Raw genomic sequence first — 72,089 nt, 5'->3', positions numbered from 1 at the left:
GGTGCTTCAACACAGTACTGAGTAAAGGGTCTGAATACTTATGCAAATGTGATATTTCAGTTGTATATTTTTTACATTTGCAAAAATAATCTAAAAACCTGTTTTTGCTTTGTCCTTATGGAGAATTGATGGTAGATTGCTGAGGATTATTATTATTTTTTTTAATCTATTTTAGAATAAGGCTGTAACGTAACAAAATGTGGAAAAAGTCAAGGGGTCTGAATACTTTCCGAATGCACTGTATCCCCATGAAACTGATTTACACCAAATCGTCGGTATGCAGATGCAGCATGGACGTTTCACCTGTAAAATTTTAAGAATTATCATTCACGATTGACAGTGCGAAATGTGAAGGGGGGTTATCAACAAGTTGAGCAGAGATTGTGGGCAAAGTACAGAATCCCCTACATGCGCAGAAGCCACAGGACCCCAGCCGCTGGAAAGCGGGGTCCAGAAAAGTTGGACCCGCAGCCTCAGCCTTATGTTATATCTTGGTTGTTCACACAAAGGGAAAATAATACAATTACTGATTTGGCATTTCACTCTTGAAGCTGACAGTTAAGTCCCATGTCACTTTCAAGTCTGTATGAAATTATTGTGTTGTATACACATAAATTGTACATGTCTTACACAGTTTTATTTATAGTCATTCACATGACTTGCCATTCTCCTAAGATGCCATTATTCAGGCTGGGATTCAATCAAAAGCGGATTGTCAACAAATTGCATTTTCCCCGACGTTTGTAAAGAGATAGCATTCAGGATAAACGCTGCGGATGTTGTCTCAAGAGTAAATATAAAGGAGCAGCAATTTAAAAGTAAATGTGCAATACGCTTGTCGAACAACATACCTTTGACTGAATTCCAGCTTTGTCTTACTTATTTTAGCTCAGAGTCTTTCCCCTTACATCTTGAGCCAATCTGACAACAAAAGAACACCTCATTGAAGTGAGATTTCACACATTACAGACAAAACATGACAGGGTTTCACAGATGAGATTGTTGCATACCCATAGAAAGATAAACTGTTGTCTTAAACAGTGTGATTGTGTTATTGCATTTCTCCTTCTCCTCCTGAGCTACTGTATAAGCCATGTGCTCCGTATCTTGTGCATACATGACCCATCTAATTTCAGTCCCTTCAGATTTGCAAACAGAAATGTTCAGAGATGGCTTGGGGTTGTGTTAATATTTGTTTGGTTGATCCAACTGGTCAGTCGGTCTCAGTCTTGGGGGCTTCTGTTTCCGCCTTCTTTGCTTTCCTCCTGTTGCCAACCTCTTTCAGCCCCTCCCGGATCTGCTCTACTGCTTCTTCATCTCCTGCAGACTGGGCCAGAGCCAGGGCCTCCTTGTACAGCTTCACTGACTCCTCAAACAGACCTGGACCAGGAGGAACACACAAAGATTGTGTTCATTTAACATGAAATTAACGAAAACAGACTGAATTCAGAATTGGGTTTCTCCAATAAGAAACTCAGTTTTATTTTCTGTTACAAATAGTTAAACGTTTTCTGTTGCATGCCGTAATGAACACGACAGACATATTCTCTGATATTAACATTGATAAGACTTCGCAGTACCTCCTTGAACAAAATGTTATCCATTAATATTAATGCCTGTACTTATGCAGCTGCACCAAATTATAAAACTGACCTGTGCCAGAAGGATAACGTGCATAGAGAAATATAATATGCCATTTAGACACTTTTATCCAAAGTGACTTAGTCATACATGCCACATTTTTTACGTACGGGTGGTCCTGGGAATCGAACCCACTATCTTGACGTTGCAAAAGCCATGCTCTACCAACTGAGCTACATTAATTTAGTAATTCTCAATAAAAAGTTAATGTTTTGACATTGAAAACTGATTTGTGTTGAGGAAAGAGGAAACCAACGCACTCCTAGAATTTCAGTCCTCATTTTTAGTCCTCCTTACCATTGTGCAGTAGGACGCCTGCCATGTTTCCCAACAACACGTGCTGGTCAGGGTGCCCGGCTTCTCTGCTCAGCTCCACGGCCTGCTTTACCAGGGGCAGGGCCTCATCGTGGCGGCCCTGCAGGTCCAGGATGGTGGCCAGGTCACTCAGCAGCACCAGCGACTGTAGAAGACCAAGAAGAATATTACTTTCTTGTCAATTGTCTTTAACACCACAGTAGAGGTGACGGTAAGTCTTTAGGTCTCAACCCACTACGTTCCAATAGGTTGTATAAACATTGTTTCTTCATTTCAGTGACGTTGCAATAAACAAAGAAAACATTTGAACTCAGATATATATTTTAAAATAATCCATTAAACTCTGTGGAGAGAACAAAAACAGGCGTTCTCTATCTAAAATGCCTAAACATTTAACAACTGGTACCTGTGGGTGGGTCTCTCCCTGCTCTTCCTGGCAGATCAGAAGGGCTCGCTTGTAGTCCAGTGCCGCCCGGCTCAGGCGGTGTGTGGCGGCCATGTAGCGAGCGTGGGAGTCCAAGGTCAGGCCCAGCAGCAGCCGGGTCTCCATCCGCAACTCCTCTGAAAAGAGGGAGAAACACGAGGAGGGATTGCAGTCAGCAAACAAGCTCAATATCAAAAGGAAGGGTCACGAAAGTTGAATGCACATACAAAAGCAAGGTTTCACAACTTTTCAGAAGATCACATCACATGAAGCAGACCAAATTCTTTGGTCCTTTAAAAATCTGCTGAATGTAAAGTATTGTGTGCTATAGCTTGGAAAATAAACACGTGACTGTGGATGACAACATTAGGGCTGTTTTCCTAAAGATGTTAAATGGGCATCGTGTTTCGTTTCCTTGCAACGATACTAACGAGTATCGCGATACTGGCCCTACAACCTACACCTGCCTGAGGCAGGTGGCTATTTGTAAAATCTCAAATATATTTTGATTTGTTTAACACTTTTTTGGTTACTATGTGATTCCATGTGTGTGATTTCATAGTTTGTCTTCACTATTATTCTACCATGTAGAAAAAAGTTAAAATAAAGAAATCCTGGAAAGAGTAGATGTGTCCAAACTTTTGAATGGTATTGTATATATGTATGCATGTACACAGTTGAAGTCGGAACTTTACATACACCTTAGCCAAATACATGTAAACTCAGTTTCACAATTTCTGACATTTAATCCTAGTAAAAATTCCCTGTCGTAGGTAAGCTAGGTAAATTCCCTGTCGTATGTAGCACCATTTTATTTTAAGAATGTGAAATGCCAGAATAATATTAGAAAGAATGATTTATTTCAGCTTTTATTTCTTTCATCACATTCCCAGTGGGTCAGAAGTTCACATACACCTAATTAGTAATTGGTAGCATTGCCTTTAAATTGTTTAACTTGGGTCAAAATTTTCAGGTAGCCTTCCACAAGTTTCCCACAATAAGTGGCGTGAGATGTTGCTTCAATGTATCCACTTAATTGTCCTTCCTCATGATGCCCTTTATTTTGTGAAGTGCACCAGTCCCTCCTGCAGCAAAGCACCCCCATGATGCTGCCACCCCCGTGCTTCACGGTTGGGATGGTGTTCTTGGGCTTGCAAGCCTCCCCTTTTTTCCTCCAAATATAACAATGGTCATTATGGCAAAACAGTTCTATTTTTGTTTCATCAGACCAGAGGACATTTCTCCAAAAAGTATGATTTGTACCAGTGTCCTCCAGCATCTTCACCAGGTCCTTTTGTTCTGTGATTGAGTTGCACTTTTCGCACCAAAGTACATTCAGCTCTTGGAGACAGAACGCCGCTCCTTCCTGAGCGGATGACGGCTGCGTGGTCCCATGGTGTTTATACCGGATTACTATTGTTTGTACAGATGAACGTGGTACCTTTAGGCATTTGGAAATTGCTCCCAAGGATGAACCAGACTTGTGGAGGTTTAAAAATGTTTTTCCTTGGCTGATTTCTTTTGATTTTCCCATGATGTTAAGCAAAGAGGCACGGAGTTTGAAGGTAGGCCTTGAAATACATCCACAGGTACACCTCCAATTGACTCAAATGATGTCAATTAGCCTATCAAAAGCTTCTAAAGCCATTAAATAATTTTCTGGAATTTTCCAAGCTGTTTAAAAGGCACAGTCAACTCAGTGTATGTAAACTTCTGACCCACTGGAATTTGGCGGCAGGGTTGCCTAGTGGTTAGAGCGTTGGACTAGTAACCAAAAGGTTGCGAGATCGAACCCCCGAGCTGACAAGGTACAAATCTGTCCTTCTGCCCCTGAACAAGGCAGTTAACTCACTGCTCCTAGGCCGTCATTTAAAATAATAATTTGTTCTTAACTGACTTGCCTAGCTAAATAAAAAAGGTAAAATGCATTTTTTAAAATTGTGATACAGTGAATTATTAGTGAAATAATCTGTCTGTGAACAATTGTTGGAAAAATTACTTGTGTCATGCACAAAGTAGATGTCCTAACCGACTTGCCAAAACTATAGTTTGGTAACAAGAAATTTGTGGAGTGGTTGAAAAACGAGTTTTAATGACTCCAACCTAAGTGTATGTAAACTTCCAACTTCAACTGTATGCATAGTTATTCAGACCCCTTAACTCTTTTCACATTTTGTTACAGCCTCATTGTAAAATGTATTAAATAAATAATGTCCTCAATCTCCACACAATGTCCGGAATAACATAGCAAAAACAGGTTTAGACATTTGTGTATTCAGACCCTTTGCGATGAGCCTCGAAATTGAGCTCAGGTGCATCCTGTTTCATTAATTATCCTTGAGCTATGTCTCAACTTGGGAGTCCACCTGTAGTAAATTCAATTGATTGGACATGATTTGGAAAGGCACACACCTATACAAGGTCCCACAGTTGACAGTGCATGTCAGAGCAAAAACCAAGCCCCGAGACAGGATTGTGTCAAAGCACAGATCTGGGGATGGGTACCAAAACATTTCTGCAGCATTGAAGGTCCCCAAGAACACAGTGGCCTTCAATCTTAAATGGAAGATGTTTGGTACCACCAAGACTCTTCCTATATGTTACGGATACAAATATTCTGTGTGTGTATTTCTTTTCTCTCCTTCTCCCCTCCTCACAGGTGGCAATCATCATTCCCCAATCAGTCGCTAATCAGAAGACACACCTCCCACCACACGGCCCTTTTCCTGCCCCCCCTTTACCGTGTGTTTTCAAATAAACCCTGAGTGTTTGACAGTAATTAAGTTGTCTGTTTTTTTTGTTCGCACCGTTACTGTCACTATTACACTTTGCATGAGTTATGTTACGGGTCTTGTTACCATCCCCTCTAGACTGCCGGGCCAAAGGGATTCGTAACACTAGAGCTGGCCGCCCACCAAAACTAAGCAATTGGGGGAGAAGGGCATTGGTCAGGGAGGTGACCAAGAATCTGGTCACTCTGACAGAGCTCCAGAGTTTCTCTGTGGAGATGGGAGAACCTTCCAGAAGGACAACCATCTCCGCAGCTCGCCACCAATCAGGCCTTTATGGTAGAGTGGCCAGACAGAAATCACTCCTCAGTAAAATAGGCACATGACAGCCCACGTGGAGTTTGCCAAAAGGCAACAAAAGGATACTCAGACCATAAAAAACAAGATTCTCTGGTCTGATGAAATGAAGATTGAACTTTTTGGCCTGAATGCAAAGTGTCACGTCTGGAGGAAGCCTGGCACCCTCCCTATAATGAAGCATGGTGGTGGCAGCATCATGCTGTGGGGATGTTTTTCAATGGCAGGGACTGGGAGACAAGTCAGTGTCGAGGGAAAGATGAACGGAGCAGACTACAGAGAGATCCTTGATGAAAACCTGTTCCAAAGCACTAAGGACCTCAGATTAGGGCTAAGGTTCACCTTCCAACAGGACAACGACCCTAAGCACTTAGCCAAGACAAGGCAGAAGTGGCTTCAGGACAAGTCTCTGAATGTCCTTGAGTGGCCCAGCCAGAGCCCGGACTTGAACCCGATCGAACATCTCTGGAGACCTGAAAATAGCTGTGCAACAACGCTCCCCATCCAACCTGACAGAGCTTGAGAGGATCTGCAGAGAAGAATGGGAGAAACTTCCTAAATACAGATGTGCCAAGCTTATAGCGTCATACCAAGAAGAATTGAGGCTGTAATCACTGCCAAAGGTGGTACAACAAAGTACTGAGTAAAGGGTCTGAGTACTTATGTAAATGTGAGTATACAGTATGGACAGTACGTGAATAGTAAAAGGTGTGTATAGCAGTAGTATATATAGGATGTGCCATGACTAGAATACAGCATATACACAAAGTGGGTAAAACAGCATGTAAACATTATTAAAGTGACCAGTGTTCAATGATTATGTAGATAAGACAGCAGTCTTGAAGGTGCAGGTTATTTTACTGGCACCACTCCGCCAGGGCTCTCACCACCTCCCCGTAGGCAGTGTCGTCGTTGTTGGTAATCAGGCCTATCACTGTTGTGTTGTCAGCAAACTTGATGATTGAGTTGGAGATGTGGGTGAACAGGGAGTACAGGAGGTGGCTGAGCACGCTACCCTGTGGGGCCCCCCTGTTGAGGATCAGTGTGGCGGACCATTAGGAAGTTGTGCCACACACACACCCACAAAACATAGAATCTTATGCTATTACAGCAAAAAATAAAAATTTGATGGTTAGGTCATTAGATACCTGACTGTTCCTCAGCGGGAAGTTCCTTGAATTTCTCTAACTTGGCTTCAAGGGATTCAGTGCAAAACTGGAAACCAGTCTCTGCCAGGTCATTCCTGAGAAGAAAGAAAAACATACAATTAATATAAGGTTACACATCATACATGGTGAACTGTGATATGTAGAATTTGGGGGTGGATCGTGAAATCTAGTCACATTATAATAATATACTACTACAGGACTATAACCAGGGATGGGCATAAAATGACAAAATACAACCACAAAATACCCAAATGACCAATTTATCAAAATAAAATATTTTTAATACAAACAATACTTTTTCAAAAGTATTGTATTTAAAATACATGTATTTAGTATTTTGAAATACATTTGCAAGTTGCCGGCCGAACAGCAGCAACATTCTCAGTAACGGTTACATAAACGTCTTTCTTGCTACGACTGCGATATGTTGTTGTTTATCTACCTTAGTTGAATACACTGTCACTCTGGATAAGAGTGTCTGCTAAATGACCCAAAAAATAAATGAACTGCAAAGCACACGGTAAACGCTGCCTATGTTGGCTCAAATGGAAATGACCTTCATTTGTAGTGCGCAATGGATAGTCCTTAAATTTAGTTCATTTAGCAGATTCTCTTACCACACCATCATGCCATCAGACTTTCGATACCAATGTAGGGTGAAAGGGGCCACAAAATTGAGAACCACTATAAAAATAAAAAAAAGAGAAAATAAAACTATTTTGAAAAAACAAATTATAGCTTTCGAAAGTATCTTGTTACAAAATACATTTGAGTATAGTTAAATCCAGTGTAATACAACATACAAAATACTCAGAAGTAATTCAAATAATTATTTCAAATACATGTAATAGAAATACTGCCCATCTGACTATAGCCAACCACAGAAAATGATTTCTCAACTTAAAAGCTTGGCTTTGGCTTGAAACCCTATTTAATGGTGTATACGGCACTCTTCAACTAAGCTGGCTAGCTACTATCCAAAACGTATTTACATCTATTAAATGGAATTTGAAGCAAATGTGCCTCCTAATGTTCAATTTGGGCACGACTCAAGGCGTTTTCCCTATCCAGCTGTTTCATTCTCTGTGTAGCCTGCTGCTAGAATAGACGGAAAGGTATAACTCGAGTTGCCACAAAATGAAATATAACGTTGCGGATAAAGTTCAGAATTACACAATTTCATATGTACAATATCTAAATACCTGTATCAATGTATGAAGAAATGTTGCTTTTCTAAAAGGATGTATTTGGGTGTTTTTGGAGCATTTGTTCAGTTTTTTTCAGAGCCCCCGTACTGCACAACGAGGATGAGGAAGTGAATCGCTCGTTGGCATAAGTTGGTCAAAAACAAGTGAAATCAACAACAAAAACAGTGTCCGGACACTTCTAAAACCTTCCATTTACATGCAAAAATATATACACTACCGTTCAAAAGTTTGGGGTCACTGAGAAATGTCCTTGTTCTTGAAAGAAAAGCAACATTTTTTGTCCATTAAAATAACATCAAATGTATCAGAAATACAGTGTAGACATTCAATGTTGTAAATGACTATTGCAGCTGGAAACAGATTTTTTTATGGAATATCTATATTAGCGTACAGGGGCCCATTATCAACAACCATCACTCCTGTGTTCTAATGGTGCGTTGTGTTAGCTAATCCAAGTTTATCATTTTAAAAGGCTAATTGATCATTAGAAAACCCTTTTGCAATTATGTTAGCACAGCTGAAAACTGTTGTTCTGATTAAAGAAGCAATAAAACTGGCCTTCTTTAGACTAGTTGAGTATCGGGAGCATCAGCATTTGTGGGTTCGATTACAGGCTCAGAAACAAAGAATTTCTTCTGAAACTCATCAGTCCATTCTTGTTCTGAGAAATGAAGGCTATTCCATGCGAGAAATTGCCAAGAAACTGAAGATCTCGTACAACGCTGTGTACTACTCCCTTCACAGAACAGCGGAAACTGGCTCTAACCAGAGTAGAAAGAGGAGTGGGAGGCCCCGGTGCACAACTGAGCAAGAGGACAAGTACATTAGAGTGTCTAGTTTGAGAAACAGGCGCATCACAAGTCCTCAACTGGCAGCTTCATTAAATAGTACCCGCAAAACACCAGTCTCAACGTCAACAGTGAAGAGGCGACTCCAGGATGCTGGCCTTCTAGGCAGAGTTGCAAAGAAAAAGTCATATCTCAGCCTGGCCAATAAAAATAAAAGATTAAGATGGACAAAAGAACAGACACTGAACAGAGGAAGATTTGGACAGACAAATCTAAGTTTGAGGTGTTCAGGTCACAAAGAAGAACATTCGTGAGATGCAGAAAAAATTAAAAGATGCTGGAGAAGTGCTTGACGCCATCTGACAAGCATGGTAGGGGCAATGTGATGGTCTGGGGGTGCTTTGGTGGTGGTAAAGTAGGAGATTTGCACAGGGTAAAGTAAAAGGGATCTTGAAGAAGAAAGGCTATCACTCCATTTTGCCACGCCATGCCGTACCCTATGGACGGCGCCTAATTGGAGCCAATTTCCTCCTACAACAGGACAATGACCCAAAGCACAGCTCCAAACTATGCAAGAAGTATTTAGGGAAGAAGCAGTCAGCTGGTGTGTATAATGGTGTGGCCAGCACAGTCACCGCATCTCAACCCTATTGAGCGGTTGTGGGAGCAGCTTGACCTTATGGTATGAAGTGCCCATCAAGCCAATACAATTTGTGGAAGGTGCTTCAGGAAGCATGGGGTGAAATCTCTTCAGATTAGATCAACAAATGGACAACTAGAATGCCAAAGATCTGCAAGGCTGTAACTGCTGCAAATGGAGGATTCTTTGACAAAAGCAAAGTTTGAAGGAAGCAATTATTATTTCAATAAAAAAAAACATTATTTATAAACTTGTCAACATCATGACTATATTTCCTATTAATTTCGCAACTAATTTCATGCATGTTTTCATGGAAAACAAGGACATTTCTAAGTGACCCCAAACTTTTGAACGGTAGTGTACGTTTGGTTGTAAAATAACGAAATTGATTCAATTGCTCCACTTTTGAAGTCCACTTACTTATTCTGGCCGGCATATATGGTAGCAAGCTTCAAGGACATCTCAATGACCCCATTGTCGTCCTTTGAAAAGAAGGAAAAGGAATAAAAACTGAAGTAGCAATAGCATTGAGTGTCTAGACAACAACGCAACATACACCACAACAATTCAACACCAATGATTTTGAAACAGAATGAGCCAAAGCCTATTTATTCCAGACAGTCTTCCTTTGTTCAGATTGACAAAAGATGTAAAATGACAGATTATCCTCTTCATTTCAAAATCAGAAAGATGCCACAGTGACTCTACTGTCCAGTTGTCACAACATTCCTCTTCTATTAACCTATTACTTAAACACATGACCAACCCTCACCTCTGGTGTTCCTCCGGACAACATGAAACTCATGGCCGCTTTGAACAGTTTCTCTGCCTGGGGGAGAAGAGCACAGGGGTGACCACTGGAAGTAGGCAAAACACCAAATATATTTTTTAAATGGTACAATCTAGCATATTTACCTCTGCTCAATGGTCATTTCAATTAATTATATACTATTGATTCTTTAAGAATATACTTAATGCATTATGAGCTTAGTAAAACTGAATGGCTTCACATCACTGGCTTTTTGTTCCACCTGTTCCGGTTCCTGGAAGGATGTGGGGACTGTGATGTGAGGCAATGGCAGAGGCTCGCCCGTTCCAGACTATTGTCGAAGTGTGTTGGTCTTTTCTGCCGCTTTTACAGTCGCCAAAACATTACCCAGGTGGGTGCTACGCTTTGATAGTGGATGACCGAGCCTACTTCTGGAAAAGGAGACAAGGTGCCTGATGAAGAGCTCCGGGCCTGTCTACCATTATCTGACTGACGTTGTCTCCCTACCCGTCTGTATCATTGATGCTCCCTCCACTCAAGCCACCAACTGACTTAATGCCTTTCCAAACTGCCTAGACATCTGAAGCTGTGGAAGACCAACTATGAACTGCCAAACCCCTACATATGTTTGTTTTTAAAGCGTCTTTGAGATTGTTTGTAATGAAAAGAGCTACAGTTGAAGTCGGAAGTTTACATACACCTTAGCCAAATACATTTAAAAACTATTTTATTAGGATTAAATGTCAAGAATTGTGAAAAACAATGTCCTGTCTTAGGTCAGTTATGATCACAACTTTTTTAAGAAGGTGAAATGTCAGAATAATAGCAGAGTGATTTCAGCTTTTATTTCTTTCATCACATTCCCAGTGGGTTAGAAGTTTACATACATTCAATTAGTATTTGGTAGCATTGCCTTTAAATTCTGAGTTCAGAGTTCACAGTTCTGTCCTACTATCCAGGTCTGTACCCAAACAATTTGAACTTATACTTTTAAAAATCCACCTCTCTAAAAACAAGTCTCTCACCGTTGCCGCCTGCTACAGACCACCCTCTGCCCCCAGCTGTCCTCTGGACACCATATGTGAACTGATTGCCCCCATCTATCTTCAGAGCTTGTGTTGCTAGGCGACCTAAACTAGAACATGTTTAACACCCCGGCCATCCTACAATCTAAGCTTAATGCCCTCAATCTCGCACAAATTATCAATGAACCTACCAGGTACCACCCCAAAGTCGTAAACACGGGCACCCTCATAGATATCATCCTAACCAACTTGCCCTCTAAATACACCTCTGCTATTTTCAACCAAGATCTCAGCGATCACTGTCTCATTGCCTGCATTCGTAATGGGTCAGCGGTCAAACGCTCCCTGAAACACTTCAGCGAGCAGGCCTTTCTAATCGACCTGGCCGGGGTATCCTGATCTCATCCAGTCAGTAGAGGATGCCTGGCTTTAAAAAAAAAAAAGACCCTCCTCACCATCTTAAATAAGCATGCCCCATTCAAGAAATGTAGAATCTCTAGACCTGACTGCCCTTAACCAACACAAAAACATCCTATGGTGTTCTGCATTAGCATCGAACAGCCCCCGTGATATGCAACTTTTCAGGGAAGCTAGAAACCAATATACACAGGCAGTTAGAAAAGCCAAGGCTAGCTTTTTCAAGCAGAAATTTGCTTCCTGCATCACAAACTCAAAAAATGTATGGGACACTGAAGTCCATGGAAAATAAGAACACCTCCTCCCAGCTGCCCACTGCACTGAGGATAGGAAACACTGTCACCACCGATAAATCCACTATAATTGAGAATTTCAATAAGCATTTTTCTACGGCTGGCAATGCTTTCCACCTGGCTACCCCTACCCCGGTCAACAGCACTGCACCCCCCACAGCAACTCGCCCAAGCCTTCCCCATTTCTCCTTCTCCCAAATCCAGTCAGCTGATGTTCTGAAAGAGCTGCAAAATCTGGAACCCTACAAATCAGCCAGGCTAGACAATATGGACCCTTTCTTTCTAAAATTATCTGCAGAAATTGTTGCAACCCCTATTACTAGCCTGTTCAACCTCTATTTCGTGCCGTCTGAGATTCCCAAAGATTGGAAAGCATCCCCCTCTTCAAAGGGGGACACACTCTTGGCCAAAACTGCTACATACCTATATCTATCCTACCCTGCCTTTCTAAGGCCTTCGAAAGCCAAGTCAACAAACAGATTACTGACCATACCTTCTCCGCTATGCAATCTGGTTTCAGAGCTGATTTCTCCAAAAAGTACAATCTTTGTCCCCATGTGCAGCTGCAAACCTTAGTCTGGCTTTTTTACGGTGGTTTTGGAACAGTGGCTTCTTCCTTGCTGAGCGGCTTTTCAGGTTATGTTGATATTGGACTTGTTTCTGTGGATATAGATACGTTTGTACCAGTGTCCTCCAGCATCTTCACAAGGTCCTTTGCTGTTGTTCTGGGATTGATTTGCACTTTTCACACCAAAGTACAGAACACCGCTCCTTCCTGAGCGGTATGACGGCTGCGTGGTCCCATGGTGTTTATACCTGCGTACTATTGTTTGTACAGATGAACATGGTACCTTCAGGCATTTGGAAATTGCTCCCAAGGATGAACCAGACTTGTGGAGGTCTACAATTTTTTTCTGAAGTCTTGGCTGATTACTTTTGATTTTCTCATGATGTCAAGCAAAGAGGAACTGAGTTTGAAGGTAGGCCGAGAAATACATCCACAGGTACACCTCCAATTGACTCAAATGATGTCAATTAGCCTATTAAAGCCATGACATTTTCTGGAATGTTCCAAGCTGTTTAAAGGCACAGTCAACTTAGTGCATGTGAACTTCTGACCCACTGGAATTGTGATACAGTGAATTACAAATTAAATAATCTGTCTGTAAACAATTGTTGGAAAAATGACTTGTGTCCTGCACAAAGTAGATGTCCTAACCGACTTGCCAAAACAATAGTTTGTTAACAAGAAATTTGAGGAGTGGTTGAAAAACTAGTTTTAATGACTCCAAACTAAGTGTACGTAAACGTCCGACCTCAACTGTATATAAAATAAATGTATTATTATTTATTTTTACGGTAGACTCCGCAATATGACATCACCTTGACCTCTAGCTAACAGACATCGACAACACAAATAAAAAATGCCAAGACTTCCTCTATTGGCTCTTAATTTCTGCCCTCCTTTGAAGCATACATAAACAGGGAAGCGCAAATAGTGGCAGTCAACTTTGTTGTTGATTTCGATCAGCAGGAAGTTACCACGCAGTGACTGACATTGTCATATTGCCTTTAAAAGTAAATACCCAAAGTGGGAGAGCAAATAGTTCACTGAAACGAGAAAGATGGCAACCTCTGCTATTACTTACATTATCCAGCTCACCTTGGACATAGGCAAGGTTTGCCATCTGTAGAGACATGGGAAAATAAAATTATCTACTGCAGAGTTTTCATACAAACCTTTTTGCTATGACAAATTAAAAACACTTACAAAAATGCCTCCGTAAGCAAAATAAACCTTATTCCATCTTGACAACATGAGCACAGAAGAGACTTTAAAAACATTTGTTTTTATCATCAAGGCTTTTACCAGGCTGTAGGTGTAGATGATTGCTTGTGTATTGCGAGATTGGTGGGCCAGCGCAATTGCCTGGTGAAGGAATCCATTGGCTCCATGAAGCTGCCCACGCATTATACTGAGCTGGGACAGAAGACACATCAATGTTACTCGGACATAATGTAAAGAAAGACATTATACACATGTCATTGACAGATAAACAGTTCACTCTGAATTGATGCAATAAAAATTGTCATTGACTTGACACTTTTGGTTCATGAGATTGCATATCATCTTTTGGCAAAGAGTAGCATGCTTCATACACTACCGGTCAAAAGTTTTAGAACACCTACTCATTCAAGGGGTTTTCTTTAGTTTTACTATTTTCTACATTGTAGAATAGTGAAGACATCAAAACTATGAAATAACACATATGGAATCATGTAGTAAACAAAAGTGCTATACAAAATCAAACTATATGTTATATTTGAGATTCTTCAAAAAGCCACCCTTTGCCTTGACAGCTTTGCACATTCTTGGCATTCTCTCAACCAGCTTCACCTGGAATGCTTTTCCAACAGTTTTGAAGGAGTTCCCACATACGCTGAGCCATTTATGGCTGCATTTCCTTCACTCTGTGGTCCGACTCATCCCAAACCATCTCAATTTGGTCGGGGTTGGGTGACTATGGAGGCCAGGTCATCTGATGCAGCACTACATCACTCGCCTTCTTGGTTAAATAGCCCTTACACAGCCTGGAGGTGTGTTGGGTCATTGTCCTGTTGAAAAACAAATGATAGTCCCACTAAGCCCAAAGCGTATCGTTGCAGAATGCTGTGGTAGCCATGCTGGTTAAGTGTGCCTTGAATTCTAAATAAGTCACAGACAGTGTCACCAGCAAAGCACACCTACACGATAACACCTCTTCTTCCATGCTTTACGGTGGGAAATACACATGCGGAGGTCATCCATTCACCCAGTCTCACAAAGACACGGGCGGTTGGAACCAAAAATCTAAAATTGACAAATTTCCACCAGTCTAATGTCCATTGCTCGTGTTTCTTGGCCCAAGCAAGTCTCTTCTTATTATTGGTGTCCTTGAGTAGTGGTTTCTTCGCAGTAATTAAACCATGAAGGCCTGATCCACAGTCTCCTCTGAACAGATGTTGACATGTGTCTGTTATTTGAACTCTGAAGCATTTATTTGGGCTGCAATTTCTGAGGCTGGTAACTCTAATGAACTTATCCTCTGCAGCGGAGGTAACTCTGGGTCTTCCATTCCTGTGGCGGTCCTCATGGGAGCCAGTTTCATCATAGCGCTTGATGGTTTTTGCGACTGCACTTGAAGAAACTTTCAAAGTTCCTGAAATTGACTGACCTTCATGTCTTAAAGTAATGATGATATGTCAATTCTCTTTGCTTATTTGAGCTGTTCTTGCCATAATATGGACTTGGTCTTTTACCAAATAGGGCTATCTTCTGTATACTCCCCCTATCTTGTCACAGCACAACTTATTGGCTCAAATGCATTAAGGAAGAATGAAATTCCACAAATTAACTTTTAACAAGGCACACATGTTAATTAAAATGTATTCCAGGTGACTACCTCAAAGCTGGTTGAGAGAATGCCAAGAGTGTGCAAAGCTGTCATCAAGACAAAGGGAGGCTATTTGAAGAATCTCAAATATCTTGATTTGTCTAACACTTTTTTGGTTATTACATGATTCCATATGTGTTATTTCATAGTTGTGATGTCTTCACTATTATTTTACAATGTAGAGAATAGTAAAACTAAAGAAAAACTCTTGAATGAGTAGGTGTTCTAAAACTTTTGACCGGTAGTGCAGCTCTCAAAGTTGCCTACAGCGATGACAATTAACTACCTTGGCTCTCTTCAAAAGTAAAATGATCTCATCTTCTTTCTTCTGAGCCTCAGTTCTGGTGTCCTCCTCAGCTTTGCTGAAGAGAGAAAACGCTATCACGAAGGAGAGGGAGGGATGCATTATAAAACATTAATGTCACTTAATGACTTAAATGGCCGGTTATGAGTATTCACATGTAGAAATACAAATACATGTTCTTGTAATTGCATTTCATAAAGCACTCATAGCTACGCAAATCATATGCACATCAATGGAAAATATGATTGATGATAGCCTTTTGACTGCAATTTAAAATACTGACAATTACACCCAATAAGGAAGAGTACTGTAACATATCTAACATGACAATAACTTACTTACCAATTGCACTCCACATTGCATAAGTCCAGTTACTCGTAGCACGACTATTTTCATCCCCATTGCTTTCGCATATCCGCCGGTATAGCTGTGACCTTCTGTGCACCGTAACAGCATTAGATTGAGAAGTCACCGTTTTCAGACATTGCAATGATTGCGTCTTAAAATTGAATCGGCTACTTAATGACAGGTTGCGTAAGACCTCTGAAATAAATAGTTGTATTTGACTCCTATTAGCAAAGAGCGCACGATTGACAGCCGGTAGCGTCATATCATATATAAAAACATCAGTTGGTAATGGTTAGAAGGGATCCAGTTATTGGAAAATGTAAGTAAAAAGCACAACAATTTCAATAAAATTACGCTAACCTGCCATGTTAATTTTCATAAACTGCTTCGTAAGTTTGCCTTTTATTTGCGACGAAAAATCAACTCAGACTTTAATTTGACACAAGCGGTAAACGTTCTAGTCGTAAACAATTCGTCGGAAGTTTGAGGCAGAAAAAAAAGTTACTTCCGGAAATCAAATTAAAAAGCGATCAACCACACAAAGTGCATTTGTACCTTATAGTTACAATAATATTATTCATCATACAAATATTTTAGCCTATTTATTGAATAAATCCAAGTTTTCAATTATAGAGGGCATTTATTTTGAAGGCCATGAAAAAACATAACCCGGAAATGAATCTCCACGTTCAAGGTCAACAGGATTCTAAACATTGCAACAATAAAATAACGATGGCTTGCCTTGAAGACATGTAAATTGGTCCTCTACTACAAGACTAGTAAAGGCCCAATGCACTACTTGTGTCGATTGTTTTTAACGAAATGTATTAGAGTGTTTACCAGCGTTTGTAACCCGAGTCTGATAATTATCTGTACAAAACAGTTAAACGTTTGGACACTTAATACTCATTCAAGGATTTTATTTATTTTGACTATTTTCTACATTGTACAATTATAGTGAAGACATCAAAACTATAAAATAACACATATGGAATCATGTAGTAACCAAAAAAGTGTCATTTTACATTCTTCAAAGTAGTCACCATTTGCCTTGATGAAAGCTTTGCACATTCTTGGCATTCTCTCAACCTACTTCATGAGGTAGTCACCTGGAATGCTTTTCCAACAGTCTTGAAGGAGTTCCCACATAATGCGAGCACTTGTTGGCTGCTTTTCCTTTACTCTGCAGTCCAACTCATCCCAAACCATCTCAATTGTGTTGAGGTCAGGTCATCTGATTGCAGCTCCCCATCACTCTCCTTGGTCAAATAGCCCTTACACAGCCTGTAGGTGTGTTTTGGGTCATTGTCCTGTTAAAATACAAATTATTGTACCACTAAGCCCAAACCAGATGGGATGGGGTATCGCTGCACAATGCTGTGGTAGCCATGCTGGTTAAGTGTGCCTTGCATTCTAAATAAACTACAGACGGTGTCACCAGTAAAGAACCCCAACACCATCACCTCCTCCATGCTTCATGATGAGAAACACAAATGCAGAGATCATCCATTCACCTACTCCCGAGTGGCACATCGGTCTAAGGCACTGCATCTCAGTGTTAGAGGCGTCACTACAGACACCCTGGTTTGAATCCAGACTATCACAAACGGCTGTGATTGGGAGTCCCATAGGGCGGTGCACAATTGGTCCAGCATCATCCTGGTTTTGGCCGGTATAGGCCATCATTGTAAATAAGAACTTGTTCTTAGTTGACTTGCCTAGTTAAATAAAGACAATTTAAAAAATAAATAAATACTCTGCGTCTCACAAAGACACAGCGGTTGGAACCAAAAATCTCTCATTTAATTTCCATCTAATGTCAATTGCTTGTGTTTCTTGGCCCAAGCAAGTCTTCTTATTGGTGTCCTTTAGTCATGGTTTCTTTGCATAAATTCGACCATGATGGCCTGATTCACTCAGTCTCCTCTGAACAGTTCAAATCAAATCAAACCTTATGAGTCACATGCGACAAATACAACAGCTGTAGAACTTACAGTGAAATGCTTATCTACGAGCCCCTAAACAACAGTGCAGCTTAAAAAAATAAATACGGATAAGAATAAGAGGTCCGTGGGGCGACGCACAATTGGCCTAGCGTCGTCCAGGTTAGGGAGGGTTTGGCCGGTAGGGATATCCTTGTCTCATCGCGCACCAGCGACTCCTGTGGCGGGCCGGGCGCAGTGCATGCTAACCAAGGTTGCCAGGTGCACGGTATTTCCTCCAACACATTGGTGCGGCTGGCCTCCGGGTTGGATGCGCGCTGTGTTAATTAAGAAGCAGTGCGGCTTGGTTGGGTTGTGTATCGGAGGACGCATGACTTTCAACCTTCGTCTCTCCCGAGCCCGTATGGGAGTTGTAGCGATGAGACAAGATAGTAGCTACTAACAATTGGATACCACGAAAAAGGGGTCAATTTTTTTTTTAAAGATTTAAAAAAAAAAGAATAAGAGATAAAAGTAACAAGTAATTAAAGAATAACAGTAAAAAAATATCTATATACATGTGCCGGTACAGAGTCAATGTGCGGGGGCACCGGTTAGTTGAGGTAGTATGTACATGCAGGTAGAGTTATTAAATTGACTATGCATTGATGATAACAGAGTGGTAGTGGTGTGGAGAGGGGGGGGGGGGGGGGGGGGGGCAATGCAAATAGTCTGGGTAGCCATTTGACTAGATGTTCAGGAGTCTTATGGCTTGGGGGTAGAAGCTGTTTAGAAGCCTCTTGGAACTAGACATGGCGCTCTGGTACCGCTTGCTGTGCGGTAGCAGAGAGAACAGTTTATGACTAGGGTGGCTGGAGTCTTTGACAATTTTTAGGGCCTTCCTCTGACACCGCCTGGTATAGAGGTCCTGGATGGCAGGAAGCTTGGCCCCAGTGATGTATTGGGCCGTTCGCACTACACTCTGTAGTGCCTTGCGATTGAAGGCCGAGCAGTTGCCATAAGCAGGCAGCGATGCAACCAGTCTTGATGCTCTCGATGGTGCAGCTGTAGAACCTTTTGAGGATCTGAGGACCCATGCCAAATCTTTTCAGTCTCCTGACAGGGAATATGTTTTGTCGTGCCAGCTTAAATCAGTTCTTCCAAATTTCCATCAACATGTTAAATGTGCAACCAAAGGGATTGTTTTTTCTAGATCACCTGTACTCCACACACAGAGACGCGTACAAAGCACTCACTAGCCCTCCAGTTGGTAAATCCGACCACAACTCTATCCTCCTGATTCCTGCTTACAAGCAAAAATTTAATCAGGAAGCACCAGTGACTCGGTCAATAAAAAAGTGGTCAGAAGATGCAGATGCTAAACTACAGGATTGTTTTGTGTTCACAGACTGGAACATATTCTATGTCACTGGCTTCATCAATAAGTGCATTGAGGACGTTGTCCCCACAGTGACTGTACGTACATACCCCAACCAGAAGCCATACAGGCAACATTTGAACTGAGCAAAAGGGTAGAGCTGCGACACTCGTCTTATGTGGCAGGGCTTGCAAACTATTAGACTACAAAGGGAAGCACAGCCGCTAGCTGCCCAGTGACACGAGCCTACCAGACGAGCTAAATCACTTCTATGCTTGCTTCGAAGCAAGCAACACTGACGCATGCATGAGAGCATCAGCTGTTCCGGATGACTGTGTGATCACGCTCTCCGTAGCCGACGTGAGTAAGACCTTTAAACAGGTCAACATACACAAGGCTGCGGGGCCAGACGGATTACCAGGACGTGTGCTCCAGGCATGCGCTGACCAACTGGCAGGTGTATTCACTGACATTTTCAACATGTCCCTGATTGAGTCTGTAATACCAACATGTTTCAAGCAGACCATCCCTGTGCCCAAGAACACAAAGGCAACCTAACTAAATGACTACAGACCCGTAGCACTCCCGCCTGTAGCCATGAAGTGCTTTGAAAGGTTGGTAATTGCTCACATCAACACCATTATCCCAGAAACCCTAGACCCAATCCAATTTGCATACCGCCCAAACATATCCACAGATGATGCAATCTCTATTGCACTCCACACTGCCCTTTCCCACCTGGACAAAAGGAACACTTATGTGAGAATGCTATTCATTGACTACAGTTCAGCGTTCAACACCATAGTGCCCTCAAAGCTTATCACTAAGCTAAGGATCCTGGGACTAAACACTTCCCTCTGCAACTGGATCCTGGACTTCCTGACAGGCCGCCCCCAGGTGGTGAGGGTAGGTAGCAACACTCTGATCCTCAACACTGGAGCTCCCCAGGGGTGCTTGCTCAGTCCTCTCCTGTACTCCCTGTTCACCCACGACTGCATGGCCAGGCATGACTCCAACACCATCATTAAGTTTGCAGATGACACAACAGTGGTAGGCCTGATCACCGACAACGACGAGACAGCCTATAGGGAGGAAGTCAGAAACATGGCCCGGTGGTGCCAGAATAACAACCTATCCCTCAATGTAACCAAGACTAAAGAGATGATTGTGGACTACAGGAAAAGGAGGACCGAGCACGCCCCATTCTCATCGACAGGGCTGTAGTGGAGCAGGTTGAGAGCTTCAAGTTCCTTGGTGTCCAAATCAACAACAAACTAGAATGGTCCAAACATACCAAGACAGTCGTGAAGAGGGCACAACAAAGCCTATTCCCCCTCAGCAAAACTAAACATATTTGGCATGGGTCCTGAGATCCTCAAAAAGTTCTACAGCTGCTCTGTACGGCAATTGCTCGGCCTCTGACCGCAAGGCACTACAGAGGGTAGTGCGTACGGCCCAGTACATCACTGGGGCTAAGCTGCCTGCCATCCAGAACCTCTACACCAGGCAGTGTCAGAGGAAGGCCCTAAAAATTGTCAAAGACCCCAACCACCCCAGTCATAGACTGTTCTCTCTACTACTGCATGGCATGCAGTACCGGAGTGCCAAGTCTAGGACAAAAAGGCTTCTCAACCGTTTTTACCCCCAAGCCATAAGACTCCTGAACAGGTAATCAAACGGCTACCTGGACTATTTGCATTGCGTGCCCCCCCCAACTCCTGTTTTTACTCTGCTGCTACTCTCTGTTTATCATATATGCATAGTCACTTTAACTATATCTACATGTACATACTACCTCAATCAGCCTGACTAACCGGTGTCTGTATGTAGCCTTGCTATTTCTATAGCCTCGCTACTGTCTGTCATTTTACTGTTGTTTTATTTCCTTACCTACCTATTGTTCACATAATAATTTTTTTGCACTATTGATTAGAGCCTGTAAGTAAGCATTTCACTGTAAGGTATTGTTGTTTTCAGCGCATGTGACAAATAAACTTTGATTTGATTTGACAACTGTCTTGTGTGCTTGGACCATGTTAGTTTGTTGGTGATGTGTAACACCAAGGAACTTGAAGCTCTCAACCTGCTCCCACTGCAGCCCCGTCGATGAGAATGGGGGCATGCTCGGTCCTCTTTTTTCTGTTGTCCACAATCATCTCCTTTGTCTTGATCACGTTGCGGTAGAGGTTGTTGTCCTGGAACCACACAGCCAGGTCTCTGACCTCCTCGCTACTGGCCGTCTAGTTGTTGTCAGTGATCAGGCCTACCACTGTTGTGTCATCGGCCAATATAATGATGGTGTTTGAGTTGTGCCTGAACGTGCAGATATGAGTTAATAGGGAGTACTGAGCACGCACCCCTGTGGGGCCCCTGTGTTTAGGAGCAGCATGGCGGATGTGTTGTTACCTACCCTTACCACCTGGGGGCGGCCCGTCAGGAAGTCCAGGATCCAGTTGCAGAGGGAGGTGTTTAGTCCCAGGGTCCTTAGCTTATTGATGAGCTTTGAGGGCACTATGGTGTTGAACGCAGAGCTGTAGTCAATGAATAGCATTCTCACATAGGTGTTCCTTTTGTCCAGATGGGAAAGGGCAGTGTGGAGTGCAATAGAGATTGGAGTTGGTCTAGGGTTTCTGGGATGATGGTGTTGATGTGCGCCTTGACCAACCTTTCAAAGCATTTCATGGCTATAGACGTGAGTGCTACGGGTCGGTAGTCATTTAGGCAGGTTACCTTAGTGTTCTTGGGCAGAGGGACTATGGTGGTCTGCTTAAAACATGTTGGTATTACAGACTCTGACAGGGAGAGGTTGAAAATGTCAGTGAAGACACTTGCCAGTTGGTCAGCGCATGCTCGCAGTACACGTCCTGGTAATGCGTATGGCCATGCGGCATTGTGAATGTTGATCTGTCTATAGGACTTACATCGGCTGCGGAGAGCGTGAGTAAGACCTTTAGACAGGTCAACATTCACAGTTCACAACATTCACAGTTAATGTTGAGATGTGTCTATTACTTGAACTATGTGATGCATTTATTTGGTCTGCAATCGGAGGTGCAGTTAATTGCCGATTTCTGAGGCTGGTAATTTTAATGAACTTATTCTCTGCAGCAGAGGTAACTCTTGGTCTTCCTTTCGTGGTCCTCATGAGAGCCAGTTTCATGATAGCACTTGATGGATTTTGAAGAAACTTTCAATGTTCTTGAGATTTTCCGGATTGACTGACCTTCATGTGTTAAAGTAATGATGGACTGTCGTTTCTCTCTGCTTATTTGAGCTGTTACCATAATATGGACTTTTCGTAAAATACCATTTTTTATATACCAACCATACCTATATACCAAACTGATTGGCTCAAACGCATTAAGGAAAGAAATTCCACAAATAAACTTTTAACAAGGCACACCTGTTATTTGAAATGCAGGCTCGATGTTGTTGGCATAGCATGCATAAAATGCATTGAGTTTGTCTGGTAGAGAGGCATCATTGGGCAGATCACGGTTTGGTCTTTCTTTGTAATCCGTAACGGACTGTAGCCCCTGCCACATGCGGCTGGCATGATTCCACCTTATTCCTATATTGTCCCATAGCAGGACTTCTTGTATTTATTCCGGTATTGTCCCATAGCAGGACTTCTTGTACTTATTCCTGTCCTCGGCCGTAGCATCAGGGTTGTCTACAATAGCTCTGTGTGCGGGGATGAATGAGGACTATGCGCTGGCGACCGGTCTACATGAGAAACCCAACGAGGTACAAGCTGCAACTCTGAGGAGTTTAATGGGCAGCGAATGCAGGCATATCTACCGGCACAATCTCACCCTCACAGCTCGACAACAGTGTGATGCAAAGGCTATATTGGATGCATTGGAGAATTATTTCAAACCCGCCAGAAACTTAATTTATGAGCGGTTAGTTTTCGGAAGCTGCAAACAGGAAGAGGATGAGTCAGTACACAACTTTGTAACCCGTTTGAGAGAGAAATCCGCCACTTGTGAATACGGGGGATTGAAAGATGAATTGATTCGTGACAAAATAGTGCTGGGAATTGCAAATGAGGATACACGCCGGCGTCTACTGAGAGAGAGAGACTTAACATTAGTAACTGCCATCGAAATGTGCCGCACTGCTGAAGTCATTGACATGAGAATGAGAGCAATGGAAATCGAAACCTCACGCTCCGACGTTGATACTGTTCACGCTGTTGCTAGGCAGACATTCAGACTAAACCAATCGAGGCAGAGCAATTCACCACGAACGGTGAACACAGAGAGCCCCGTAGCATGTAAATACTGTGGGAATACACACACACGTGGCAAAGAGCACTGCCCTGCCTACGGAAAACCATGCAGAGCTTGTGGAACTAATAATCATTTTGCAAAAGTGTGTCTCAAAAGCAAAAGAAGGGTGAGTGAGGGCAAGATTCACTGTGTTGATGATGTCACTCAATGTTCAGAGCTGAACAGTGAAAGTGACATTTACATGCATGAATCCATTGGGGCTGTACACTCAAGAGGGAAGAAATGGTTTGTGACACTACGATTACACAACAAGCAACAACAATGTCAACTGGATTCTGGTGCTACATGCAACGTAATGAGCTACAAAGACAAAATCAATCTGGCACCTGACACACATCTATTGCCCAGCGATACTAGACTAAAGCTGTACTCAGGAGAGCTAATGAGCTCTATGGGCACCTTTGAGACCGAATGTGTTATTCGGGGACGCAAACACAAGCTGGAGTTTGAGATTGTAAAAACCAGTCAACATCCTCTCCTCTCAGGCTCTACATGCGAACGCCTGGGACTGATGCAGTTCACTGTACCAAATGACCTGCACATTGTGGATCATGTCCAGCATGGACCCCTGTCCAAAGAACAACTACTCAGCAGATATGACGATGTATTCAACATGCCCGTTGAATCTGTGCCTGGGGAGGTACACTTTGAAGTGGATGAGAGCATCAGTCCAGTGTGCTCCTCGCAATGTGCCTATTGCAATGAAAGTGGCTGTGAAGGCCCAGCTGGACAAGTATGAGGCCGATGGCCTCATCTGTCATCTGTGACTGAACCAACTGACTGGATCAGCAATATGGTCATAGTGAAAAAACCAGAGAAGCTGAGGGTCTGCATCAACCCAAAGCATCTGAACCAAGCACTGAAACGATCCCACTACATCAAGGGCATTGAACCCATCGCCGATGATGTCCTGATCGTAGGCTGTGGTGACACAGACGAAGAAGCAGAACGCGACCACGATGTGAAGCTCCTGGCACTGATGGAGCTCTGCCGATCAGTTAAGCTTGGCCTTGGCCTGAAGAAGCTGCAGTTCAAGGTGAAAGACGTCCACTTCCATGGCCACATTCTCTCGGCAAAAGGCCTGAAGCCGGACCCAGACCCCCTCTGATTCTGGTGACCATTTCTCAATGGAGTGAATTGCGGGTACTTCCTGTTTCATATTTGAACAAAGTAATCAACTGTTGTTTGGGGGGGAAATTTTGAGGGTGAAATTTCAACTACAGAATTATGTCAACATAGGCAAACCTTGTATAAATATGTTGAATTTGTACCTTACAAAACATCAGATCTTCAACGTTATATCCACTATCAGAAAAAAAACTATAGGCTGGGCAGCACCTCTTACTGAAAGAATTGATCTATCTACAGATACCCTTTGGCCTCCCATCCAGTGTTTTAACCAAGACCAGCCCTGCTTAGCTATGCTATTTGACGATTTCCCTAATAATCCTGTTTACATGGATACATCTGAAATCAGGCTACCTGATGGGACTTTTGATAAATGCAGAAAATCACCAATCAAAATAAATGTTCTACCACAGTGACCATGTTATTTTTGCAAAGCCTATTTGATTCTGAGATCGGACATATAAAGTTTGCATGTGAAAACTCTAAGATGCATACTTTCAGTTTTTCAAAACTCACTTCACACAACAAAGAGATGGAGGCTTTCGCAACCGGTGCTAGCAAATGCACAGATCAAATACACCCCTGAAACGTCGATTAAGCTGTTTACATGTCCTAATAATTTGAAAGAATGCTCAGAAAAACAGGTGTTTTAATCAGCGTATGAAGTCTTCAACTATAGCTCTCCTAGCTGTGCCTTAAGTACACTTGTAGTTGTTGTGTTCGGAACAGAGCCCTGCATGTATTATAATCCTCAATGTCTCATCTTTCAGAATGCATTGAGTCACCTTCATTTACAGCATTTTCCTCAGTCTGACAACCAAAAATTTGCAAAAGTTGCCCAATTACCGGGAGGATGGGGGGGCACCTTCTTGTTGCACACGGTGCTCAAGTTCAGAACGGCTGTCAGTCAAAACCCATACAGTGCTGTGAAGTGCAGAGCCAGAGCTCTGACGTAATGTTACTGTACAGCCACTACGTTCCAATTTAGGTACTTATTAGTGCCCAAATCTACCATTATAAACCCTTATACGTGTACAAGTGTAAACTATTTAAAAAAAATAGGACTAAATCAAACCTTTATTTAACTGTTATTTTGGTTGAGATGGAGAAGTGAATCCAACATATACAGTATCAATTATTAATTTGCAGACAAACGGAATTAAAGACAGACTAAAAGCCAATTTATGCTTGATCCAGCAATGTGGCCCGGAGAGACTCAGTATGGAGTGTCACGCAATTGTTGTAACAATGCGGAGGGCTCCGTATAGCTCCGCATTGACATGATTGGTTGTCGGTAGGTGGGGGCGGGCAGGAGGTCCTGTAAGAAGTATGAATGCTCTGACTTCTGCGGAGGCCGCATCAGAGTAAATGCTATACGGACACTGCAGATGTCAGATTGATAATGCAGAGCCTTTAAGTCAGTGGCACAGATAGTTCTAAGTAGAAGATAAATCTCCTTCAAATGTTGATGTTTGGTTGCATTGATAACCAATAGCCTACTAGCTTGTTGACAGGTTAACAAATATGTTGTGTTCACGTCTCCAACTCAACCAAAAATCAGTTAAAGATTAAGCCAGTTGCTCAGATGGAACTATCCAAGCAGTAGATACCGTGCTTTCAGAAAGTATTCAAACCCCTTGACTTATTCCAACATGTTTTAGCAAATGTATTGAACATTCTTAAAGTTGGTTGTTGATCATTGCTAGACAGCCATTTCAAGTCTTACCATAGATTTTCAAGCTGATTTAAGTCTAAACTGTAACTTGGCCACTCAGGAACATTCACCATCATCTTGGTAAGCAATTCCAGTGTATATTTGGCCTTTTGGTGTTTTAGGTTATTGTCCTGCTGAAAGGTGAATTTGTCTCCCAGTGTCTGTTGGAAAGCAGACGGAAAGCAGACTGAACCAGGTTTTACTCTAGGATTTTGCCTATGCTTAGCTCTATTCCATTTATTTTTATTTTAAAAACTCCCTCGTTTTCGCCGATGACAGCATTCCCTTAACATGATGCTCATCCATATCTTTATATATTCTTAATTCCATTCCTTTACTTAGATCAGTGTGTATTGTTGTGAAATATTTAGATATTACTTGTTACATACTACTGCACTGTTGGAGCTAGAAACGCAAGCATTTCTTTACACCCGCAATAACATCTGCATGTGACCAATAAAATTAGATTCGATGCCACCAAGCTTGAAAATACCGTATGAAGAGCGGCACTCAGTGATGTGTTGGATTTGCCCCAAACATAACACTTTGTATTCAGGACATTAAGTTAATTTCTTTGTCACATTTCATGTAGTTTTACTATAATGCCTTATTGCAAACAGGATGCATGTTTTGGAATATTTTTACGTACATGCTTCCTTCTTTTCACTGTCTTTATTCTAGTATTGTGTAGTAACTACAATGTTGTTGATCCATCCTCAGTTTTCTCCTATCACAGCCATTAAACTCTAACTGTTTTAAAGTCCCCATTGGCCTCACGGTGAAGTACTTGAGCCGTTTTCTTCCTCTCCGGCAACTGAGTTAGGAAGGATGCCTGTATCTTTGTAGTGACTGGATATATTTACACACCATCCAAAGTGTAATTCAATGTCAACCTTTATTTTACCCATCTACCAATAAGTGTCCTTCTTTGCGTAGCACTGGAAAACCTCCTTGGTCTTTGTGGTTGAATCTGTGTTTGAAACTCACTGCTCGACTGAGGGACCTGAGGGATAATTGTGTGGGTTAAACACTATTATTGCACACAGAGTGAGGCCATGCAACTCATTATGTGACTCGTTAAGACATTTTTTACTCCTTAACTTATTTAGGCTTGCCATACCGAAGGGGTTGAATACTTATTGACTCAAACATAATTCCTCTTTGACATTATGTGGTATTGTGTGTAAACCAGTGACAAAACATCTCAATTTAATCCATTTTAAATTCAGGCTGTAACACAACCGAATTTGGAAAAAGTCAAGGGGTGTGAATACTTTTTGAAGGTACAGTAAGAGGTCTCAATAGGGAGGTCAGGGCTAGTTCAAACTGCAGGACTTGGTGAATAGGTCATGGGAGACAAAAGTGAGAGACAATAATGAATAAAGATGCTCAATCAAGCATGTGTATCTGTAGTGGGTGCTCGTCAACTCTAAAATGCACTAGACTGTAAGATAAAATCCAGAAAAAGAAAAACAGGCTAATGCAAATGTGGTCCCAATGTTTAAAAAGAGACAGCAGGGCTAGATCACACTGCAGTAGGATGGTTCTCCTCACAGGCGAGTGAATCAGCCCATTATTGGTGAATAGCACTAAGTTGATCTCTGGGAGCAGGACACGGGAGAGCTGAATAGATCATGTGAGGCAAAAGTGAGATACAAAAGTGAATAAAATAATTCACAGCTAAAGGATTGTGGTTTGCGAGCTAGCGGCAGGGTGCTCAACAATCATCCACTCCAACTATTGACAGGGATAATGTGGCATTTCTCATTTGTCAGTAGGGACTGAAATGTTTGGGTCCTGCCTTGATGACTGTATCAGATTTACACTACTTGTCCTATACATTTTTGTGGTCTTAAATTATTACTTGGAATAAACAAAGCTAAAATGCTCCTTTTCCCGGAATGATACAGTAGCTAGTGATAAATCTCTTTACTTGATAGTATTTTGTTGGACGGAGATCCCTCTCGAGGTGTCACCAGCTGTCTACTACCTTAGATACGGATAACGTGATTATCAGACGTGATCAGCAGAGAGAGTACCATGGATAGTACACAATATTTCATTGGTTTACAGTTGAGTACTCGGTGGCGTTGGCCATAAAAGTAAGTATTTTGAAAAGATTTGCAAGAATCGACATTGCCAACAAACAGAAGTGTGTTCAGAAGAAATAAATACACTATATGTAAAAACAAGGTCCTCCCTTGACCGAGATCAATCATCTGAAAAACTATAGCAGATAGCTTGCTACAGCCCACCACCTACAGTGCATTCAGACCCCTTGACTTTATCCATATTTTGTTACGTTACAGCCTTATTCTAAAATATATTAAATAGTTTTTCCCCCTCATAAATCTACACACAATAAATACCTCATAACGGCAAAGCAAAACACAGGTTTTAGATTTTGTTTTGCTAATTTATAAAAAAAAAAATCAAATGGAAATATCACATTTACAGTGCCTTGCGAAAGTATTCGGCCCCCTTGAACTTTGCGACCTTTTGCCACATTTCAGGCTTCAAACATAAAGATATAAAACTGTATTTTTTTGTGAAGAATCAACAACAAGTGGGACACAATCATGAAGTGGAACGACATTTATTGGATATTTCAAACTAACAAATCAAAAACTGAAAAATTGGGCGTGCAAAATTATTCAGCCCCCTTAAGTTAATACTTTGTAGCGCCACCTTTTGCTGCGATTACAGCTGTAAGTCGCTTGGGGTATGTCTCTATCAGTTTTGCACATCGAGAGACTGACATTTTTTCCCATTCCTCCTTGCAAAACAGCTCGAGCTCAGTGAGGTTGGATGGAGAGCATTTGTGAACAGCAGTTTTCAGTTCTTTCCACAGATTCTCGATTGGATTCAGGTCTGGACTTTGACTTGGCCATTCTAACACCTGGATATGTTTATTTTTTAACCATTCCATTGTAGATTTTACTTTTTGTTTTGGATCATTGTCTTGTTGGAAGACAAATCTCCGTCCCAGTCTCAGGTCTTTTGCAGACTCCATCAGGTTTTCTTCCAGAATGGTCCTGTATTTGGCTCCATCCATCTTCCCATCAATTTTAACCATCTTCCCTGTCCCTGCTGAAGAAAAGCAGGCCCAAACCATGATGCTGCCACCACCATGTTTGACAGTGGGGATGGTGTGTTCAGCTGTGTTGCTTTTACGCCAAACATAACGTTTTGCATTGTTGCCAAAAAGTTCAATTTTGGTTTCATCTGACCAGAGCACCTTCTTCCACATGTTTGGTGTGTCTCCCAGGTGGCTTGTGGCAAACTTTAAACAACACTTTTTATGGATATCTTTAAGAAATGGCTTTCTTCTTGCCACTCTTCCATAAAGGCCAGATTTGTGCAATATACGACTGATTGTTGTCCTATGGACAGAGTCTCCCAACTCAGCTGTAGATCTCTGCAGTTCATCCAGAGTGATCATGGGCCTCTTGGCTGCATCTCTGATCAGTCTTCTCCTTGTATGAGCTGAAAGTTTAGAGGGACGGCCAGGTCTTGGTAGATTTGCAGTGGTCTGATACTCCTTCCATTTCAATATTATCGCTTGCACAGTGCTCCTTGGGATGTTTAAAGCTTGGGAAATCTTTTTGTATCCAAATCCGGCTTTAAACTTCTTCACAACAGTATCTTGGACCTGCCTGGTGTGTTCCTTGTTCTTCATGATGCTCTCTGCGCTTTTAACGGACCTCTGAGACTATCACAGTGCAGGTGCATTTATACGGAGACTTGATTACACACAGGTGGATTGTATTTATCATCATTAGTCATTTAGGTCAACATTGGATCATTCAGAGATCCTCACTGAACTTCTGGAGAGAGTTTGCTGCACTGAAAGTAAAGGGGCTGAATAATTTTGCACGCCCAATTTTTCAGTTTTTGATTTGTTAAAAAAGTTTGAAATATCCAATAAATGTCGTTCCACTTCATGATTGTGTCCCACTTGTTGTTGATTCTTCACAAAAAAATACAGTTTTATATCTTTATGTTTGAAGCCTGAAATGTGGCAAAAGGTCGCAAAGTTCAAGGGGGCCGAATACTTTCGCAAGGCACTGTACATAAGTATACAGTTATTTTTAGGTCTCTCCAGAGATGTTAGATCGAGTTCAAGTCGGGCCCTGGCTGGGCCACTCAAGGACATTTAGATACTTGTCCCGAAGCCACTCCTACCTTGTCTTGGCTGTGTCCTTCGGGTCATTATCCTGTTGGAAGGTGAACCTTCGCCCCAGTCTGAGGTCCTGAGCGCTCTGGAGCAGGTTTTCATCAAGGATCTCTCTGCGCTTTGCTCTGTTCATCTTGCCTTCGATTCGGACCAGTCTCGGTCCCTAGCACTGAAAAACATCCCCACAGGATGATGCGGTCACTACCATGCTTCATCGTAGGGATGGTGCCAGGTTTCCTCCAGACGTGACACTTGGCATTCAGGCCATAGAGTTCAATCTTTTTTTCATCAGACCAGAGAATCTTGTTTCTCATGGTCTGAGAGTCGTTTAGGTGCCTTTTGGCAAACTCCAAGCGGGCCGTCATGTGCCCTTTACTGAGGATTGGCTTCCGTCTGGCCCCTCTAGCATAATGGCCTGATTGGTAGAGTGCTGCAGGGATGGTTATTCTTCTGGAAGATTCTCCCGTCACCACAGAGGAACTCTGGAGCTCTGTCGAGAGCCCTTATCCCCCGTTTTTAACCACCCTGAAGAGTAGACTCGCTAATTCTCAGTTGAGGAACGAGAACAGAACACCATGGGTGTATTCAGTGAGGCAAAATGTTCACGACTTTGCAGATAGAAATAACATATAGGGGTGGCAGGTAGCCTAGTGGTTAGAGCGTTTGACTTGTAACCGAAAGGTTGTGAGATCGAATCCCCGAGCTGACAAGATAAAAATCTGTCGTTCTGCCCCTGAACTGCCCCCGCTGTTCTTAGGCTGTCATTGAAAATAAGAATTTGTTCTTAATTGACTTGCCCAGTTAAATCAAATGCAAGGCTTCCTTCCTGCCTTGTCTTTAATCTCTGGGACTTGTGGGAAGGGAAAATTCAATGTCTGCAGGCTTATTCTCAAGCAAAGTCATTGTGAGGGAACCAATCAATGAAACCCCTATTAAGATAGTAACCTGAATGCCAATGGAAAATTAAATACAACCTTTGACAAAGTAGCATTTGAAGTCCCTAGTTTCTTCAAAGCACTACAGTTCTCTCTTATTCAATGTGCTCTTTGTAGGAGTAAATCACTATACAGAGTACTTATGCATAAGTATACTGCACAAAGAACAAAATCACAATATGCAAAAATGTCAAATATTTTGCTCTTAAGTCGGTCAGCCAATTGAAATGCTTTAGGCCCTAACCTATGGAATTCACATGACGAGGAAGACAGATATGCATCAGTTGGTCACAGATACCTTAAAAAAAAGGTAGGGGGATGGATCAGAACCATCTGGTGTGAACACCATTTGCCTCATGCAGTGCGACATCTCCGTCGCATGGAGTTGATTAGGCTGTTAATTGCGGCCTGTGGAATGTTGTCCCACTCCTCTTCAACGTAGCTTATGTCTGCCCATAACCTAACCCCACAATGGGTCACTCTGTTCACTTCAGAAAACTGCTTGACGCCCACGACACCGTACACGTGGCCTGAGGTTGTGACGTCGGTTGGACTGCAAATTCTCGAAAATGAGACTGGATATTCTCTGGCAACATCTCTGGTGGACATTCTTGCAGTCAGCATGCCTTTTGCATGCTCCCTCATAACTTGAGACAAAATTGCACATTTTAGAGTGGCCTTTTATTCTCCCCAGCAAAAGGTGCACCTGTGTAAAGATCATGCTGTATAATTAGCTTATTGATATACCACACCTGTCACCTCTATGGATTATTTTAGCAAAGGAGAAATGCTCACTAACAGGGATGTAAACATTTGTGCACAAAATTAGAGAAATAAGCTGTGTGTGTGTGTGTAGAACATTTCTGGGATCTTTTATTTCAGCTCATAAAACCAACACACTACATATGTTTTTGTTCAGTATAGTATGCCTTAAGGCAGTGTTTCCCAAACTCTGTCCTCGGGACCGCAAGGGGTGCACATTTTGGCCCTAGCACTACACAGATGTTTCAAATAACCAACTAATCATCAAGCAGTGATTATTTGAGAATCAGCTGTGTAGTGCTAGGACAAAAACATGAACCCCTTGGACCGAGTTTGGGAAACACTGGCTTTAGGGATAATTCAGCCAAATTACCAAATGTCTACATTTATTTCCTTATATTGAAAGCAGTCTAAGGACAAGGAGAGACTGCTACCCACGCTCTGGTTTTTGTTGAACTAGCCCCAAACAGCTAATGTAAGCATTTTCTAACCAAACAATCAATGAACTATGCCTTTATAGAGCAACTGCCCATAAAAACCAACTTCTCATGTAGAAAACAGACTTTGGCATCAATATGCACAAGGAACATTTATTCAACTGTCAAATTTTGCTACAAAATGTAAATAGGAACATTTTGATCATGAAGTCAGTCTCATCCTAAACTGAGTTGAGACTTGTGGTCATGACTGTAAATGAAGGTTGGGTTTGCGTCAAACCTGCCCACAAGTAACCATCAATTCGTAGCTGCACGTGACCCAATCGTAATGCCTGTGGTACATTTGGGTTAACTTTGGATATCACCAACATGCTGAGTTAAGGTAAATTACACAATGTACATGGAACAATATTCGAAAATTCCAATGATTTAAAAATCAAACCAACTAAATTGTAGAAATAATATATACAAATATTGAAAGAACTTAAGGAGAACTAAAAAAGGTGTGCAACATAAGTCTCATTTACAGTGTGTAATTTATTGACGGTTCTTAACTAGCCATGGAGATAGGCTATCCAAAGTGAAATCAAAGTGAAACCAACTTTGCCATGGTCGCACACCAGCCAGATGAAGCTAATTGCCAAAATAATTTGGCTAAATCTTCCCACCTGCCGAACACATCAAACCACACCCCGAAAACAACTCACTTTTGTATTTTGTCATGGCTACTAGTATTTCTTAAAATTAACCCAATCTAAAAAGCTACAAAGCTAAATCAGGAAGTGTCACCCTTTAAGGGTGTGAAAAGTACTACTAAAATATCAGGGTCAATAGTGACAATTAGATCTGAAATCGATGAAATAGTAGCCAGTGCAATAAAAGCAGCCTGTGCAAAGGACTTCACGCTGCATGCTTAGAGTACAGCTTCCCCTTGATTCAGCTCATACTGAGACGCCAACTCAGGACCTCTGTCTCCCAAACACTAGACCACCCTCCTGAAGTGTTCCAACCCATCGCGCTATTGAAAACGTTTTTTTCAACGGCGCAATGGGCGACACTTCAGGCTAAGGAGTGAGTTTCACAGATCCCCATCTTCTACAAGGGGGCATGCCCACTCAAATGTTTTGCTCTACAAAAAATAAATAAATAAATAAATACAAATTCACATTAAAGGCATCTGATAGGGTTGGGCAGTATCCAGAATTTAATACAGTCATAGCATTTCTGTACAATACTGGGGTAAACGGTATTTCTGGAAGTGCACACAATTTTAGGCAACAGGGATCTTGATCCAGGAGTGGATTGAATGTCTTGTCTGGTACCAGTCTTTTTAGCTAACATTCCACTCCATGTCATTGCCAAAAAGAGACAAGCCTTTCTGCCATCTTCAGATATTAACATTCTACTATTAACGAGCTCAAGGAAGACAGTGTTATCGAACCAGGATCAACTCCTCTAACAGCTTAAACGATATTGAAATTTATACCATCAGTATTTCAAAATACCCAATATATCACCCAAGCCTAGAATCTGCTACACCCAAATGTGTTAAAGTAGCCAGTATAAGGGTTATGGAACACACTGCTGCAAATGTTGCATGGTATCATGACAGCACAGGACAGTCTGATATTATTGTGCATAAAGGATTAAACAGTTTTGTATCAAGTCAGAAGTTAGAGATCACGTAGACGCTGTTGTGATCCAAAAACATGTATTTATTCAAACCCAATGTGAGTGCTTCAGCCTCTAGTTAGGATTACGAACACAGTAATGAAGACCTTTTTCCTCAAGCAAAGATGAACAAATAGGTTGAAATGCAGTGAAAAAAAAATGTAAATGAAAAGGGGGGGGGGGGGGGACATGAACCAAAGAAAATAAGCATTTATTACAATTAGATGTATTACGCTGGTGTAACATTGTTTCGTGACACAGGACATTAAGATTCATTGGTATTCATTCACGACACTTCGCGAAGATCCGGCATGACACTTTCAACAGGTATATCCAGGACAAAAACGGCTTATGTTGAGTGTTACAGAACACAAATATAGTAAAAGTACGGAGGAGCCTGTCTCCTAGCAATGTCAGAGTAGGACTCTATGGATGGTTCTCCGATGCATGATGTTGTCACATCGAAATTTAACTAAATAATAAAGGCAGGGAGGTGATGACACTTGGAGTGTAAGAAACCACTGGGTTGCACCTGCTGTGTAGTTAGTTGATTTCGTGCCACTATGGAGTTGTTAACTCAAACCAGGGCCCACATCCAAAAAGCATATTGGAGAAGAGGACCTGATCTTAGATCAGCGCTCTCTTTCTATATAATCTAAAACTAATGCTACTGTATATCAGCACACCAACTCTGAGGCTCTGTGAATACAGGCCAAGAGTTAGGCACTGTGACAAGGATATACACTTTGTAGAAACAAATAAGTGCTCCTTTGTGCTGGTCTGTGAGTACCCCGGCACAATCCGGTTTCTATTCATCTGTACATCATTACATTTAAAGCCAGGCAACTGTAACATGATACCATATGTGGAAAGCCATTTCAAAGACAAATTGAACATAACATAATTCAAGGGAATGACTAGACAGAAAAACCTGTACGCATAGGGGTCTTCCAGGACTAGTGTTGAAAACCACTGTGTGGCGAAGAGGTATAATGTGTAGAGATGGCTCAAATTGAAGATACGGAATGCATACTCTTCAGGGACGCTTCCCTTTACCTCGGCAACGATAAACTGAAAAAAAAATGGAAAAAAAGCATATCAATAAAAAGAGGAAACCTACATTTTAAGACAAGGCCGTTCACAAGCAATCAGATAGTTTGATGATATTCTTTGTATATATTTTAGTTGATCAAATAATTATTCTTTCCCATGCATTTTACCAGTACTCTCTCTTCACCATTGGGTAAGAAATTGTCTTAACCCCTCCCCATCCACGCACCCTACGTTCAAGCCTCGCCATTTTGCGCCACGTCCCCAGGACCCGCCGCCGCAATATGGGGGACCGGGTATTCTCCCGCCTCACTCCATGTCTCTGGAACAACGACCATCTCATGGAACTTCAATTCATGTTCCTCCTCAATCTTTGGAACAGCCATGCTGACAATATCAGGGCTCTTCGAGAAGTGTTGTTCCTCAATCCCTGGAAGCATTGCAGGAACACTGGCTGTCTCAGGGGTCTTCAATTCTCCCTCAATCTCTGGAAGAGTCTCTTGAACAGCCTTGCTGATAATCTCAGGGCTCGTCCAGCCTATTTCTCCCAACCTGCTCAAACTGTTGGGGCATTTAAAGTAGGTCCAATTGCAGCCGTTTTCATCTCAAAAATCAAATCATTTCTGGGTAACAATTAAGTACCGTGCCAATGATTGCTTTCAATTTAAATTATTTAAATAAAAAAATAGAAATAGCTTCTTAGCAAAGAGCCATTTCTCAAACAAGAATTTTGCTAGGACTGTCTGGGAGTGGTCTGAGTAGGGAAAGGGAAAACCGAAAACTAGCTGTTATTAGCAGAGAGACTTAATGGTCTTATTGGTTTATTAACTACTTTACGACCTGGTTATGTCACCAGGCAGGTCAAAACACCATCCCACCAAAACAGGCTGAAATGTCAGTGTCTTTTCAAAAAGCTCTTATACTAAAAGGGCATCATCATAACTTTCACAATATCACAGAATTATTCCAACCTCAGTGTGCAAATATATATAAAACACAGGGAAATCACATTTTTGACTACACTGAGCCTTTAAGGCTTATTTCCACCCCTGGCCCACCTTCCCCCTTTTGTCAACTGTGTACATCAGTCTTATATTGTCATATTTCTTGTTTTGTTATATTTTTAATATGATTTATAATTTAATGCACTTTGAGATTAAAACTAAACCAAAGTGCTATTATACAAATAAAATAAATCAATTAGGGCACACAATGGAAAATGTTTTACAACACGAAAAACAAGGAGCGTTTCTTATTGGACAAGTCTAAGTAATTCCACCCTGTTGTCTTCAATTTGGTGTCTAATGAACACGACCCAGGTAAATAGGAACAGTCTTAGGGTAACAGAAGGGAACCTACTTGCTGAAGCTGTTGCTTGTGTTGTCCTGGAGGTTCAACACTAGGTTATCTGCACTCAGGTACACCTTGTTCTGCGATGTCGCCACCTGGAGAGCAGACACAGTCAGTAGGATTGGGCAATGTCCGGAATGACATTTTCCCAACGTCCTGTCCAAACAGCGTGGATCTACGATTGTATCGTAAAAAAACAATTTGTTGCACACAGAGGGGACAATTTGCGAGAAGAACGCAATTTAAGAAGGACTCATTGGTTATATCAGAACTGTTATTTGGTGCATACAGTGGGGCAAAAAAGTATTTAGTTAGCCACCAATTGTGCAAGTTCTCCCGTTTAACAAGATGAGGCCTGTAATTGTCATCATAGGTACACTTCAACTATGACAGACAAAATGAGAAAAGAAAATCCAGAAAATCACATTGTAGGATTTTTAATGAATTTTTTGCAAATTATGGTGGAAAATAAGTATTTGGTCAATAAAAGTTTCTCAATACTTTGTTATATACCCTTTGTTGGCAATGACAGAGGTCAAACGTTTTCTATAAGTCTTCACAAGGTTTTCACACACTGTTGCTGGTATTTTGGCCCATTCCTCCATGCAGATCTCCTCTAGAGCAGTGATGTTTTGGGGCTGTTGCTGGGCAACACGGACTTTCAAATCCCTCCAAAGATTTATGGGGTTGAGATCTGGAGACTGGCTAGGCCACTCCAAGACCTTGAAATGCTTCTTACGAAGCCACTCCTTCGTTGCCCGGGCGGTGTGTTTGGGATCATTGTCATGCTGAAAGACCCAGCCACGTTTCATCTTCAATGCCCTTGCTGATGGAAGGAGGTTCACTCAAAATCTCACGATACATGGCCCCATTCATTCTTTCCTTTACACGGATCAGTCGTCCTGGTCCCTTTGCAGAAAAACAGCCCCAAAGCATGATGATTCCACTCCCATGCTTCACAGTAGGTATGGTGTTCTTTGGATGCAACTCAGCATTCTTTGTCCTCCAAACACGACGAGTTGAGTTTTTACCAAAAAGTTATAATTTTGGTTTCATCTGACCATATGACATTCTCCCAATCTTCTTCTGGATCATCCAAATGCTCTCTAGCAAACTTCAGATTGGCCTGGACATGTACTGGCTTAAGCAGGGGAACACGTCTGGCACTGCAGGATTTGAGTCCCTGGTGGTGTCGTGTGTTACTGATGGTAGGCTTTGTTACTTTGGTCCCAGCTCTCTGCAGGTCATTCACTAGGTGTGGTTCTGGGATTTTTGCTCACCGTTCTTGTGATCATTTTGACCCCACGGGGTGAGATCTTGTGTGGAGCCCCAGATCGAGGGAGATTATCAGTGGTCTTGTATGTCTTCCATTTCCTAATAATTGCTCCCACAGTTGATTTCTTCAAACCAAGCTGCTTACCTATTGCAGATTCAGTCTTCCCAGCCTGGTGCAGGTCTACAATTTTGTTTCTGGTGTCCTTTGACAGCTCTTTGGTCTTGGCCATAGTGGAGTTTGGAGTGTGACTGTTTGAGGTTGTGGACAGGTATTTTATACTGATAACAAGTTCAAACAGGTGCCATTAATACAGGTAACGAGTGGAGGACAGAGGAGCCTCTTAAAGAAGAAGTTACAGGTCTGTGAGAGCCAGAAATCTTGCTTGTTTGTAGGTGACCAAATACTTATTTTCCACCATAATTTGCAAATAAATTCATTAAAAATCCTACAATGTGATTTTGCAGGCCTCTCATCTTTTTAAGTGGGAGAACTTGCACAATTGGTGGCTGACTAAATACTTTTTTGCCCCACTGTAATGTCATTCTTATTCAAATGGTTACAATAGACAAACAATCTAATTAAATAATTGTTCAAAACAGTGTTAGGTGGAGTTGTGTTTTAATCTAGTCCAGGCTGCAGAATGATTTTCAAATTGGAAGGGCTGTTTCTCTTGTCCATAAAAATACTCAGATATTAGCCTACCTTTTGAAAACAAATATTATAGACGTATCAAGTGTAGGCTATTGTTATTTCATCTTGCTCATCTGGGTAAGCGCATTTGCAATATTTTTTCTTCCATTAGGTTGCTTTCCGACAGTAAAAAAACTAAAAAGGAAGTGACGGGATTTCACTTAGTAACTATAGTACAGCCTGCCTTACGCTAAATCAGAAAAAATGACAGCTGACTTGGTGGGAAAGAAAAGCACATCTTCTCAAGTTCTGCAGTTCTTCAGGTTTCAGGCCAAATGAAAAAGGTGAGCCAGCAGACCTGACCAAAGTCACTTGCAGAATATGCAAAAAGATTCAAGGCAAAGGATGGACAGACTACAAACCGCCATCAACATTCACAAGCGAGTTAAGGTCCTTGCCAGAAACCTTTAGATAGCCCTAAGACATAGTTTTAAAAAATTAAAAAATAAAAATATAAAAATAGACCTAATGGTTTCTCATTGCACTCAAATGTAGCCTACAGGACTATAAAAATCCAGATGCATCCTGCTTTAGAAAGTGGTCATTGTGCACCATCTAGTGGGCTAAGGAAAAATCACTATGGCCCTTTTGACCACCCTTCCTTCCTACCTTGTTCACTGATCTCACACAAATTGATAGATGTAACACTGGTTTCATCACATAGCTTTCACCAATCCCACCATGTCAGATTAGGTAAGGGAGGAACGAAGAACGCAATCTTAAAGTATTTAAAAACAGGGCCTACGAACGATTAACAAAAAGCTGGATTTCCGTACCGTCTTGGCAATGTTCTGAGCTGCTCGGATCTTCCGGAGTTTCAGGTAGCCAGGGTTCTTTGTCACCGCCTCACCCAACTATAGTTACACAAATAAGAAAATGCAAATGAGTTAATGTATGCCATCTTGGCACCTCAATATACCCCGGAGGGCATAGCCTAGTCCACATCCAGCAGGTTTTACTGGTCTGACTCTGGCTTTGCCTATGATCCAGCCATGATCCCAAATCACACTAGTCAACTCATTAAGTTGGGTCAGTTAAATTTGGCACGCACATGTCCTAAAAGCAGAAAGGTATTTCAAAGTGAATGAAATTAGGATAAACCCAGTTCACTTGTTCTCTTTAAATCAATGATGTATAGACCCAAAATGGTTCATGTTTTTAAAATAAAATTAAAAAAGGTGAACGGAAGGTACCTTTAGTGTATTCCATTTTAACCTAACATTTTATGACAAAAAAATAAAGCCTGACAGACATCAGCTGTATTTGAAAACATCTAGAAACGTAAATAAGCGTCAGTGAGCAAAATGTCATATCCACTTGATCTCGTCAGAACACTTCAGAGCAGTCAGAGCTTAAAGCGACAATAATGTAGAGTTCCCAAGGTAGACAGGAGCACATCACTTTTGAGACTAAAGGTCTCTGGCATCTTGTTTGAGATGGAACTACAACTGATGTAAACAGAGGAACTGAACATCCATTTGGAGAAGTCAAATTAAGCATTGCTTTTACAAAATATGGAGATGCATTACTCCCTGCCTGTATTGGATTTTTAAAAAGACAAATCAATGAACAGTCTCATACCTGCAATGCCTTTTTATCCAGCATTACCATCTTATCTAGGGTTGCAAAATTCTGGCAACTTTCCCAGAATTCCCTGGTTTTCCAGAAATCCTGCTTATTCCATTCTGATTCCGGGAATCTTCCAAATGGGATTTCTGGAAAACGACCAGAATTTCGTAACACAAATCTTATCTATACACCACTGGAGACTGGACACATCTGTGAGATTAAAATTAAGAGCAAAAGCACACTAGTGTTTAACCTAAAAACCACAAGAGTATGATGTGCTGCCATAGAAATAGATAAAATAATACATCCATGTCTATGGATACAGCAGTGTGTGTACTCAGCTGTATGGTCGACCAACATGAGTGGAAGGGAATGTGTAACAGCTGGTCCAAATCACTCCCTAAAACCTCCATTTGGCCTAAGCCCTTCAATATTTGCAGATCTGTAAAGGTGGAAGCAATATTGTAGAGGTTCTTCCACTAAACCTAACCAAACCCTTCATATATAACATTGAAGGGTTAGGAAGAGATTTGGGACCGGCTTTAGCTGTGCGTGTTCAGAGGAGTCTCCTCTTCAGAGTTCACCATTTTAGCAGCCTCTGCCTCGCCTTCAGCCTGGATGATCTTCTGCCTCTGGTCCTGCAAGGCTTTCTCCACATAGAAGAAGGCCCTCTGTGCCTCCTGCTGGGCTGAAAATACAGAGCAAGGTGGTCACATTACCATGACAAGAGAATTGATTGCAGAACTTTCTTTACTACATCAGATAAGCTCAATGAAGCATAGCATAAAGCAGGGCTGCACAACCCTCTTGGAGCTCTACTGTCCTGTAGTTTCAGTCCAACCCCAATTTAAAATATTATGGATCCCGATTAGCTGCTGCCGAAGCTGGGGTCCAGCAAAATTAAGGCAGTTTATACAATTTAAAAAACATTACATTCACACCACACTGTGCCTCAGGCCCCTACTCCACCACATATCTACAGTACGAAATTCATGTATAGTGCGTATGTGTGTGTGTATGCGCCAATATGGGTGTTGCTTCACAGTCCCTGCTGTTCCATAAGGTGTTTTTTAAATCTAAGTTTATTGCTCCTGTCAGTTACTTGATGTAGTCATGGCTCTATGTAGTGCTGTGCGCCTCCCATAGTATGTTCTGGACTTGGGGGCTGTGAAGAGACTTCGTGGCATGTCTTGTGAGGTATGCATGGATGTCCGAGCTGTGTGCCAGTAGTTTAGATAGACATGTTTACTGCACTCTCTCATAAATCAAAGTAGTGGTGAAGTTAATCTCTCCTCCACTTTCAGCCAGGAGAGATTGACATGCATATTATTAATATTAGCTCTCTGTGTACATCCAAGGGCCAGCCGTGCTGCCCTGTTCTGTGCCATTAGCAATTTTCCTAAGTCCTTTTTTGAGGCACCTGCCCACATGACTGAACAGTAGTCCAGGTGCGACAAAACTAAGGCCTGCCTTTTTGATAGTGTTGTTAAAGCAGCGCATTGCTTTATTATAGACAGACTTCTCCCCATCTTAGCTACTACTGCATCAATATGTTTTGACAATGACAGTTTTCAATCTAGTGTTACTCCAAGCAGTTTAGTCAACTCAACTTGCTCAATTTCCACATTATTTATTACAAGATTTCGTTGAGGTTTAGTGAGTGTTTTGTTCCAAATACAATGTTTTTAGTTTTAGAAATATTTAGGGCTAACTTATTCCTTGCCACCCACTCTGAATAACTGCAGCTCTGAGTGTTGCTGTCATTTCAGTTGCTGTAGTAGCTGACATGTATAGTGTTGAGTCATCCGCATATATTACACTCTGGCTTTACTCAGTGGCATGTAGCTAATAAAAATGTCGGTAAAGGGGGCTTTACTGTTCTTGGGTAGAGGAATGACTTTAGCTTCCATCTAGGTCTGAGGGCACACGCTCTCTAGTAGGCTTAAATTGAAGAGGCAATATCTTGTGCTATTATCCTCTAATTTTCCATCCAGAGATTGTCAGACCCATGTGGCTTGTCATTGTTGATCGGCAACTCTCACCTCTTCCACACTAACTTTACCCAATTCAAAAGTACAATTGTCTTTCATAAATTGGTCTGATATACTTGGATGTGTAGCATCAGCGTTTGTTGCTAGCATGTCATTCCTATGTTTGCTTATTTTGCCAATGAAATAGTCATTAAAGTAGTTTGCAATATCAGTGGGCTTTGTGACGAATGAGCCATCTGATTCAATGAATGGAGCAGAGGTCGCTTTTTTCATTTAAGGTGCCCCAAAGCTTTTTACTATCATTCTTTATTTCATTGTGTAGTTTATTTTTATTAGTCACATGATTTCTTCATTTGCAAATCAGTTGGGCTGCCAGAGTTAATTGCCATACCTTTTGCCTCATCCTTCTCAATTCCTCATCAATCCAAGGATATTTAACAGTTTTTACAGTCATTTTCTTAATGGGTGTGTGCTTATTAGTAACTGGAATAAGTGGTGGTTTCATAAATGCGGCAAGTGCAGTGTCTGGTTGCTCCTCATTACACACCAGCAAATATTCTTTACATCATCAACATATGAATCACTCCAAAAACTATTGTATGACCTCATACTTTTAGGCCCAGCGCTTGGAACTTTCCTAGATATGACTACTACATCCTATGGATTTGGATACCGATTTAAAGCAAATATCTGCAGCATAAGTAAAGATGTGATCAATACATGTTGAAGATTTAATTTCTGTGATGTTTATAACTACCCTAGTAGGTTGACTGTCAACCTGATCCAGGTTGCAGGGACTGGTGACAGTTTTTTTTTTCCTGAGTTGGCAGCTTGATGATAGCCAGTCAAGATTTAAAAATCACCCAGAAAATATACTTGTTGACATACATTATCAAGCATTTCACACAAATTATCCAGATACTGACTGTTAGCACTTGGTGGTCTACATCAGCTTCCCCCAATAATGAGGCAGATGAACCTGTAGCCATATTACATCAACAGTATTTAACATTAGATAGTCTCCAAGCTTTACAGGAATGTGTTTCTGAATATAGACCGCAACACTGTCTCCGTTGGCATTTGTCCTTTCGGTAGATGTTATAACAACGTACTGCTACCACTGTATCAAAAGGTATTATCTAAGTGAGTGTCAGAGAGAAAATATGAATGCCATCTGTTACAAGCAAGTTATTTACTTCATGGACCTTGTTCCTAAGGCTACAGTTGAAGTCGGAAGTTTACATACACTTAGGTTGGAAACATTAAAACTCATTTTCCAAACACTACAAAATATAGATTTGGCAAGTCGGTTAGGACATCAAATCTTTCCAACACTTGTTTACAGACAGATTATTTAACTTAATCACAATTCCAGTGGGTCAGAAGTTTACATACACTAAGTTGACTGCGTCTTTAAACAACTTACTTCCAGAAAACAATGTCATGGCTTCAGAAGCTTCCGATGGGATAATTTACATCATTTGAGTCAATTGTAGGTATACCTGTGGATGTACACTGCTCCAAAAAATAAAGGGAACACTAAAATAACACATCCTAGATCTGAATGAATGAAATATTCTTAAATACTTTTCTTTACATAGCTGAATGTGTTGACAACAAAATCACACAAAAATGATCAATGGAAATCAAATTTAATCAACCCATGGAGGTCTGGATTTGGAGTCACACTCAAAATTAAAGTGGAAAACCACACTACAGGCTGATCCAACTTTGATGTAATGTCCTTAAAACAAGTCAAAATGATGCTCAGTAGTGTGTGGCCTCCACGTGCCTGTATGACCTCCCTACAATGCCTGGGCATGCTCCTGATGAGGTGACGGATGGTCTCCTGAGGGATCTCCTCCCAGACCTGGACTAAAGCATCCGCCAACTCCTGGACAGTCTGTGGTGCAACATGGCGTTGGTGGATGGAGCGAGACATGATGTCCCAGATGTGCTCAATTGGATTCAGGTCTGGGGAACGGGCGGGCAAGTCCATAGCTTCAATGCCTTCCTCTTGCAGGAACTGCTGACACTCCAGCCACATGAGGTCTAGCATTGTCTTGCATTAGGAGGAACCCAGGGCCAACCGCACCAGCATATGGTCTCACAAGGGGTCTGAGGATCTCATCTCGGTACCTAATGGCAGTCAGGCTACCTCTGGCGAGCACATGACTGGCACACCAAACCGGTCATGCTGGAGGATGTTGCAGGCAGCAGAACGTTCTCCACGGCGTCTCCAGACTCTGTCATGTCTGTCACATGTGCTCAGTGTGAACCTTCTTTCATCTGTGAAGAGCACAGGGCGCCAGTGGCGAATTTGTCAATCTTGGTGTTCTCTGGCAAATGCCAAACGTCCTGCACGGTGTTGAGCTGTAAGCACAACCCCCACCTGTGGACGTCGGGCCCTCATACCACCCTCATGGAGTCTGTTTCTGACTGTTTTAGCAGACACATGCACATGTGTGGCCTGCTGGAGGTCATTTTGCAGGGCTCTGGCAGTGCTCCTCCTGCACAAAGGCAGAGGTAGCGGTCCTGCTGCTGGGTTGTTGCCCTCCTACGGCCTCCTCCACGTCTCCTGATGTACTGGCCTGTCTCCTGGTAGCGCCTCCATGCTCTGGACACAACGCTGACAGACATAGCAAACCTTCTTGCCACAGCTCGCATTGATGTCCCATCCTGGATGAGCTGCACTACCTGAGCCACGTATGTGGGTTGCAGACTCAGTATCATGCTACCACTAGAGTGAAAGCACCGCCAGCATTCAAAAGTGACCAAAACATCAGCCAGGAAGCATAGGAACTGAGAAGTGGTCTGTGGTCACCACCTGCAGAACCACTCCTTTATTGGGGGTGTCTTGCTAATTGCCTATAATTTCCACCTGTTGTCTATTCCATTTGCACAACAGCATGTGAAATTTATTGTCAATCAGTGTTGCTTCCTAAGTGGACAGTTTGATTTCACAGAAGTGTGATTGACTTGGAGTTACATTGTGTTGTTTAACCTCTAGCGACGAGCAATCCCGTATCCGGGAGCGTAATCATAGCCTCAAGCTCATTACCATAACGCAACGTTAACTATTCATGAAAATCGCAAATGAAATGAAATAATTGTCTCACAAGCTTAGCCTTTTGTTAACACTGTCATCTCAGATTTTCAAAATATGCTTTTCAACCATAGCTACACAAGCATTTGTGTAAGAGTATTGATAGCTAGCATAGCATTAAGCCTAGCATTCAGCAGTTAACATTTTCGCAAAAACAAGAAAAGCATTCAAATAAAATCATTTACCTTTGAAGAACTTTGGATGTTTTCAATGAGGAGACTCTCAGTTAGATAGCAAATGTTCAGTTTTTCCAAAAAGATTATTTGTGTAGGAGAAATCGCTCCGTTTTGTTCATCACATTAGGCTAAGAAAACAACCCGAAAATTCAGTCATTACAACACCGAACTTTTTTCCAAATTAACTCCATAATATCAACAGAAACATGGCAAACGTTGTTTAGAATCAATCCTCAAGGTGTTTTTCACATATCTATTCGATGATAAATCATTTGTGGCAGTTGGGTTTCTCCTCTGAAGCAAATGGAAAAATACACGCAGGTGGAGATTACGCAATAATTGCAACGGAGGACACCAAGCGAGCACCTGGTAAATGTAGTCTCTTATGGTCAATCTTCCAATGATATGCCTACAAATACGTCACAATGCTGCAGACACCTTGGGGAAACGACAGAAAGTGTAAGCTCATTCCTTGCGCATTCACAGCCATATAAGGAGACATTGGAACACAGCGCCTTCAAAATCTGGGGCATTTCCTGTTTGAAATTTCATCTTGGTTTCGCCTGTAGCATCAGTTCTGTGGCACTCACAGATAATATCTTTGCAGATTTGGAAACGTCAGTGTTTTCTTTCCAAAGCTGTCAATTATATGCATAGTCGAGCAGCTTTGTGACAAAATATCTTGTTTAAAACGGGTACGTTTTTTTTATCCAAAATTAAAAGACCGCCCCTATATCGAAGTTAAGTGTTCCCTTTATTTTTTTGAGCAGTGTATTTCAAGGCCTACCTTCAAACTCAGTGCCTCTTTGCTTGACATCATGGGAAAATCAAAAGAAATCAGCCAAGACCTCAGAAAATAAAATTGTAGATCTCCACAAGTCTGGTTCATCCTTGGGAGCAATTTCCAAATGCCTGAAGGTAACACGTTCATCTGTACAAACAATAGTACGTAAGTATAATCACCATGGGACCACGCAGCTGTCCTATCGTCTCCTTGAGATGAACGTACTTTGATGCAAAAAGTGCATATCAATCCCAGAACAGCAGAGAACGAGTCCTATATTGACATAACCTGAAAGGCCGCTCACCAAGGAAGAAGCCACTGCTCCAAAACTGCCATAAAAAAGCCAGACTACGGGTTTGCAACTACACATAGGGACAAAGTTCGTACTTCTTGTAGAAATGTCCTCTGGTTTGATGAAACAAAAATAGAACTGTCTGGCCATAATGACCATCGTCATGTTTGGAGGAAAAAGGGGGAGGCTTGCAAGCTGAAGAACACCATCCCAACTGAGAAGCACGGGGGTGGCAGCGTCATGTTGTGGGGGTGCTTTGCTGCAGGAGGGAGTGGTGTGCGTCACAAAATAGATGGCATCATGAAGGAGGGAAATTATGTGGATATATTGAAGCAACATCTCAAGACATCAGTTAAAGCTTGGTCGCAAATGGGTCTTCAAAATGGACAATGACCCCAAGCATACATCCAAAGTTGTGGCAAAATGGTTTAAAAGACAAACGTCAAGGTATTGGAGTGGTCATCACAAAGCCCTGACCTCATTCCTATAGAAAATTTGTGGGCAGAACTGAAAAAGTGTGCGAGCAAGGAGGCCTTCAAACCTGACTCAGTAACACCAGCTCTGTCAGGAGGAATGGGCCGGAATTCACCCAACTTGTGGTAAGCTTGTGGAAGGCTAACCGAAACGTTTGACCCAAGTCAAACAATTTAAAGGAAATGCTACCAAATTGAGAGTATGTAAACTTCTGACCCACTGGGACTGTGAAGAAAGAAATAAAAATACATTATTCTGACATTTCACATTCTTAAAATAAGGTGTTGAACCTAACTGACCTAAGACAGGGATTTTGACTAGGATTAAATGTCAGGAATTGTGAAAAACCGACATCAACTGTACATATGTTAATATGGGCTATTTTTAGAACTTTTCTGGGTTGCTTGATTGTTTTTAATGCTTTTTGGAAAGTTCAGGAGGTAGGGTGAGCTGGATAAAGTAGTCTTCCTACTATTGCACACTGCCTCAGTGCTAACAGTGTAACTTTGGTTTATATGCTCATGATTACAATAGCTGTAGGATATACAGATGTAGTCGGTGAAATTTGGGGATACATAAATTAAATTACATTGCGTTTGCCAATGCCCCTAAGATCATGTACATTTGATGCACCATTTACAACTCATTGTCACATTGGTAGTGATTAACTGAGCTGGTCTTAGATCATTTACCAGTCATTGCTTCAATGCAGCCTTGAAATGTGTTGACAGAGTCCAGGAGACAAGATGATTTGGATGGACTCCGTCATCCCTGTAGAGTATCTTCCGTTTCCAGGTGTCAAAGTTATCAATAAAAGTGATCCTAACAGAGCTACAGTAGTCTTTTAGCCAGATGTGTAATGCCAGAAGTCTGTGGAATCTTTCACACTCGCAGCCCAACGATGGTACTGGACCTGAAATTTTTGGCCGTTTATTGGCGTCTTAATGCTAAAATCAGTTCTTTAAAATACATTTTCAAATGTTCCGAGCTAGCCCTCCTGATGTCGTTTGACCCCACATGGACTTCGACAGTGTCAGCTCCCAGCATCTGTGGTAGAACAGTCAGAAGCAGCCTTATGTCCTGTACTCGTGCTCCTCGGTAGCACAGGGTTTTTGCCTTGGGGACCAAGATGTTTCTCACCATAGAGTTGCCTATGATGACAGCTGGTGATGTTGAATGGGCCGGTCTCGCAGGCAGCCTCACGTCTGGTGAGGCTGGGAGCTCCAAGGATCTGAACCCGAGGTAGAAGCCACCTGAGAGAAAGACAGAACCGAGGACCAAGACGCAGGTAGCTCCGGATCCAATCTTGATTGGGAAGCCACCAAGGAAGAAGGCGCCGGAACCTCTGGACCCAGGGCGACAAAGCAGTTTCTGGTCGGTGTCAGTTCATGGAGACCCTTGACAGAAGACGCCTTCTTCGACTTCCACGGCGAGTGACATACCTCCATGGCTGGTTGGGTCGAGATCAGCTCCCTGAGATAGAACCCTGCCTAGCACTGGCCAGTCGGCTGTGGAGAGCCCGACACGGCGGCGTAACTTCCACCAGAGTGGCGTCCGGCTACTGGTGTGGAAGAAGATGGGAGTGGGGACCCCAGTAGCTTATGTAAGTTTGCTACTTGCTGGCTAAGAATAGCTACTTCGCTCCTGTAGTCCTCCGCAAGCAAGCAGTTGCTACATTGAAAGTCAGCGCGGTCCATATTGTCCCAGAACAAAGCAAATTAAAACGCAGCTCCTGCAACACTGGAAACGTTCAATAGCGACCTCCATTTGAGACCGCCAAGCCAGCTAGGCTAGCTGGGCTTTCCAGTCTCTCCCCCTATATGGAATCTGGCAGGATCCCGGGACAGATAGCAGCGCTCACAGTAATTTAGCCCAACAGTCGCAGGATTCAAAATAAAAAGTATATAAAAACACTTAACCTCTGGGATTTGTGGGACGGTAGCGCCACCAACAGCCAGTGAAATTGCATGGCGCCAAATTCAAAACAGAAATCCCATAATTAAAATTCCTTAAAATACTTGTTTAAGATAAACTTCTTGTAAATCCAGCCAGTGTCCAATGTCAAATAGGCTTTACAGCGAAAGCACACCAAACAATTATGTTAATTCAGCACCTAGTCACAGAAAACCATACAGCCATTTCAGCCAAGGAGGGCTCACAAAAATCAGAAATAGCGATTAATCACCAACCTTTGATGATCTTCATCGGATGGCATTCACAGGACTTCATGTTACACAATAAATGTGTGTTTTGTTCGATAAAGTTAATCTTTATGTCCAAAAACCTCATTTGAAATTGGTGTGTTATGATCAGAAATGCATCGCCTCAAACAAACATCCGGTGAAAGTGCAGAGAGCCACATCAAATCACAGAAATAATCATAATAAACATTGATAAAAGATACAAGTGTTATGCATGGAAATATAAACTTCTCCTTTATGCAACCTCTGTCAGATTTCAAAAACGCTTTACAGCAAAAGCACACCTCGCGATTATGTTAGGTCAGCACTAGTCACAGAAAAACATCCAGCCATTTTCCAAAGAAGGTGTCAGAAATAGCGTAATAAATATTCACTTTCCTTTGATGATCTTGATCAGAATGCACTCCCAGGAATCCCAGTTCCACAATAAATGTTTGTTTTGTTTGATAAAGTCCATCATTTATGTCAAAATACCTCCTTTTTGTTTGCACGTTTAGCCCAGTAATCCAAATGCATAATGTGCGATCACTTGTTTAGACGAAATGTAAAAAAAACGTATATTAAAGTTCGTAGAAACATGGCAAACTATGTTTAGAATCAATCTTTAAGATGTCATCATAAATCTTCAATAATGTTACAACCGGAGAATTCCTTTGTCTTTAGAAATGCAATGGAACACAGCTAACTCACAGGGGCGCGCGTGATCAGCTCATGGCACTCTGCCAGACCTCTGGTTGAAACAGCTCTCATTCTCTCCTCCTTCACAGTAGAAGCCTGAAACAAGGTTCTAAAGACTTGACATCTAGTGGAAGCCTTAGGAAGTGCAATATGACCCCATAGACACTATTTGATTGTAACAGTAAAGACACCGTAGACAATTACTCAAGTACAAGTGAAAATAATTGAACAAGAAATTGCTTTAAATTGAACAAGAATAAGTTTTAAAAAATCATTGAATTTATTATATTAATCTAACATAAAGGCACAATGCTCTTTTTTGTTTGTTTAATTTACAGATAGCCAGGGGCACACGCCAACACTAAGATACCATTTACAAACAAAGCATGTGTGTTTAGTGAGTCCACCAGATCAGAGGCAATAGGGATGACCTCTTGATAAGTGCGTGAATTGGACCATTTTCATGTCTCACTAAGCATTCAAAATGTAACAAGTACTTTTGGGTGTCAGGGAACATGAATGGAGTAAAAAGTATTTTCTTCTGAAATTTAGTGGAGTAAAAGTTGTATGTTTTACTTAAGTACTTTACACCACTGGATATCATTGACTGTCATCCGTTGCATCTAGAGCAGTGGTTCCCAAACGGTTGGTCGGGACGTCGCGGAATGACATTGGGGGGGGGGGGAATACATTTTCTGGATGGAGAGATATATAAAAAAAGGCTTTCAGTGTAAACTTAACTATTTAAACCAAATAGAAAATCATGGAGAACCTCATACCCGGTTAAACGATGGGGCAAAATGGGGCTTAGCCCCCTCAGTTGAAACATGTACCTGGTCAATTTTAGTTATGTCCCCATATAAAAATAGCTAAAAATATGCTTCTTCACTGCTCGATGTCAGCACAATGGACGGAGCATGTAGGGGGGCTATACAAAGGCACTGGGGTGCAGGATTTCCATTAGCCGGTAATTGGTGGCTTTTGGTCAATAAAATAAATCAATAATCATTCACCTCACTAAAAAAAATCCTATTTATTTAGGAGGCTAAAACCATTTGGTTAAACAGTAAAGTACATTATCCTTATGATTCCTGTAATGAATTGTTTTAGGAAAGTAAAAACCAATAAAATAGACTGAAGTTTTGCATACACTACAGGTCCAAATAAGGAAGTGTTTTAGTAATTAGTTCTAGGCTATTTTTAAAGGACACGTAAATGTTGCTCTTCTGAAAAGGTAAGAAACAATCTAGCTGGTTGGTCAAAATCTTGCTTTTGTATGTTGGGCGTTGTCCATGGTGCTGATAGAGCGCAGCGGAGAATTCGTACCAACCAGTCACTTCTTGATCATTTCCTACAATTGTAGGAAATTAGCTTTCCTGAAAAATACATTCAAGCTACATGGCAAAAATGTATAGAATTGCAGGAAACTGGCTTGAAACTGCAACATTTTCTTTCAGCTCCATGGCAGAATTGTATTAGATAAGCTTTGAAACTGAATTTTTTTCTGCTGCCAAGTTAATATTTTTTACTTATTCTTTGTTCCGTGTATGTTTTTTCACCACTCTAGAGTGCAGTCTATGAATTTGAGTGGTTACATTTCCCCAGTCCCATCCATAGGCTGTATACAAAAACAGTGGGGGCCCAATTCAGTTTTTCAAATACCAGAATGTAGTTTTTAGTATTTGAAAAATCCCATAGAGTTCTGGTAAAAAGGTAGTGTACTATATACGCAATAGCAAGGGAATGAGTGTGAGCCTCCTCACCGACTTGCTTTGCTTCCACCGCGGCAGTGTACTCCCTGCTGAAGCTCAACTCGGTGATGGCCACATCGTCCAGGATGATGTTGAAGTCCTTGGCCCGTTCAAAGAGCTCCCGCCGAATCATCAGGGACACCTAACGACAGAAGAACCCTTTTATTGCCATTGGTCCATCATTCTAAAATGCATTTCGATTGGAAAACTATAAAAACCTGTTTCAATTGAGAAGGCCATTACTGAGCTCAATTCATTAAAGTACATTCAGTAAGCTGCAGGTGCATGGAGCCAGGACAAATGTAGTGTAAATGTTTGTATAACGCAGAAAAGTTCTTCAGACTCAAATCTAAAAAAATTTTTTTTTACAAAATAAAAGGTGATAAAGTGCATACCAATAGCGCAAAAGTCTAATGTGGCAACTACAACTTTACCATAGCACTTTAAGAGAAACAGCATTCCCAAAACCACCCCTTCCTGTATACCTGAGCTCTCTGTGTGATGAGCTGCGAGGCGTTGAACTTGGCCACCACACTCTTCAGCACCTCATTGACGATGGATGGCAGCACCTTCTCATCATAATCCTTGCCGAGCTGCTGGTACATGGCAGGCAGGTTGGAGGCCACAGGACGGGACAGCACACGCAGGGCGATGTTCACCATCTGCAGGTCTGTACCAGGACAGCGACAATAAGGAAGAGCGAGTCGGAGCCATTTTAGGTGATATTCAAGACTCAATAGGAGAAAGGATTAAACCGAAATGTGTCATCTGCATTTAACCCAACCCCTCTGTATCAGAGAGGCAAGGCCTTAATCAACGTCCATGTCATCCACACCCGGTGTGCAGTTGTTTTGGGGGGTTAACTGCATTGCTCTAAGGCAGAACAGCAGATTGTCCATCGTGCCAGCTCAGGGATTCAAACCATCAACCTTTTGGTAATTGCTTAAACACTCTTAACCACTAGGCTAAAATGGCTGTAAATATCAGAGTGGTCCTTTAACATAGCCTCCATTCACTGTTTGCCAGTCTTTCTTTCCTTCTCTATGAAAATAATGAATGTTCTTTATCCAATATTTTTCCACTCGTCTCACTGCAGCCAGGAGGCAAGATACTGTTATGAATACATTCTGTACGAACAGCAATAATTAAAAAAAATCAATCCATTAAATCCATCCTGCCATGGAATCAGTGTGTTGCAATAGCAACAGCAGGAATAATGGACCTTGTTACAATTCAGTAAATGTGGATCTAGTTTTGGTGAATGTCATTCTCCACAAATATACAACAGTTTAGAATGGCCCAGACTGAAGTGCTGTTGTGGAGTCAATCAAATCACAAAAAAGTATTTTTGTAAAAAAGGTACAGTTTGTTCCTAGATGTGTTCCATAAACTAAACAACATCTCATATGCAACAAGAGGTTTTATTTGATCCCAAGACAAAGGATAATTTTGATCAGGATTAAATGTTCAGAAATACGTGTCCAACCAAGTCACCTTTGCTTCCGGTTAGGGACGATATCTTTCTTGGTCTCGCCCTTATGTCATAGATGACAGGGTACTGGAACCATGGTATCCTGTCAACAAGAATGTAGGGTGAGGACAATGAATATAGCCTTGTTTAAACAGTCCACCAAAGACATGGATCACCCTCATCCCCCGCTGTGAAAACAGTTCAGGGTCGTTCGTGTTCATTAGGGCACACAACCGAAAACAAAACATTTCGCAAAAGGAAAACGAACATGAGTTTCTTATTGGACATGTGCAGGTAGTCCCTCCCTATTGCAGTTTTCCTCCATCATGAGCCTAATGAACACGACAACGCACTGCCCTGCCAGTCAAGGTCAAAAAGGTGAGTGATAACGAAGGACATCTACCTAATGTGGAGCCCCTCAGCGAGTACCGTGTCCATCTGCATCCCACCAATCCTGTTGAAGATGATGGCTCTCTGACCACCTTCCACTGAGGAGAAAAGGAACTCATTTAAAACCAGTTGCAGTACAGTTTAGCAATTACGCTTCAAAACATGATCCAGGGGTTATTTGCATCCCATGGTAATAAGGACCACCGATACAATAGCGTTAATAGAAAATGTCTGACAACTCCCCGGGATAGCCGTGTGAATTAAGGTTGATTAGGGGGAGGGGGCCGTACTGTTTGACAAACAGACAACACTGTGCTTTCCTCTACTCTTGTCCGATCTCTTCTAAGTCGCACGTGAGAACATCCAATGACTACTTTTGAACCTTTCCCCCAATGTATGAGGTGGTGGTGAGTAAAGGAGATAGGAATCGAGTTAAGACGAATTGAGAAAGAGCCCTTGGGTCCTTGTAGCGCAGTGTTGTCTCTAGTCTGTCAAGCAGTAAGGTCAACCTCCCCCAATTCTCCTTTAATTTACAAAGCTATCCCAGCTAAAAGGTAGTCCATTAACCATTAAAAATAATGAGTCAGCACAGGCTCCCGAGTGGCGCAGCGGTCTAAGGCACTGCAACGCAGTGCTTGATGCATCACTACAGACACCTTGGTTCGATTCCAGGCTGTATCACAACCGGCTGTGATCGCGAGTCCCATAGGGTAGCACACAATTGGCCCAGCTTCGTCCAGGTTTGGCCGGTGTAGGCAGTCATCGTAAATAAGAATTTGTTTAACTGACATGCCTAGTTAAATAAAATAGCAATATACGGTTGATTTACGCAACAACTTCGAGCATTGAAGTGAGGCTAAACTGGGTCTTGCAGCTATCACGTTTTAACTATAGGCACATAACTTTGATTTGGGAAGAGCATGGTAAGTTGAGCCAAGCCTTTTTTCTAGGAAACCATACACAAAATTAATCATGTGACCAAATATTTGAGATTAGAGAACGTGTTTTACAACCATTTAAATTAATCTGCTGCTAAGGAGAAGTCTCAAGACGAATGTGAGTTGATGACGTGGTAGGCACAGATTGTCCCATGAATTAATCATAAAAATTGAGGATTTGATGATAACTGAAACAAACATTCTGGATAATATAGAGAACCTTTATTTATTGATCAGCATTTTGATATGCTCGAAAAGAATCAGATACATCGAAGAGAACAAGACCTTTCCTCGAGCTCTGCGAGTGAAACTGAAAGGAAGCCGCTGTCTTTATAACTGCGTCCCCAGAAGATAAAGCATTGCTTACAAGCATAAGTGAGCAGTTAAAAGGCTCCCCTGCATTTTCAACATTTTGTTAAAAATCACGCAACATTTCAACGTCCTGCTACTCATGCCAGGAATATAGTATATGCATATGATTAGTATGTGTGGATAGAAAACACTGACGTTTCTAAAACTGATTAAATCATGTCTGTGACTATAACAGAACGTGAACAGCAAGCGAAATCCCAAGAAACACCTGGTCAAAAAAAAAAAAAAAAAAAAAAAAAAAGTATTCATCCGCCAGTCTCTGAATTGTCTATGGCAAGAGAAAATAGATGGCGATCAGTTGACAGTTCCTACAGCTTCCACACGATGTCGCCAGTACTGTCAATTTCATGGGATTTAATACTTGGTGGAATGAGAAATAGACCCGTCCTCTCATCCAGTATACAGGAAGAGGCTTATGGGGGAGAGACAATGGACGATGATTTCAAGAGTAGCTGCTATTGAATACAGATCGCCCCGTGATCAATTTGATCGATTATTAACGTTTACAAATACCTAAAGTTGGGTTACAAAAGCAGTTTGAAGTGTTTTGTCAAAGTTTATAGCCAACTTTTTTAATTTAAAAAATTGACGTTGCGTTTTGGAATGGTTCTTTTCCATGGATCAGACGGGCTATATAAAATGGACATTTTGGGTATACATGGACGGATTTAAATCGGAAAAAAGACCCAATTGTGATGTTTATGGGACATATAGGAGTGCCAACAAAGAAGCTCGTTAAAGGTAATGAATGTTTTATTTCTGCGTTTTGTGTAGCGCCAGCTACGCTAATTCTTTTGTTTACGCCACCTTCAGGTATTTCGGGGTGTTGCATGCTATCAGATAATAGCTTCTCATGCTTTCGCCGAAAAGCATTTAAAAAATCTGACATGTTGGCTAGATTCACAACGAGTGTAGCTTTAATTCAGTACCCTGCATGTGTGTTTTAATGAAAGTTTGAGTTTTATTGAATACTATTAGCATTTTGCACTTCCATTTCCTGTTGACTAGGTGGGACGCTAGCGTCTCACATGGCTCTAAGAGGTTAAAAAAAGCTGGATCTATTGCCTGGCTACTGAGGGAGGTTGAGGCCTTAAACAGGAATGGATTACAGTAATAAAATGGAAGAAATACGAGCGGAAAATAAGATTGAAAACTACCGTGGACTCCTTTAAAAGACACTACGATATGATAAAACGATGTATGGAATCAATCTTTAGGATGTTTATAACATAACTTCAATAATATTCCAACCGGAGAATTTCTGTCTTCAGAAAAGCAAAGGAACGCAGCTAGCTCTCATGTGAAATGCGCGTGACTGCTGGCAGACCTGTGACTCAATCTTCTCTCAGGAGATCTCTTCTCAGGTTTTTGCCTGCCATGAGTTGTTATACTCAGACATAATTCAAATAGTTTTAGAAAATTCAGTGTTTTCTATCCAATACTACTAATAATAATAATAATAATAATAATAATAATAATAATAATAATAATAATAATAATAATAATAATCATATATTAGCAACTGGGACTGAGGAGCAGGTAGTTCACTCTGGGCACCTTTTCATCCAAGCTACTCAATACTGCCCCTGCAGCCTTAAGTTTACGTAGCGGCCTCAGAGATTTTACATATTTATCTGTACATGGAATTGTATTTTTTTTTTTATTTTATAGGAAAATGCCACGGGTACTGTGGCATGTAGAAGGAAAAGCTATGTACATTTGCAAAAATACTGTGCTAAATCATATGTGAAGAATGCAACAAAGATGCAGAATCATCTGGCCAAGTGCATAAAGTTCCCTTAACACCTCTGCGCACCTCTCCGCTAGCGGGCTGAAATTCAACATACGGTGATCGCTACATAAATAGTCATATTAAACATTTATGAAAATACAAGTGTCTCACATGTATCGAAAGCATAGAACCTTCCTAATCCAACTGCGTTGTCAGATTTAAAAAAGGATTTAATGCAAAAGAATACGATGCGATTATCTGATCATAGGGCCCCATTAAAAAAAACAATTTTAACCAGCATGGGCGTAACAATCAAACTGCATTAAAATAAATTGTTTACCTTTGACGATCTTCGTCTGTTTGCAATTCCAATGCTCATTGTTACACAATGAATGATCTTTTGTTTGATAAAATCCGTTTTTATAGCCTAACACGAAACATTTTGTGAACCGCGTGTGTCGTGAATTCCGTCACATTCCATTTGACAACACATTCCAGGTAAATAACCCACACAGAACGTGACTTTTCCAGTCATGTTTGGTTTCACTGCAATCAACTGGTTTGTTTGTAACACAATCAAACCTGATGGGCCATTTCGCAGGACGTATTGACTGAAAGAAACCGATTTGAAGACAAGTCATGACATCATTGTGTACCAATGATTTGCCCGCTGTTTCGTTGATTGAGTGTCTTTTAACACTCACAACAAGCAGCCTCTGACAAAAAGTCCCTCTACACCTTATTGATAGCAACAGCTCATGGTCCTCCTGGAATCAGACGTTTGACTCAATGGAGGAACGTAGTCAGAGAAATGCTGATGAATGTCTTGCTCGAGCTGTGTGTGCAACTGGTTCGCCTGATGCTCAAAGGCAATGTATATTGGAAGAGATTACTCAATGTTCTTCGCCCAGCATACACACCTCAAACCAGATATGCTTTATCTACTAATTCGCTGGATGCCGAGTTGCTTGACCTTCACTTGAAGGTCAGACTGTATTGTAATCATCTCTGATGGGTGGTCAAATGTTTGTTTGTGGGCAAGGAATAATTACACTACCTCTCCACCCCTCAACCAGTATTCTACAAGAGCACAGACACAAGGAAGAAGACACACCGGTCTCTACTTTGCAGATGAGCTGAAAGCCGCCATCAATGACCTTGACCATAGAAGGTATTTGCACTGGTGACAGAAAATGCTGAGAACATGAAGGCTGATTGGTCTACATTGGAGGACACCCCTCACATCACACCCATTGGCTGTGGTGCTCATGCATGAGTAAAACAATGGACACTACTAGAGAGCCAAGGAAATGGTTAGGTATGTGAAGGGTCATCAAGTTATAGCAGCAATCTACCTCACCAAGCAAAGTGAGAAGAATAAGAGCACTACATTGAAGCTGCCCAGCAACACCTGTTGGGGTGGTGTTGTAATGTTTGACATTACAACACTTTTTAGGAGATGGAATGGATCATTCAATATTCCCTTTTGTTCAGTGAAATCATCCGATGTGAAGTCAACTCATTTAAACGTTCAATTTGTAACAAAATTGTATTCCTATTGGAAGGATTTAAATACATTTGTAACTCCAGTTGAAGTCAGAAGTTTACATACACCTTTGCCAAATACATTTAAACTCAGTTTTTCACAATTCCTGACAGTTAATCCTAGTAAAAATGTCCCGTCTTAGGTCAGTTAGGATCAACACTTTATTTTAAGAATGTGAAATGTAAGAATAACATTAGAGCGAATGATTAATTTCAGCTTATTTCTTTCAGACATTCCCAGTGGGTCAGAAGTTTACATACACTCAATTAGCATTTGGTAGCATTGCCTTTAAATTTTTTAACTTGGGTCAAAGGTGTCAGGTAGCCTTTCACACGCATCCCACAATAAGTTGGGTGAATTGTGGCCCATTCCTCCGAACAGAGCTGGTGTAACTGAGTCAGGTTTGAAGGCCTCCTTGCTCGCACATGCTTTTTCAGTTCTGCCCACAAATGTTCTATTTTGTGAAGTGCACCAGTCGCTCCTGCAGCAAAGCTCCGCCACAACATGATGCTGCCACCCCCGTGCGTCATGGTTGAGATGGTGTTCCTTGTCTTGCAAGCCTCACACTTTTTCCTCCAAACATGATGATGGGCATTATGGCCAAACATTTCTATTTTTGTTTCATCAGACAATTCTCCAAGAAGAACGATCTTTCTCCCCATGTGCATTTTCAAACCGTAGTCTGGCTTTTTTAATGGCGGTTTTGGAGCAGTGGCTTCTTCCTTGCTTAGCTGCCTTTTTGGTTATGTTGATATCGGACTCGTTTTACTGTGGATATAGGTACTTTTGTACCCGTTTCCTCTAGCATTCTCACAAGGTTCTTTGCTGTTCTGGGATTAATATGCACTTTTTGCATCAAAGTACGTTCATCTCAAGGAGACAATATGACAGCTGCGTGGTCCCATGGTGATTATACTTGCGTACTATTGTTTGTACAGATGAACGTGGTACCTTCAGGCATTTGGAAATTGCTCCCAAGGATGAACCAGACTTGGAGGTCTACAATTATTTGAGGTCTTGGCTGATTTCTTTTGATTTACCCACGATGTCAAGCAAAGAGGCACTGCGTTTGAAGGTATGCCTTGAAATACATACACAGGTACACCTACAATTGACTCAAATTATGTAAATTAGGCTATCAGAAGCTTTTAAAGCCGTGACAATTTTCTGGAATTTTCCAAGCTGTTTAAAAGGCAGTCAACTTAGTGTATGCAAACTTCTGATCCACTGGAATTGTGATACAGTGAAATAAGTGAAAAATTACTTGTGTCATGCACAATGTAGATGTCCTAACCGACTTGCCAAAACTATAGTTTGTTCACAAGAAATTTGGGTAGTGGTTGAAAAACTTGTTTTAATGACTCCAACCTAAGTGTATGTAAACTTCCGATTTCAACTATATGTCTACTTAAAGAAAAAGGTTTATGTTTCTGTCTCCATATGATATGGTTAATATCCCATTATCCCGCAAATTTGTCCTGGGATAAACATTGAGTTGTTATTTTACCTGAAATGCACAAGGTCCTCTAATCCGACAATTAATCCACACATAAAACGGTCAACCGAGTTGTTTCTAGTCATCTCTCCTCCTTCCTGACTTCATAATGCGATTAGTTGCATTACCGCCACTAACCTCGGTCGTCTTTGTCACCCACGTGGGTATAACCAATGAGGAGATGGGAGAGGCAGGACTTGCAGCGCGATCTGCGTCAGAAATAGAACTGACTTCTATTTTAGCCCTTGGCAACACGCTCGTTTGCGGTGCGTGAGCATGAATTGAATAACAGATTTCTACATTTATTTTGCAACGCTCGGACACGCGAGCGGTGTCGTCAGCCGGCTGACCTTCATTCTTTGGCTGTTTATTAAATTTGAAGAGGATTGCACAGGTAGTACATTAGCAATACCAAGGTAGTTTGTTTGACATATGGCTAAATGTAGAGATCAGGTATATTAATGACTTAAAAGCTGTTATGTAGTGCGGCACTTGTTCACGGATGTGAATGAGACGATTAGCTTTAAGATAAAACTTAATAGGTAGAGATCTATTGTAGGGCTAGGATAAAGAATTATAGAGCTAAATAAAATGTGCCTAGATTCTCTATTGGAGTAGGCCTATAAGATCCTAAAATAATTGGTGTCATCCTTTTACATTAAACTAAATCCCAATATTAAAAATTAATAAGGAATGGGTATTGTCAACAGGGTTGTTGTCTCTACTAGTGTGTGGCGTGCAGGTTAACACAGGCAGAGGGGTATTGTTAGAAGTAATCTTATTTCCATCCAACTCAGGCCTGTCAGTAGTTACACAAGGAAGTGTCGCTCATCTAATATTACCTTGAATGCTCCATCTGATATGAGCTCTCGAAATAGTGGCCTAGGAATTTTTCATTTGAATGCTAGAAGCTTGAGCCAAAAGCTAGATTTGATTGAAATACTGGTCTCACAATCACATGCTGACATGATTATATCTGAATCCTGAGTCCATTTCAACTTCTGTTCTGAAACAGTATGAATGCTTAGTTCTAAATGTGGTCCTTGGTCATAATGCACTATTAACGCTAGTGGGAGCTTATCTCCCACCCTCAGCTCTGGTATCTGCACTAAGCAAATTGCTTGAGTTAATGTCTTTTGTAAACTCTGAATAATTGATTATAAGAGATCTCAATCTGGATTGGCTCATGCCAGCATCGTTTAAATTAAAAGACATTTGTAACTAAATAAATCTTGCTCAACTATACTTACCAGTCCTAATCCAAAAGACCCCCCAAAATGTACATTAATAGACCTTATCTTAACAAATACACCTCACAAATATATAGCTAGTGGGTTATTTGCTAATGACATCAGTGACCACTGCCCTATTGCATATATCAGAGATACTAGGCTAAAAAAACATAACCCACGTATAATTCTTAAGAGAAACTATAAACACTTCTCAGAGCAAGCCTTTATCCATGACCTTTAGCTTTTATCCGTAAACTGCATAATGGACCCAGTTTTAGCGTTCTTTCTTTTCACCAATTTTTACCTTCATGGCTGATAAACACGCCCCGTTAAAGCGACTTAGGGTAAAAAAAATATAAAAAAATGTTTTTAAATTGAACTAATCCTTGGTTCTTCTGTGATTTGAAAATCATTTTTCTGCAAAATAATCAAGCATGGGCCTTGGCGAGGAAAACTGGTGATTGGCTGCTTTTTTGGCAATTGAGAAATAAATGGACCGGGGGAATAAAAAAGGCAAAATCTAGGTATTTCCTTGATGCTATGACAGAGTCTGCTGGTGAACCCGATAAATTCTGGAAAACTGTCAACTCACTTAAACGAGGAAACTCCGACTTCCCTGCCGAAGTAAAATACATCGGAATCTGGGCTCATCAGTGACCGAGCTGAAATTTGTGATATTTTTAAAAAGCATTTTTATTTCTGCTGGTTCTTTTTGAAAGAAAAAATGGCCAACTGGTATATTTTTTAGCCCCTCAGCCTTTAGCTGATGTGGAAAGCAGTAAACCGTTTTTTACATTTTCACAAAGTCAGAAGATGTCCTATCTGCAATAGATTATAAGAAATCATTAGGCGCTGACAATCTGGATCTATATTTACTCAAGTGTGCGGCACCTATTACTGCTGGTGTAGTGACATTTTTATGCTGGTTTAAAAAAAATATAAACTTGTGTATTGATTTTAAGTAACGCATTGATGGTTAGGTACATTGCAACGATGGTGCTTTTTTCAAGAATGTGCTTTTGTTAAATCATCAAGTTGATGTAGGCTGTGAGTCGATGATAAATTAACAGGCACCGCATTGATTATATGCAACGCAGGACAAGCTAGTTAACCTAGTAATATCAACCACGTGTAGTTAACCACTAGTTATGTGAAGATAAGTTACCATTAAAAACTTACTTTGGCTCCTTGCAGCCAGAAGGTCCTTTTGATGCTGCACCCACAACAGGTGGTCAGCCTGCCAAGCAGGTCTCCTCGTAATGTAATCGGCGTCCATAAAGGCTGATTACCGATTGTTATGAAAACTTGAAACTCTGCCCTAATTAAAACAAAAAATAGCCGAGGTGATAAAGTAACGACCATGGAATAAACACAAAATATGGGTGGAGAGGGTTTTACCTCGCTCTGGATGATCCGTACTGCATGTATTCGTGGCTATCGTGCCATGGCTGTGTCAGGGTCGATTGGAATTTAAAATTAGGCATCACGCTACCAGTAAAGTAACACCCAAGACAAATGTTTTCTGTCAGTCAATAGCGTCCGTTAGAATTTGTTCCTTTTTGTCAGACTAAAACAGGATATAAATGACTACATAAAACATCTTGGATGTAAAGAACTGGTCTCGCAATACACAAAAAAGTTAGGACACCTACTCATTCAAGGGTTTCTTTATTTCCTACATTGTAGAATTGAAGACATCAAAACCATTAACACATATGGAATCCTGTAGTAACCAACAAAAAAAAAAATATTTTATGTGTGAGATTCTTCAAAAAGTTGCCACCCTTTGCCTTGACAGCTTTACGCTTTCTCTCAACCAGCTTCATGAGCTGGAATGTATTTCAATTAACAGGTGTGCCTTTTTAAAAGATAATTTGTGGAATTTATTTCCTTCTTAATGCGTTTGAGCCAATCAGTTGTGTTGTGACAAGGTAAGGTGGTATATAGAAGATGGTCTTTTACCAAATAGGGCAAAGTCCATATTATGGCAAGAACAGCTCAAAAAAAGCAAAGATAAATGACAGTCCATTACTTTAAGAAGGTCAGTCAATCCGGAACATGTCAAGACTTAGCGTTTTGTCAAGTGCATTTGCAAAAACCAAGCGCTATGATGAAACTGGACCTTGCGAGGACCCTAACAGTAAAGGAAGACCCAGAGTTACCTTTGCTGCAGAGGATAAGTTCATTAGAGTTACCAGCCTCAGATTACAGCCAAAAATTGCTACAGAGTTCAAATAACAGACATCTTAATGCCAACTTCAGAGGAGACTGCGTGAAACAGTCATGGTCGAATTGCAGCAAAGAAACCACTACTAAAGGACACCAATAATAAGAGAATTGCTTGGGTGAAGAAACAAGCAATGGAAATGTCTTGGGTCAGATGAGTCCAAATTTGAGATTTTTGGTTCCAACTGCCATGTCTTTGAGAGATGCAGTGTAGGTGAACGGGTGACCTCCGCATGTGTGGTTCCCACCATGAAGCATGGAGGAGCTGTGATGAGGCGTCGCTGGTGACACGGTCTGTGATTTATTTAAAATTCAAGGCACACTTAACCAGCATGCCTACCACAGCATTCTGAAGGCTGCATTTGGTTTGCGCTTAGTGGGACTATAAATTTGTTTTTCAACAGGACAATGACCCAACACACCCCCAGGCAGTGTAAGGGCTATTTGATCAAGAAGGAAAGTGATGGAGTACTACATCAGATGACCTGGCCTCCACAATCCCCCGACACCAACCAAATTGAGATGGTTTGGGATGAGTTGGACAGCAGAGTGAAGGAAAAGCAGCCAACAAGTGCCCAGCATGTGGGAACTCCTTCAAGACTGTTGGAAAAGTATTCCAGGTGAAGCTGGTTGAGAGGATCCCAAGACTGTGCAAAGCTGTCAAAGGGTGGCTACTTTGACAAATCTAAAATATATTTTGATTTGTTTAACACTTTTTTGGTTACTACATGATTACATTTGTGTCATTTCATAGTTGTGATGTCTTCACCATTAATCTACAATGTAGAAAATACAAATATAGAAAACCTCTTGAATGAGTAGGTTCATCCAAACGTTTGAATGGTACTCTATACACACACGAAAAATACAACGCTAGAAAGATATTGCTCAACAGACGAAGAACCTCGGGCAGCTGTCTGGGAAGAACATAGAATTGTCTAATATCACATTTACCTAAGTATTCAGACCCTTTGCTCAGTACCTTGAAGCACATTTGGCAGTGATTACAGCCTCAAATCTTCTTGGGTATGACGCTATAAGCTTCACACACCTGTATGAGTTTCTCCCATTCTTCTCTGCAGATTCTCTCATGCTCTGTCGGTTTGGATGGGCGATCAGGTACAAGCCCGGGCTCTGGCTGGGCCGCTCAAGGACATTCAGAGACTTGTCCCGAAGTCACTCCTGCGTCGTCTTGGCTGTGTGCTTTGGATCGTAGTCCTGTTAGAAGGTGAACCTTCGCCCCAGTCTGAGGTCCTGAGCGCTTTGGAGCAGGTCTTTTTTTTTATTTTTATGAAGGATCTTGCTGTACTTTGCTTTGTTCATCTTTCCTTTTACTGAGGAGTGACTTCCGCCTGGCCACTACCATAAAGGCCTGATTGGTGAAGTGCTGCAGAGATGGTTGTCCTTCTGGAAGGTTCTCCCATCTCTAAAGAGGAACTCTGGAGCTCTGTCAGGGTGACCATCAGATTCTTGGTCACCTCCCTGACCAAGGACATTCTCCCCCGATTGCTGGTTGGCTGGTGGGGCAGCTCTAGTAACAGTCTTAGTGGTTCCAAACGTCTCAATTTAAGAATGATGGATGCCACTGTGTTCCTGGAGACCTTTAATGCTGCATAAATGTTTTGGTACCATTCCCCAGATCTGTGCCTCAACATCCTGTCTTGGTGCTCTACGGACAATTCCTTCAACCTCACGGCTTGTTTTTTTGCTCTGACATGCACTGTGGGACAGGTGTGTGCCATTTCAGAGCTCTTCAGAGTTCTTTCAGAGTGACCATTGGGTTCTTGGTCGCCTCCCTGACCAAGGATCTTCTCCCCCGATTGCTCAGTTTGGCCGGGCGGCCAGCTCTAGGAAAGGTCTTGGTGGTTCCAAACTTCTTCCATTTAAGAATGATGTAAGCCACTGTTCTTGGGGACCTTCAAAGCTGCAGACATTTTTGTGTCCTTCCCCAGATCTGTCCCTCGACAACATTCCTGTCTCGGAGCTCTATGAACAACTCCTGCGACCTCATGGCTTGGTTCTTGCTCTGACATGCACTGTCAACTGTGGGACCTTACATAGACAGTTGTGTGCATTTTGAAATCAGGTCCAATCAATTGAATTTAACACAGGTGGACTCCAATCATGTAAAAATATCTCAAGGATGATCAATGGCAACAGGATGCACCTAATCTCAATTTCCAGTCTCATAGCAAAGGGTCTGAATATTTATGTAAAAGGTATCCGTTTTTACCTTTAAAACATTTTTTTTTCTTCAAATGTATTAAAACAGTTGTTGCTTTGCCATTATGGTGGTGTGTATACTGATGGAAAAAAATAAACGTAATCAATTTTAGAATAAGGCTGTAATGTAACAAAATGTGGAAGGGGTCTGAATACTTTCAGAATGCACTGTATAAACTGATTCCTTCAAAATACACAAACAAGCCAACCGGTGTCTGTCAAGTCTTGTTCGTATCACTATGTTTTTGTTAAGGGTTATCGTTTTTATTTTACATTTTGATTGTATTTTATGCATTTCTTTCTTTAATTGAACAATACAAAAATAACACTTATTTAGTTTACCTTCTTAGCTACGAGTTCACGCTTTGTCTAGGACAGTGAATAAATAAGGGCTATGCAGACGTGAGCATCCTGAAGCAACAAAAGCACAAATAAAAAAAGCAGCGGGGGTGTGCTGACACGTGCTGTTCAGAAATATGTATTGCAGTAACATGCAGTTCATAATGTTAGCACTAAGCGTCACTATTTGTATTGAGAACATTTACTACAGTGCTTTCCTACAGTCAAAGGTCATGCAAACAATCAGTCATCACTAGTTACAAAGTCAGAATCCCGGCCCACTTAAAAATATATGTCTCTTCTTAAAATGTTATTTTAAACATAACCCTAACCACAGTGCTAACCTTATGCCTAAACTTAAGTGAAGCCAACTTTACAATAGACAATTTTGACTTTGTTTCCACTTGATGGCACAGCCACAAGAGCTCTCATAAGTTAGCGGTTCATTACTTATCCAAACCCTATGAATATTACACTGTTACTCAATACAAAAAGTATTGGATATATATATATATGGATATATCTCTCTCTCTCCCTCTCTCTCTCTCTCAACTGCAAATTTCATGCACTGATTAATACAAAAAAAAATGTATGCAGGCAAACACTTGCACTGGTTTTAATAACACGCATTAATTAATTTAGCAAGCTATTAGTTAGCTGACGCACTTTTGTACATCTCGTTGTAACGTACAATTGACCTTATATTAGCGCCCAAAAAACATAATACTTCCAGGTCAACTGTAGTACAGTTGAGTACCACAATCTCGACCCTTTCCAGCAAAATCAATGACGAGACCATCATGCTGCCCGTCTCTGCATGATTGAAGAAAATGAGCTCCGTCTGGTCTTTTTAAAAATGGCGGGTGGGGAAGCGAAACCTACAGCGTGATAGGGGGAGATAAGCTGTGTGGGCAAACTGCTTTTTATACCTGATCTGTCCAACTTATCACCTCTAAAATGTAAATAAAACACTAAAGAGTTAATGTGTCATTACATACCCATTTGAAGGTTTTTGTCAAATTTGAATAAGGTTTTTAGGGTGGCGCTAAAGTTATCCTCAGAAGTAAACAGCGTCTGTTGCGGCTTTTGAGAGTCATGATGTCTCGATGCAAAAAACGAATGCATTCAGTTGTACAATTGACTAGGTTACCCGATCACTATCCCCTTCTTGTTTTTAATCTGTGAGAGAAGCGCTACACCTGGTGGAGAAAGGCTGTACGACAGAAAAAGTTGCATTATGCATGCTGTACGTTACGTCATGACACGTCACAATTTAACGTACAGCGTCAGAGTGGTCAGTATTTTCAACTTTCCCCCAATACTCATCGGGCTATTACCATGTAAATCAACGCTAGAATAGAAACGTCCAGATTGTAGCAACTGTTGGCATCAGTCCCATTTGTTTTCATTGAAGCCGTACGGAATGGGGTTCGTCAACAGTAGCTGGCTAGTTACAACAACCTTATCATGAAGGCAAGCACATGGACTAAAGGAACTGCACCAACTGTTGCTTTTTGTAGATTGCATATTTCGGAAAGCTAACTAAACCGACAAGCCCAGACAGAAAGTGTTATTTTTGTATTAAGTCAAAAGACGAGTTCATTTATGCGCCAGCCCAGCACTAGCTAACAGCTGTTAGCACATCAGCAAAGGATTGCTAGCTAGCTGGCTGGCTAGATTTACAAGGGTTAACTAGACAGTTAATGTTAACTAGCTAAGTGAGGACGTGATAAGGACAGGCCTGCTTGCTCGGTGAAATGTACTTTTGATTATTTCAAATGTTCTGGCAGTGCAGGCCACTCAACATCAAACCACCATACTTTCTCCCATTATAACACAGGACTGAATGATATTCAATAAGCAGCTCACGCAGCGCACCCTCTTCAGGCAACCATTGAACATTTTAGAACATCAACGCATTTAAGTTGCAGGCGTATTTGTTCATTATATCGGCACGATCGGTGGAATAATCGATACACATAGACATCGGTGAAAGGCTAACCGATAAATTGGTCAGGCTCTAATAGTATGTCTTGTCCTTTACCTGTGTATGTGGCTTCCTTGACTCCATAGGCAAGTGCTCCTGCCCCTATAAGCAGCTTGAACCCAAGACCTGCACCCCTTGGACCAGAGCCCATTCTGCTAGCCATCTGCCTCAACTGCCCTAGCAAACCCTGTAAAATGAGGGAGAGAAAAGAGAAAGCTCAAACAATGGCAGTTACAGGACAGTCAGACAGAGATTAAATCAGTCACGGTGGTAGCTAGCTGGACTTTAAGAGCATGTGGTTATCACATAATGGAGCAGACTTCAAAATAAATTGTGTAACATCTACTACTAGCAAAATCTGTAGATATTGTTATGATGGTCTGATTAATCATTTGTGTGCAAACTTTTCCTTACAAGCCACAATGTTGAATGACATTTAAACTTACGATATCAGTAACGTTAGCACGGTTTTTCCTTTTGCTACTCAAAATTTGACAACATATCCACAAGAGGTTATGCTTTACCCGAGTTAGGCACAGAGGTAAAGTTTTTATCTTTGATATTCAATTAATGACAATGAAAGTGGTATATCTGGAATCAGGGCAGAATATAAAACTAATTTTACCTTGGTAAAACCATATAGAATACCACAGTTTGAGTCATAATACCCATAAAACCTTGATGGCAAACAGGGAAATGGTTCAAATTCACCATACGGGAATTTTAGAAATGGCTGTGTTTCATGTAAGCATACCCTGGGGTGACGTTTTGACAACCGTGTAATATATTTGCCTGTATTTACCCCCCTAAAAATGAAATGCTAATTGACTGCTAATATGGCTAACAAAGATGTACATATGCCATGATCTGGATGAGACTGCTGAATCGAGGCAAAGGGAAGAATCTCTGGATTAACTATCTAATGTCAGCTAAATGTAGTTGTGAATATATTGGCCAAATCTCTTTAAATTGACAATTCTGTAAACTGTCTTGTGCATGATTTGAACTGACACAATAGAGCCCCACATAATACCAATAAAACCTAGAGGTCAAACAGGGAAATGGTTCCAATCGTTTTTCCACCATAAGGGATTTTAGAAACACTTAATATAAGGGCTGTGATTCGTGTAGCCTTACCCTGGCGTGACATTTTGATAACCATGTAAATCTCTCTCCGACAAGCTGACTTTCATCCTTATATTTGACTCCATTTACTTTCAGATAAAAAAAAAAAAACTGCTAAATTGGCATCAACATAGAATTCATGCAAGACTACAAATCCCTGCAGGTCATCTCTAGCTGACATCTTTGCTAAATTGTGTCAATTTAAAACTTGCACAAGACAGTGCACAGAATGGTCCATTTAAAGAAATGTAACCAATTGATGATTCATTACTACATTTAACTAACATAGATAGATAGAGATTCTTACATTTGGCTCGTTTCGGCAGTCTCAGCCATATCATGGCATTTGTCATTTTTAATGATAGCCACATTAGCGTTTCATTTTGGGGGAGTAAATACATCACCTTGACCGAGAGAGATTTACACGGTTATCAAAAGGTCATGCTAAGGTAAGCCTACACGAAACCGAGACCTAATTTGAAGTGTTCCTAAAATCACATATGGGGAAAATGAATGGTGCCAAAAAACTATTGGAACCAAGTTTACTGTGGATATTGTGTCTCAAATTTCGAGTAGAGTATACTGTACGTTTATGCAACACTCTGGCTTGTAAGGAACATTTACGATTTTGCGCACACTTCTCAGGCTGTAACGATTTTTTACAGCCTGATTAATCAGACTAGTGTCATGTTATCTTCGTGGCAACCTTCAACTTCATCCTGTAATAATGGACAATTACAAAACAAGTGGGTGTGGACTAACGTTAACTAGCAAAGATTCTCAAACGGATAAGCTCGAGCTTGCAGTATACTTACAGGATAATGTAGTTACTATCTATACGAATTGGTGTCTCAGCTATGAATGGTCTACCTCGCAAACCACTGTCTATCTTGCTAGTTAAGTCAGCTATCATTCAAAAGCTAATGCTAGGTTGCATAGCTGGCTAACATGGTTGCTTCTACGGCGTTCCGTTTGTTCAATATTGCACAAGTTAATTGCCCAAATAATGTAGCTACTGTATTCGCTAGCTGCTTAAAAATGACGGTTTCAACTTACACCGGGCTCTTTATTCGCCATGCTTTGTTCTTGTTGGAAAACGTAACTTGAAGTGAATCGAAGGTCGCGTGTGTTGAAAGTAGCACTTCCTGTGGGTGGAGCATCATTGAAAAATGTAGGCTTTATTTATTTCAGCGAGCTAAACACACCTGCTGCTGCAAACAGAAGCTCAAAATGCACAGATTCCAGTATGATGCAATTCAGTATGCTGAAATTGTACAATTATTACAAAACGGAGGTAAAGCAATGGTCTCATTCTGAAATGTACAGAAGTTGAATTCACTGTAGACAATTACATTTTACACATTGTACATAAATGTGACTCAAATGTATCCAGTCCCTACATGGTCTATTGGCCCCTATGAGTCTCTAAAGCCTTGTTCACACTGGCAGTTTGAAGTAACTCAAGTGTTCCGTATATAGCCAAATTGAATCTGATCTCTTTCCTGCAGTCTGAACAGCCAAAAAGCACATGCAATCAGATATTTCTAAACACATTTCAATCCACCTTCATAGGTCAAATCAAATTTTATTGCTCACAAACACGTGTTTAGCAGATGTTATTACGGGTGTAGCGAAATTGTGTTTCTTGCTCTGACAGTGCAGTAATATCTAACAATTAATATCTAACAATTTCACAACATATACCCAATACACACAAATCTAAGTAAAGGAATAGAATTAAGAGTATATAAATATATGGACGAGCAATGTCAGAGCGGCATACACTAAGATACAGTAGAATAGTATAGAATACAGTTGATACATATGAGATTAGTCATGCAAGATATGAAAACATTATTAAAGTGACTAGTGTTCCATTTATTAAAGTGGCCAGTGATTTCAAGTCTATGTACATGTAACGGATGTGAAATAGCTAGCTAGTTAGCGGTGGTGCGCGCTAAATAGTGTTTCAATCGGTGACGTCACTTGCGCTGAGACCTTAAAGTAGTGGTTCCCCTTGCTCTGCAAGGGCAGCGGCTTTTGTGGAGCGATGGGTAACGATGCTTCGTGGGTGACTGTTGTTGATGTGTGCAGAGGGTCCCTGGTTCGCGCCCGGATATGGCTGAGGGGACGGTTTAAAGTTGCTGTTACATTGGTGCCGTGACCCGGATCACTGGTTGCTGCGGAAAAGGAGGAGGTCAAAAGGGGGGTGAGTGTAACGGATGTGAAATAGCTAGCTAGTTAGCGGTGGTGCGCGCTAAATAGCGTTTCAATTGGTGACGTCACTTGCGCTGAGACCTTGCAGTAGTGGTTCCCCTTGCTCTGCAAGGGCCGCGGCTTTTGTGGAGCGAAGGGTAACGATGCTTCGTGGGTGACTTGTTTATGTGTGCAGAGGGTCCCTGGTTCGAGCCCGGGTATGGGTGAGGGGACCGTTTAAAGTTATACTGTTACATACACTACCGGTCAAAAGTTTTAGAACACCTACTCATTCAAGGTTTTTTCTTTATTTTTACTATTTTCTACATTGTAGAATAATAGTGATGACATCAAAACGATGAAATAGCACATATGGAATCATGTAGTATTAAAAAAAAAGTGTTAAACCGATTCTTTAAAGTAGCCAAACTTTGCCTTTGACAGCTTTGCACACTCTTGGAATTCTCTCAACCAGCTTCATGAGGTCGTCACCTGGAATGCATTTCAATTAACAGGTGTGCCTGTGGAATTTCTTTCCTTATTGCTTTTGAGCCAATCAGTTGTCATGGACTCAAACGGTGGTATACAGAAGATGGCCCTATTTGGTAAAAGACCAACTACATATTATGGCAAGAACGGCTCAAATAAGCAAAGAGAAACAACAGTCCATCGTTACTTTAAGACATGAAGGTCAGTCTATCTGGAAAATGTCAAGAACTTTGAAAGTTTCTTCAAGTGCAGTCGCAAAAACCATCAAGCACTATGATGAAACTGCCTCTCATGAGGACCGCCACAGGAAAGGAAGACCCAGAGTTAACTTTGCTGCAGAGGATAAGTGCATTAGTTACCAGCCTCAGAAATTGCAGCCTAAAAATAAATGCTTCAGGGTTCAAGTAACAGACACATCACAAGCATTTCGTTACACTCGCATTAATATCTGCTAACCGTGTGTAGGTGACCAATTAAATTGGATTTTGATTTGACATCAACATCAACTGTTCAGAGGAGACTGTGTGAATCAGATCTTCATGGTCGAATTGCTACAAAGAAACCCCTACTAAAGGACACCAATAATAAGAAGAGACTTGCTTGGGCCAAGAACACGAGCATTGGACATTAGACTAGTAGAAATCTGTCCTTTGGTCTGAT

At 41.3% G+C, this 72,089-nt stretch overlaps 2 protein-coding genes across 4 annotated transcripts; both read right to left on the bottom strand.

Annotated features, from left to right (window-relative positions):
* Nucleotides 1-615: 615 nt before the first annotated feature.
* On the bottom strand, nucleotides 616-16,372 carry LOC110529968 (tetratricopeptide repeat protein 19, mitochondrial). Its single transcript, XM_021612667.2, has 10 exons — nucleotides 15,856-16,372; nucleotides 15,496-15,587; nucleotides 13,646-13,756; nucleotides 13,425-13,463; nucleotides 10,044-10,100; nucleotides 9,692-9,753; nucleotides 6,615-6,709; nucleotides 2,363-2,517; nucleotides 1,939-2,101; nucleotides 616-1,380 (listed from the first exon to the last, which is right to left on the bottom strand). Exons 1-10 carry the CDS (start codon nucleotides 16,121-16,123, stop codon nucleotides 1,214-1,216), a joined length of 1,209 nt encoding a protein of 402 aa, XP_021468342.1. The 5' UTR covers nucleotides 16,124-16,372; the 3' UTR covers nucleotides 616-1,213.
* A 17,420-nt stretch (nucleotides 16,373-33,792) lies between these two features.
* Nucleotides 33,793-69,956, bottom strand: phb2a (prohibitin 2a). 3 transcript variants are annotated; one of them, XM_021612665.2, is made up of 11 exons: nucleotides 69,801-69,956; nucleotides 67,677-67,806; nucleotides 53,543-53,627; nucleotides 53,163-53,242; nucleotides 52,154-52,338; nucleotides 51,681-51,810; nucleotides 40,800-40,903; nucleotides 39,423-39,500; nucleotides 36,690-36,775; nucleotides 35,560-35,891; nucleotides 33,793-35,351 (listed from the first exon to the last, which is right to left on the bottom strand). In XM_021612665.2, the coding sequence occupies exons 1-10, from the start codon at nucleotides 69,819-69,821 to the stop codon at nucleotides 35,567-35,569; spliced, it is 1,224 nt and encodes a 407-aa protein (XP_021468340.1). In that variant the 5' UTR covers nucleotides 69,822-69,956; the 3' UTR covers nucleotides 33,793-35,351; nucleotides 35,560-35,566. The 3 variants fall into 3 exon arrangements, with proteins under 3 accessions (XP_021468340.1, XP_036841404.1, XP_021468341.1); XM_036985509.1 differs by lacking the exon at nucleotides 69,801-69,956 and adding an exon at nucleotides 69,560-69,710; XM_021612666.2 differs by lacking the exon at nucleotides 35,560-35,891.
* Between the last annotated feature and the right edge of the window lie 2,133 nt (nucleotides 69,957-72,089).

The sequence above is a fragment of the Oncorhynchus mykiss genome, chromosome 8, assembly GCF_013265735.2.
Source record: "Oncorhynchus mykiss isolate Arlee chromosome 8, USDA_OmykA_1.1, whole genome shotgun sequence".
Lineage (NCBI taxonomy): Eukaryota > Metazoa > Chordata > Actinopteri > Salmoniformes > Salmonidae > Oncorhynchus > Oncorhynchus mykiss.
Note: the sequence above shows the minus strand (reverse complement) of the source record. Positions and strands in the feature narration are given on the sequence as shown.

Excerpts from the sequence above, each read along its gene's own strand:
- LOC110529968 (XM_021612667.2), bottom strand. The coding sequence starts at position 16,123 with ATGACGCTACCGGCTGTCAATCGTGCGCTCTTTGCTAATAGGAGTCAA. Across the intron at positions 15,588-15,855 it reads TGCAATGTGGAGTGCAATTG|CGTTTTCTCTCTTCAGCAAA; the intron begins GTAAGTAAGTTA and ends CCTTCGTGATAG. Across the intron at positions 13,757-15,495 it reads TACTTTTGAAGAGAGCCAAG|CTCAGTATAATGCGTGGGCA; the intron begins GTAGTTAATTGT and ends CTTCTGTCCCAG.
- phb2a (XM_021612665.2), bottom strand. The coding sequence starts at position 69,821 with ATGGCGAATAAAGAGCCCGGT. Across the intron at positions 53,628-67,676 it reads CAAGGAAGCCACATACACAG|TGGAAGGTGGTCAGAGAGCC; the intron begins GTAAAGGACAAG and ends TTTTCTCCTCAG. Across the intron at positions 52,339-53,162 it reads GTCCCTAACCGGAAGCAAAG|ACCTGCAGATGGTGAACATC; the intron begins GTGACTTGGTTG and ends GTCCTGGTACAG.